General features: G+C 38.6%; 2 protein-coding genes across 2 annotated transcripts; both read right to left on the bottom strand.

Annotated features, from left to right (window-relative positions):
- Positions 1 to 748: 748 nt before the first annotated feature.
- On the bottom strand, positions 749 to 21,389 carry LOC121420020 (protein piccolo-like). The gene is given in 7 exon segments (XM_041614543.1): positions 749 to 2,219; positions 4,552 to 4,589; positions 4,592 to 4,640; positions 6,473 to 6,610; positions 7,289 to 7,458; positions 8,155 to 12,391; positions 21,251 to 21,389. Coding segments are annotated over 6 exon segments (4,833 nt in total). The 5' UTR covers positions 12,335 to 12,391; positions 21,251 to 21,389; the 3' UTR covers positions 749 to 1,961.
- Positions 21,390 to 25,260: 3,871 nt separating this feature from the next.
- LOC121420019 (zonadhesin-like) lies at positions 25,261 to 56,499 on the bottom strand. Its single transcript, XM_041614542.1, has 22 exons — positions 56,228 to 56,499; positions 52,140 to 52,171; positions 47,410 to 47,619; positions 45,879 to 46,007; positions 43,562 to 43,720; positions 42,633 to 42,848; positions 41,464 to 41,850; positions 40,655 to 40,983; positions 39,714 to 39,869; positions 37,211 to 37,367; positions 36,062 to 36,250; positions 35,286 to 35,488; positions 34,069 to 34,249; positions 33,549 to 33,871; positions 33,136 to 33,291; positions 32,341 to 32,488; positions 30,975 to 31,157; positions 30,145 to 30,344; positions 29,590 to 29,767; positions 28,931 to 28,948; positions 26,729 to 26,916; positions 25,261 to 26,185 (listed from the first exon to the last, which is right to left on the bottom strand). The coding sequence occupies exons 1-22, from the start codon at positions 56,278 to 56,280 to the stop codon at positions 26,066 to 26,068; spliced, it is 3,915 nt and encodes a 1,304-aa protein (XP_041470476.1). The 5' UTR covers positions 56,281 to 56,499; the 3' UTR covers positions 25,261 to 26,065.
- Positions 56,500 to 61,025: the final 4,526 nt, after the last annotated feature.

Here is a 61,025-nt window from a genome sequence, read left to right as displayed (position 1 = left end):
ATATAGCCTTATCTAAAATGCCCTCAAATATTTTAAATATTGAGATTAGACGTCTGATCAGCCAAGCCACAAAATATGTTGATTCAAAGTGTGATCTTTATCATTTATCACTTTTCGTGAAAATTCAGTATGGTCTTATTGTTTCTGAGGCCACTTTGTATAATTCCTCTATTATGAATTATGATATTGATGTCAATAACTCTTTGTAAGACAGGAACCAGAAAGGCCAGAGGATTCATCTTTTAATATCTAAACTGCATATTAGGGCCCTGCCTTACAAAGAATTACAATTGATCTGAACAACCCCAAGTATATGGAAATCCATCAATGTCATCATTTCATCTCCAGGATATTTGCAAAATGTCCTTTGTAAACAAAGAGAAGCGAGTTGAATTGACAAGAAAGACATTGAATGTATGAATATAGATCATCATTTAGAATATATTTTGAAGAAAAATGTATTCTCGCTATTGACGTTGCTGGCTTTCCATAGTTGTGAATGATTAGATCAATCGTAAGTCCTTGTAAGATGGGACCCAGATTATATAATGGAACTCAGGACTGACAACCTTAAATCATAGGCCGGGGGGGCCTCAGAGGCCCCCCATCAACGAATCGCGCGATATTTTTCGCCATGCAAATTTTTTTGACCGCGCCGCTCGCTGAAAGAAATTACTGTACACTTGTGTAGATTATGTCCCCAGGCAACCCGTGTGCCAATTTTCGGCGCGATCGCGCGGTCGATGGCCGAGATCTCAAGGCCATATGAACTCCCAAAATACCCCGGCCTAGATAGGGTTAAATATTAATGGAACAAGGGCATTTGGAGATAAGTGTACAGAGGCAGTCAGATGCAGCCCGGAGTCTCTAAAATTCTTGTGACAATTGAGGATTCAGGAATTTGGAACCTCTCGAAATAAAATATATCTTTACCTGCAGTAGTTTCCAGGGGCCTTTATCACATTGCTGTTCGTAAATTCACGCACGACTACATACGTGACCGGTGACCATTTTTTTTTAATATGCTAAATGAAAATTCCAAATTATCCCTGTTTAAGCAAAATGCCCAATTAAAAATAAGGATTTTTTTCTACAAAGATCTGATGTCAACTGGAGCTGAAAGGAATCAAAATGATTTAGAATCTGATTTAGAACCACAAAAAAGGGTCAACAGTCATGATGCAATAAGTTGTGTGTAACCCAAGTACAGCTTTGTGAAAAACCCATCACACCAGATTTACATGTGGTTCTAGAGTTGGTCTAACTCGTTCTCAGGTAAAATCTAAAACTATTGCTCGAAAAAAATAGAAATAAAGCAGCAATCCAGGGCAAGTGGTGCACAGGTGGGTCTGTTAGGTATTACATGTACATATAACCTCACATTTTTGCACTCTGGTCTTGTCTCCCTAGCTGTCTGAGGGGGCCCAAGGCCTGGTCTAATTATAGGTTTTCAACATGAACAAAGGTGTTTGCACTAAGGTCATGGCAATCCTCTTGTGTGTAGGTCCAAGGCCTGAACTGAGACCATCTGTGAGTTTCACATGTTAGGACCTACCTACATGTAATGCTTTTGCACTCTTGATCCTGTCATCCTACATGCAGATGTCTCAAGCTCAAAGACGTGGTCTAAGCCTATCTGTTGATAGGCCCTTATTATCTACACATCCATGACCTGGAATATCTGTAGTTTAACACATTTCCTTAATCTTTTAGACGTACATGTAAGTTCCAGTCAACCCTGTTGTCTGCAGGGCATACCTAGATTAAGACCGTCTGTAGGCTTCACATGTTACCTATGGTTCTTACGCTGTCCATCTGGTAGAAAACCTGGTCTAAGACTTCCTATAGATTTTACATATTACCTCGATGTCAGGCTAGTATACAGTATGTAGGCCCAAGACCTTGACTGGGGACATCTGCGGGTTTCGCACATTTCCTGACTCTTCCCACTCAAACCCATGTCACGTTGAGAGGCCTTTCCTTAATCTATCAAGTTCATTCTTCTCTTGTTGGTGCCTCTCTGTGAGTTCCTGAAGTCGTGCCATCTCTAAGGCAGTGTTCTCCTCGTGGCTGCTGAAGGTCTCTTCCCTCACGCTAGAGGACCTGGACCCACTCCCGCTGTTCCTGGAGTTGGCCCCGCTGCCGTAGAGTCTGTCATGGAGCACCTCGGGCGGTGTTGGTGCAGGAGGCTTCGGGATATGTTTTGCGTATTCCAGGGCCTACAAAAACGATAGTGAAACAAGCAAAAGACGTGCAGCTAGTATTATTGGTGGGTTGGCCTTCGCTGAATGGTTTATCTCATTCTCAATAGGCTGATAAAACCTTGTCTCTCAAAATGTTAATATTTTCATAACTTGGAAGAAAAAACTATAGTTTTAAGACATTAGTTGCCCATTCCTTCCTTTAAAATGGAAAGGCTTCTTCCAGCAAGGAATCTGTAACACCTTATACATGAAGTTGATATATATTCTTTTTGTGCTTACTTGTTTGAAAAGATTGTTGGAAACTGTATACAAATCACATCTAAAAATAGATCTATGATTACAATTAGAAGGGGAAATCCAACGTTGGACAATATGGCCATAATAAATTCAAGAATAAATGTGAAAAAATATATGAATATATACGTATTAAGATAAAAATAATTTTCTAAAAGTGCATTTATTAGAAGGTCAGATTTCGCCATTAGAAAGGAAAATAGAAACTGCAAAACACAAAAGATAAATGCAAAAAAGACTCCCATTCGTGCAGTTAGTTTCCCCCAAACACTCATACTGTATATGAAAGTGAAAATATAAAATTCAACCGTCATCCAAACCTGAAACAATTTTAATGGTACCCCCCCCCCAAAAAAAAACACAATCCATCTCACCACTGTCCAACTTTCATTGCAACATCTGCTCAACATGACATCACATGCCAGCATTATGCAAGTAGTTCTCCCCCCCCCCAAAAAAAAAGTATAAGTCTGACCAAGTACACAATAATGTTACCTTTATAATTTTTTCTCTCTTTTTAAAAGTTTTAGGAGTAGTTAACCTTCCACTTTCAGGTGTTAATAAGGGTGCTTGATGTTGTAATGGTAGAATTTGGTAGAAATCTCTTCCATGGAAGGTATTGTTTCAATACATGTTATGTATATTGTACATGTAGCAACTGTACTGTATTAAATCCCTTAAATTTGTTTGGGTAGAAATCAGACTGTTCTTCAACACAAGAATTGAAATGTATTAGGTTACAATGTTGACCATCTAGTGGAAATGAAATTGAACACTTTGTTCAACCGCAATTTGGAGTACTGTATGGGCATCATCTTCCTCACAATATATTGACAGAGATTAACCTATTTGAGACTGTTGAATGATTTCAGAATTACATTACACACAATTTGAATATAACACTTCCTCTCCCTTCAGGACGGAGTTATATTTTTCGCAAGGGATTATTCTTTGCCCGAAGCACGCAGCGCTGAGGGGAAAATAAAGCTTCCGAAGGGAGTTGAAATATTATTTGTTAAAAAAGATAGACCGGGCAATATAGTCTATGTGGATTCGCCATCAGAGATTGCGTTCATCATCATTCTGGCTCTCTGGGGAGCGTTTCATGAAAGGACTACATGTCCCATTTTATCCGACAGTTACCATAGTAACAGTACCTCTCAGCCAATCAACATTAGAGAAAGATGTCAGATCTGACAACTTGTCAGATGAAAATATTGATGAAACACTCCCCTGATTCACCCAAAATTCTTGCTGCAGCTCTGATTCATCTATGCCATAATAGAAAAACTTTGGAAAATGCATCAAGCGCGTTCTTCATGCAAGCGACGCGTTAACACTAGCACGTACATGAACATCAAATAAACTACCTGATTACGCAACTTGCAAGCACTTTAGCAGCAAGTGATGCCACCTTAATGGTGAATAAAACACCAACGCTGCAATTGACAATACAACGCACTTATATTCACTGAGGTGACATCAAAACCTAGAATGATCCTCGCAGCTATGGTCACGTGATGGCGTATTGACCGATCACTGATTCAAATACACATAGCCTACATGTACATGTATGTTCCCTGTATTAAATATGTAGCTAGTCCTAAAATATACCTCTTTGAGATAATTATAATACAGAAAATTATTATTTGTGTAGACTGTTTAAAGCTAAAACATTATTGAGAGGAAGAGTCCCAGAAGCTGTTTTGCCCCTTTAATTGGTAACATAATTACTGTGGTAGTAGAGTGGTAGGAATGTATTGGGTCATGAATTAGTCAAGTGGGCCTGCAGTGTATATAACAATACTACACTGCTCAAAATGTTGCATTATGGGTAATTAACCTGGCCAGATATGAGTAATTGAGGAATGGAGGTGGTGCTATTAAAGCCTGTTGGTTTTTATAATCTTTAAAGTGAAACAGTAGAGGTTCATATCTAGGAATACAATTTGTCATTTTAAGAAGAGGATTAATTTTGATAACAGCAAACACACTCTGTGCATGTTAAAAGCCAGTGCATGTGCCATCCTATTAAAAAAAAAATTCAACTGACCACAGATCTGGTGTCCCTGGGCGACTGATCCGCGGGCTATTATTATTCCTTATTCTGGGAAGGGGGACCGAATCGGCATAGGCTAGCATCTGGAATGGTAGGAACAGGACCACCAATTTCAGTGAGGATTTGAAGATGATTTTGAAAGAGAATAAGGGGGGGGGGAGGGTAAGAAATGAGGGAAGATAATGCGAATAAAATGTTACAAGATGTTTTTATGTTGCTTGCGGCCTACAGAGAAAAATGGTCCTCCAAAAATTGCCTGGTCAAATTTTCTTCATTAAAAAAAACCATTTTGGGTGTGTCCTCTGAGGTGGCTGAATTAAAAAGAATAAATAAATAAAAATTGGTAGAGACCTATATACTCTTTCCAATGTATAGTATTATTTAAAGAATATCCTATTCTAAAATGAATCTTTTTGGGGGATCATAATTATCGCAACACAAATTTCTTGGCAAAGCGTTGGTGAGGGTTAGATGTGCAAACATGACCATGTGAGTCCAACACTTTGATATATTCTCTGAAAGAATTAATCTCAAAACAAGAAGAAGAAAATGGAAAATGTTGCATGTTCTGCACTCTCACCAGTACACGTCTAAAAACTTGTCAAAATCTTGCGGCTTTGTCACCTAAATGACCCATATGGAAATGAGTTGTTCTGTACGATTACAGTGGGGTGGGGGTAATACGGTAGGAACAAAGTCAATAGTGGTTAATGCATGCAAAATAGAAACGAAATCTATATCATAAACACCGGGGGGGGGGGGGGGAGCCACTTTCATTGACTATTGGATACCATGTTTGACCAATACTGACCATGGGGTCTCGAAAAGCACCCTAAACAAGTATTTTCCATGTTCTGAAAATGCACCCCTTAACAAGTTTTGGCCGGTGAAACCTACCCTTAACAAGTATTGGAGAGAAAACGTTACCCTTGACAAGTATTCCCTGAATTGACCCCCTAAACAAGTAAAACGATAATTGTTATCCCCTACAGTTTATGTCACGGACATCGGCTTTACCTTTACTTTCATTGGGTTTAGTATCACCCCACACACCTCGCTCAAATCGGACCCTAGACACGTACACAGTGTTGGGGCAAAAAGTACATCTAATGTATAAAGTAGTTTTAGTCTATTTATATCCTCATAAATAGTACCCTAAACACGTGGGTTTTCCTAGCGAAATATATTCCCTTTTTTCATTATTTTAGTGTTTTGGACACCCTTATTACATTACCTACGTAACATGCACTATCTTGAAGAAAAAGATCCTTTTTACATGTTTTTTTGGGGGGTCACGCATGGTATCCACTCGTCAATCGAAGTGCCCTCCACCCCAGGCATCAATACTGAGCAAATCAAGGTCAAACAATTCCAGAATAAAGAAAATTAACCAATCATGACCCTAAAGCCTAAACTTGGAAGAGTAAAATAACAAGATATGGATTACAAATCAAATTAGCCAACCTCTAATAAAGCCAGGTGAGACAGAATATGTGACTGTCAGAAATGTGCAGAACAGAATTGCATTAACCCAATCTACAGGAACTTTCTCATGTATACATGTTTTTGCATTGGAGATATTACAGGCTCAAAAAGGACAAGGAAGTTGTATTCAATAAAAGTGAGGAAATTATTCGTAAAATTTACAAATTGGCTTTTATTTCATATTTTAGATTCAAAGTAGCAAAAATATTTCCTATTAAATGTTCTAACAATTTATGGTCCGATGAATGAGCCTTGCAGATTTGAGCTACGTTTCATGGAGACTTGTTATAATGACAAACGCAAGATTTCTATAACAAATTTACTATCAGCCAATGAAATTGAATGCTTTCAGTGGCTTATAACTGTTATTGTAAATTTGTTATTATGACAAGTTTTATGAAACATACGCTTGGTTCGATAGGGATCTTACCAGTTCTCTCTTTGAGGTTTCTGTCTGTGGGCTGCCCTTCCCTGGGGTATGACTGGCCTGGGGGGAGGCCCTTATCATCTTCTTGTTCTGTTCCATCACCTGACGAGCGTAATCCCGCTGCCGGGCCACTTTCTCATTCTGCAGGGATGAAAGACATAGAGACATAGAGACATGAAATAATTCCACCAACGCTTTGACTTAAAAATCACTCACAAAGACCATTGTCCATTCCCAGACATCAAATCACCTCCATAGATTGTCTACTCCTTGACATAAAAATACCCTCTCCTCACGTCAGACATCAAATGGCCAACAGATACATGTATTTTTTTTTCTTTGACTACTGTGGCATCTCTTAGCAAATCATTCAGTTGCGCCTTCGACTCTCTTACGCCAAAGGGCAACAATGGCTCGTTACTGATGCTTTGGCGTTTTACCGATGTCGTAAATTTCATAGCAAGGTCATATTGAGGTATTGTGTAATTAATGCCAGAGTAAATGAACAACCCTTTGTGGAAATTTGAATTAAACGTGTTGCAACTCTGTGGACAAGTCTTGAGTTTAAAATTATAAGATCTGGGGTTCAAATGCCACTGCACTACTCGCATCCTTTGACAAGGCATTTATCTAACTTTACCGCTCTCCATGCAGGCGTAGTAAATTGGTTTAGGAAAGGAATTCCTTGAATATTCAAAAGCCCGATAAGGGTGACCATGGTGAAGCTGTGGAAATAATAGGCAGTGCTTACAAACAGAAACATTGTATTAAAAGCTATATTAATGTTGCATATCATCATCACCATCATCATTATCTTACCCTGATATTCATAGTTTCCTTGTCCGGCCCCAGACCACCAAACTTGAAATCCTTCTTTAGATTCTGGAAGTCCTTGAGGGTGTACGGTTTATACTGAGGCCCTTGCTTCTGCTTCTGGAGCTTCAGTAGGTAGCCATCAGGGTCACTGGTCCTCAATTCCTTGTCTTCTCCTGCAGGTATGAAGAGTATAAAACGATTTATATTTTGCGCACTTTGATTATTCCCAGTTATAATATTGGTCTTGTTAACGGATAGGGTGCATTTTTTGTAAATCTAGGAGTAATTAATTTTTCAGTACTTACTTGATATCTTATGTTTTCCATGAATATAGAAGTATAATTTGAACCCAGCTTTCGATAGAAGAGTGGTATGAAACTTTCGTTTACACTAGGGTTAAACCCAAGTTCAATCAGAATACCAGCCGATACGAGTCTTTTCTCAGTTCAGTTCTACTTTATTTCATTACTTCAACCTCAATTTGAATCCAAACACTGACCCTCTTGAACCACTAATTTACATGTAGGTTGAGTTGTCAGTGTATTATTCCCCATCCCACTTGAATGAAAAGTGTGACTTGCAAAGGCATGTACGCCCATGACGTACATCTGTAAACTGTACAAGTTGCCAGTATAAAATATAATGCCACTTTGTACCAGAGATCAAAGGGCAACGTCATCCCAACAAATGTTGATTCAAATACAAAATTTAATATGACTAATTCCTTATTTTAGATGTGATTTTCATTTTAAGTTTTAAGTGTTATGCTAGTTTGATTTTTCACTTCCTATTCGATTAACTTTTTTTTTTTTTTTTTTGTTGGAATGGACTTGCCTTTCATGATGACTGAAAATCAACCGTGAACTCACCACTTGTTCTCCCAGAGTTCTGTATGTCAGGAAGCACTTGGAAAGGACTTGTCCTGGATGGCATAGGATGGGTGTAAGCCATCCTTTGTCTTGGACTTGTCTGGGTGGCCTCATAGCTTCCTCGAGGATCCACAGAAAACGGACCTCCCACTCCAGGTTGATTTGCATTCTGCATGGCATTCATTCTTGCATAGGCGTTTGCACGATCTGCAGACCAGCTGAAGGGTTGACCATTAACCTGGTTAAGATTGGTGTCAGGAGTGGGATAGCCACCTTGGTATGTGTTTCCACCTCCATAGTTACCAGGTAGGGACCCATTCCGCATAGGTGGTGCAGGCCCTTGTCCTTGGGGATAGATGTTGGGATCTGACATACCTCGAGCTAACATGATCATCTGCTGTTCGCGAATAACTGCCTGTGCCCATTGGTCATTTGATCGGCTGGTTGCACTTCCATGTGGTGTCCACCCAGTTGAGGACTCCTGGCCATCATCCAGAGAGCTTTCCCTGGAGATCTGTGGCAGAGGTTGCCTAGGGTTCATTGGTGACCTTAAACCCTTCTTCTGCTGGAAACCCTCTGTGTACTTTTTATTTGGAGGATCCCGTCTCAATTTGGCTGATGTTTTATTGATGTCAATGAAGTTGTGTTTAGGTTTGGGCTGTTGCCTTCTGGGACCTGGATGTTTCCTTTCTGATTGCCCAGATGTGTCTCGCTCATGTGGGTAAGGGTCTTCCATGTCTTGTACCGGAATTGGCCTACCCGGACTAGCAAATGGACCTTGTGGATTCGGTTGATATTGGTATTGCAGTCCAGAATGCGGGTGCTGAGGCATTTGTTGTTGAAACGGTCCTTGTTGCATGGGATCCTGCATTTGTGGGTGATGTTGTGGGTATTGCTGTTGGCCAGGGTAATTTGGCATCATCTGTTGAGGCATTTGCTGGTTCATTCCAGGACTCATCAATGGATCCACAAACTGTGGCTGAAGAGGGGCCGCAAACTGTTGGCCTTGGTTTGGGTAGCCAGGTTGTCCCATGACAGGTTGCCAATGTGCCTGTGGATTACCCTGGTAGTTTCCTGGGATTGGCTGAGCATATGCACCTGCAGGAAATGGCATTTGACCCTGCTGATTATATCCAGGAGGTTGATGCCCTGGACCCTGCTGTTGAAAAGGAGCAACCCTCACTTGTCCAAATGGTCTTGTTTCTCCTGTATGCCTTGGGGACTGAAGCGGACTTTGGTACGGCAGTGTGTTGTAATTATTCCCTGTGATATGTTCATCTGACGTCTGAATGGCACTTTCACGGTCCATTGTCTGAATAGAAACTTCTTGAACAGGACTCTTTAACTCAGATTCTTCAACATCTTCAGGTGTTGGTAGATCTTCTAAACCTGTTTGGAGGCAAGCAGATTTCACAGGCCTTTCTCTTGAAGACTCAACTTGTGCCACAGGTGGGAGAGCGGAATCTAAGTTTCCCTCCTGCTGGGTTTCAACTGGAGAAATTTCAATCTCATCCTCAATGGGAGAAACTTGTCTATCTACCAACTTTCTTACAGGGATCCTGGATCCTTCTCTACCAGATTTCTGTCCTGATCCATTCCTGGTGCTGTAACCACTACCATACCTTGAAGAGTCAGCTGCAGACACTTCCCTTGTCTGCTGCTTTCCACTTGAAGATTTCTTGTTTGATTTCTGTCGAGGTGGAGAAGGCTTAATTCTATACATTATCCTTAAATCTGGCGTTTCGGGAGTTTGTGGGGCAAAGAGTGGTCTACCAAGTTGATCAATAGGACTTCCTTTCTCATCTACGAAGTGAAGATCTTCATCATCGCTGTCATCTGATATGTATTCCACCCTAACTTTTTCTCCGCTCTTTAATTTCACTTTCTCTACTTGCTCATTCCTTGGTTTGGAGGTAGGGTTAACAGTTGAAGTGTTTGAAATGGATGGATTCACAGGCTGGTTGAAGACACCAGCTTGGTGCATGTCAGACCAGAACTGCTTATTTTCCTCCATCTCTGATCGCTGCCCTGGGGTCATGAAATCTCTTGGGCTAGGTTTTTTCCCAGTAGAATCAACTTGCCCAGCAGCCTTTGTGGCATTTGGCGAAGATACATTTTGTCGCAGAGGTCCTGGAGGGGGTTTCAAGGAAAGCGTAACATTGCTACCTGCACTGACAGACTCCACTGTTTGAGCTTTTTCTGAGCCAGACGGTACTCTTCTGAACTTACTTGATCCATTTCTTGCTCCATGCCCTCTGCTTGGACTGTTCCTGAGGTCTTCCTTCGAACTTTCATCATTTATATCTGAATTATTCATAGCTTTGCGTGAATATCTAGGAATGTTAATATCATTAGATCCTCTGCGACCATTCTCCCTTCTACTCTCATTGTTTCTCGAGGACTGGTCCCTGGGACCTCCTGAACCATCTCTAGACCTCAATGATCCATTCACGTTAGCTGACTGAGCTTGTGGTGAAGCAGGAGACACTCTATCATTAGGTGCCTGTCTTGATCTTCCACTGGAAGTCTGCCGAGATCTGTCATTTGATGACTGTCTTGTCCTGCTACGTTGTGACTCTTTTGACACTGATTCCCTTTCTCTAGAACTATCTCTCGATCTAACAGGAGTACGATTCCTGGAGGTTGTCCGGTGCCCTGGACTTGAAAGAACACCTGTAGGATCATGCTGCCTACTGCTGCTCCGCCTGCTATTCAAATTACCATGACCAGAATGTACTGACCCTCCAGAAGGGGGCCTCTCATGAGGCCCATTAGCATTGTTATTTGAATTGGAAAGTGAAGGCTTTGGAAGGACAGGCGATTGTTCTCTAGACTCCAGATTCCTTATATGACTATGTACAGGTGGCTTTTCTGAATTCTGTTCATCATCATCAGGATAACTCTCTCCAAATTGATCCCCTCTTAAAGCCGCTGGACTTCCTTGTCCTTCATCATCATCATCATAATCATGTTCTAGTGGAGTTGTATCACGGTCACTGACAAATGGCCTTACTCCATTCTGTGATCCACTATTCGGGTTTTCACCAATGCCATCATCAGATTCACCATCATTACCATCCAATGTCCTATTTCTATTTAGAGTTTTATACTGTTGCTCTGAAGGTGGCCTTTCTGAAACAGGTCCTGCATCATCCCTAAATGTTTCCTCTTTATTTTGATTATTTAATTTATCACTTCCTTCATGGAATGGATCTGCACTTCTGTCATCAACTTCATCTTCTGGCTGCAATGGTTGTGACAAAGATGGGAACTGTTCAGCAGGTTCTCCAGGATCATTCTCATCAGGAATATTTTGGTTGACAGGTGTCGGGAAGCTATCAGATGCATCTCCATCAAACTGATCTTGATCTACCTCTCCAAGGCTGATAGGGTTGGAGTCATTGAGGTTGTCCAGCTCTGCTTCATCCCGATCTGTTTCCAAGGAATCTCTTACAAAATCATTTTCTTCTTCATCATCCTCAAAGTGAGGGTCATTACTCACTCCCACATCTGGAGCACTGTCATTATTTCCATGCTCAATGTCATCACCTTGATGAACAGGATAGTCTTCATTTTCTGCTCTGTGGTCAGATTGACCTTGATGATTAGGTGCCTCCGCTTCAAGAGAGTCTGCAAGGAAGTTTTCGTCTTCATCATCATCATTTACAGGAACCTCTGCTTCCAAATGATTTTCTTCCTCATTTCCATGATCATCATGACCATCATTAAGTTCTTCGCTAGAATCAATGTCATCCTCATTCACATCATTATCAACACTTTTCTTTTTCCTCCTGGAGTCATATTCGCCTTCCCGAATCTCCCCATATGGAAGGTCCTCCTTGATTTCAATAGAATCCCTTGGAGTGTCATCCAAGCTATCCTTCAACAACACACCCTCAGGTTCAATTCCTAGATCTGCAAAGGACTTCTTCACCCTCTCCCTGAGTTCCTCCTGGTATTTGGCTTCCTCCCTAAGATTTGCCGGTGATGCTCTTTCATCTATCGGGGAGTCATCCAACTGCCGGCTCTCAACGGAAGACGGACTGTCAGCAGTCCTGAGGTTCAAATCGTCGTCAGGCATCATTTCGCCTCTTCCGTCCCCCGAGGCATTAGCAGGATCATCCTCAAGAAGATGAAGATTGTGGGCTGTGATTTTCCCAGACGATGACGCCATCGGCATCCATTCTCATTGCGGTCCTCAGAATGTGTGTGGCACTGTTGGTAGCATACAGTATATCTGCAGGAAGAAAATAGAAGAAAAAACATATAGCAAAATAATATAAAGCAAAAAAATGACACAAATTTGAGCTTCTTTATTTCCAAATTGACCAGTAACAAAACGCCACATTGCTACATGAATGTTAAACTATCCTAAAAACTAAAGTTTTACTGTTATCCAATAGCTAGATCTTTTAGTAGTCTTTAGTCAGGATTTAATAGCCCATGGTAAAGCAACAAGAACAATCAATGGTCCAGTAACTACTTTAGTAATTAAACAAAACTAAGTAATAAATATTGCATAATGTTTGACTACATGTTGTCTGAATTTCGAGATGAAAAGCCTCAATTTTTTTCTAATAAAAAAAAAAATTCAACCTGTCAACAAAATAGTAATAACAAGAATAATTTTAATAACAGTTGTCATATCGTTTAGGCCACTTCCTGGAATTGAAAGAAAATACATGTATCTACATTACATGTAAAGAATTCAAAATTCTTTTCCCTACCGGCTCAGAAGATATTGTACAATAGCCAAGCTTTCTGTCCTCAAGTGTATATACATTGCTGTTATTTTTTGTATTTTGTCTCACATTTGAAATGTTCCTAATAAATAAATGATCATAGTAATAATGATGATAATAATGATGATTATGATAATGATAATAATAATAATGGTGATAATAATGATAATGAAATCAACAACAATAATTCAACAATAATAATAATGATAAGTTAAAAAAATAACACAAAAAAAAGTAAAATAAAAAATTTCGCCTGCAATGCAGCATTATTAATGATTATAAATTCATCAAATGAATTCAATAAAATCTTGAAGGAACAAGGGTACGCATCCACATTCCTGTACACCCCCTCCACGCCCTACAATAAAGCTGAAGTCAAAAAACATCAATAGATTTTCGGACAAGCCCTAAGAGGTCCAGTTTACACAATCGGCTTATAACTAGCGCGCAATCAATAAATCCTTTCATAGAAACCGATCAATATCTCCAAGGATTTCAAGACAAAACCTCTAACAGCAATTTACAAGTGCATGTAGTGCATCCAACGCAGATGTACAATCCTACATACATGTCATGTCACAGCTTTTCTGGAAGCTGCATTATCAAAATGCTGACTGGGCTAAGTACATGTATGTGGTATGTAGCTTCGTCTACATCCAGATTGTACATGTAAACCATTTTGTCTCATCGCCATTTGTCTATTTTTTTAAGGCTCTGCCCATTTCTCTAATAATCAATTGGTCTGACATCCCTTTATAATGATTTACAATGTACATGTATACAGTGTAAATTAGACTCTGGGACTATACGGCAAAAAAGATTCAATTCATTCATATGGGGGAGAACCATAAAATGCCTGAGAGTAAAAACATATTATGCAGATTTAGATACATGTGGTGACACGACATTTGTTCCTTCGACAATTACTCCGGTCTTAATATCTCAGAGGGCATTGGGTTAGTTAACCCTATCTAGGCCGGGGTATTTTGGGAGTTCCTAAGATCTCGGCCATCGACCGCGCGATCGCGCCGAAAATTGGCACGCGGGTTGCCTGGGACATAATCTACAAGACTGTATATATAGTAATTTATTTCATGCGAATCACTATTAGGTGATTATGCTAATTTATGCATAATTAGTATGCAAAATCATACTTTTTCCTCTAACTCCCTAAATAAAGCTCCAAATGTACTAATTTTGGTATACAAAGTCTTTGTGGTGTCCTTAGCAAGTGTACATGTACAGTGTACATGAAAAAATTGTGATATCAAATCATTTTCTTATGTATTGTATTGTTTTTTGCAATTTCTTATGTATTTCCCTGTTTTTTGGACCTTTTGTTTTTCATTGTTTTTTCAATGAAATTTGTTGGGGACTCTTCTGTGATTATAAAAAGCATAAAATGAATACATTTAGACTAGCAAAACTAAAAATAATCATACATTTATGAATTTTGGTTGAAAACACAATTTGCATTGACTTTGTATACGAAATCACATTTTTGAGCAATTTTCGGTCTGACATACACTTACACAATGTTGCATAATATCGGAACCACGTACCCGGGTGACGCAAAATTGGTCTCAAAAGTTGCGCAAGACTTGAAAGTAGTCAGTGAGCGGCGCGGTCAAAAAATTTCACACGGCGAAAATATCGCACGATTTGTTGAGGGGGGCTTCCCAGGCCCCCCGCCCCCCCCCCCCCCCGGCCTAGATAGGAAAGAGTTTCTATTTATTTTTTATTTACTTATTCATTTATTTATTTATTTTTATTCTATTTTTTTGCGGGGGGTATTTGTTTTTATACTTCATTTGGTTTATAAGGAATTTCGCTATGTATGCATACAATTGGAATTCGCTTGTTGTTTAGGGCTTACAATAAAACTCAAATTTATGCGATTCAATATAGCAGCAGTGCTGACTTTGAAAATGATAGAAAATAATTATCCATAAAAAACGCCATTCATGAATTATATAACAATATACTACTATGTTCATTGACCTTATTTGACCTTGTTCATATGACCTGAAACTCACACAGGATGCTCAGTGATAAATATACTTGATTACTCATTATAAATGTCCAAGTTTTATGGACTAGATTAATAAACTTTCAAAGTTACGATGGTAATTCAACAATACCCCCAACATGACCAAAGTCCATTGACCCTAAATGACCTTTGACCTTGGTGATGTGACCTGAAACTTGCACAGGATGTTTAGTGATACTTGATTATAATATTTCTAAGTTTTATGAACTATATAGCTTCATAAAAATTCAGTTATGTAGGCCTAATGTACGATGGAAATTCAACAAATACCCCCAACATTCCCAAAAGTTCATTGACCCTAAATGACCTTTTACCTTAGTCATGTGACCTGAAACTGAGGCAGGATGTTCAGTAATACTTAATCATCCTTTATGTGTAAGTTTCATTAACTACAGGCAGGTCCATAAATTTACACATGTTACATGATGACATTTCAAAAACTTAACCTTAGGTTAAGATTTTGATATTGATTCCCTCAACATGGTCTAAGTTCCTTGACCCTAAATGACCTTTGACCTTGGTCATCTGACCTGAAACCGTGGAAGAAGTTCAATAATACTTGATTACCCTTATGTCCGAGTTTCATGAACTACATGTAGGTCCATATGCTTTCTAAGTTATTAAGTCACTTCAAAAACTTACATTTCCGCCGCCGTTGTCAGAAAAGCAGCGCCTACATGTAGTCTCGCTCTGCGATGGAGACGAGACAAAAATCTTTGGTTTTTACAAGTATGTATATGGGCTAATACTCAGTCCCAGCACAGCATGGTTTCAACTGTATGGCTAGAAATAAGCACAATAGAATTGCGCCAGCATTTTTCTTGACAAACTTTAAAGCCCAGATAGGAGCATAAGCCATGATAGCCATCTGTAAAAAAAAAGTCTAAATGTAGATCTAGTTCGGAAGTTCCTTTAAAAAAAAAAATAGGCCTAAATAAATCAACTTGGCAGCGTGAAAAAGTAAGATTTTGATAATCATTTTTACAAAAATGCAAAATGATTTTAATATTAATAATATTAATTCAACATGCTATTCCCATAACAATATGTTATTTTTTTTTACCATTTCTGCCAGCAGGAAATGATTTTGGGCAAGCCCAAGAACTCGCCTGCTTTCAGCTTTACTTCATACACCCTGTACAGTAATCTTTGGTGGGATTAGAAATGCCCAAATGTTTAATTTTTCAAATTACAATTTAAGAAAACTTTGTCTGCTAAGTTTATAGGAGGTCCTTTTCTTAGACTTGCCCTTTGCCAAACCTTCGTCATATGTGAAGTAGTTTTCCTGACAGAAATAGACCTATTTATCGGTCTAAATCTAAACTAGACCCTATATCTTGTTTGTGATTTGATTGGTTAATCAATTTTGTGATACTTTTTTTTTACATTGTGAAAGTGGAAGAGTGGTCTTGATGGGACTTGAAGAGCTGCAAAATGTGGGGGTAGGCCTGGACAGACCAATTCCTCATTTGACTAATCAAACCTAGACTGATTTTTTTCAAACATTTTCTAAATTTATTTTGTCCTCCTCTTACACAGACGGATGACAGCCATTGGGATCGCAATGGTGGAGCAAGCAAAATTTAGGAGTTATCGAGGACGGGTAGAGCCTCCTTCTTAACGAATCGCTTTCAGAGGGTGGTCATCAATGGTATCCCTTCTGAATGGACATCTGTCCTGAGCGGAGCCCCGCAAGGGACCGTTCTCGGCCCCCATCTTTTCTTGATGTTTATCAACGACATCCATGAAAACGTCTCCAGTACAACGCGTCTATTTGCAGATGACTGCCTTGTGTATAACACCATCAAGTCGCCTGGTGATTTTGCAAATGGACTTGAATAAGATGGTTGACTGGTCCCAAGCTTGGGGGATGAGGTTTATTCCATCAAAATGTAATACCATGAGGATCACTCGGAAGAGGAAGCCTGACCCTACAATGATGGGAAATAGACTGGAAGAAAAAGAGAACGTCCAGTACTTGGGAATCCAGCTCCAGCGCGACCTTCGCTGGAACAAACAAACACAACATGCTACGACAAAAGCAACAAGGGTACTGAACTTCATTAATAGAAATTTCTACCATTGTGCCCCCTCCATCAAAGAAAAGTTATACACTTCCCTCGTTAGACCCCACCTTGAGTACGCTGTTGCATCATGGGACCCCTACACAAAGAAGAATATACATGTAGATAGTATAGAGAGAGTCCAAAACAGAGCGGCTAGATTTGTCTCTAACACATACGGACGTGACACTAGCATCAGTGCCATTCTTAAGGACTTAGAGTGGGCCCCACTCCGTGAAAGAAGGAAGTGTCATCGCCTTACTTGCCTGTACAAAATCCTGAATGGCCAACTGGACATAGATTATGAAAACTAAATCAAGCCCCAGCCATCAAGGGGCAGAAGAGGACACACTCAACAATTCTGACAGCAGTACACAAACTCAGACTCATTTGCCAATTCCTTCTTCATCCGAGCTATCAAACAATGGAATGGCCTTCTACCAGAAACTGTAGAACAGCCATCAATAGCAACCTTCAAAAATGCTCTTACTAAAGACCCAATAATTCACAAAATCTAGACCACACTCTCCGGCACACCTCCAGTTAAAACTCTTCTTGGAGTATTTCGGAGGAACGTCATACCAAGTACCAAGTAAAAGCACATGCATAAACAAGTCCCGAATGCGGGTGCTTCTGGCTGAAAATCAAGTTGCATATTAAAGATTTTTCTTGTTTTTTAATTGCGTTTGAATTGCAACTCTTTCTTTAGACCAAAGCTTCGGTCTCTGTTTTGTTGGTTGTTCAGCTGAACTCTGTTGGCTTCACTCACCAAATACAGAGACCGAAGTTCTAGTACGATCTGTACAGGGGACTCAATGGCCATATGTTTATGCACTAAGTTTGGATAAAACAGGGACTGAGGGAGGTGAAGTTGCACAACAGCCGAGGTAAGTCACTGTTTTTGTTCCATTTAACTTGATTTTTCCCTGTTTTTTGGCAATTAATGCCAAGAGGGAATATTAATTTGCATTTCGGTCGCGTTAATCTTCAAAAGTTTGATTCATTAAAGACAAAAATTGAAGAGCCCCGACGGGGGATTTGCATTGTAAGTCCCCTAATGGTGGCTGCAAGATAGCGAGCTGTCTGTGTACGAGGAGAAATTTTTTTAAAATTCAAAAATTCAAATAACTCCTCGAAACAGATGGCTGCCAGCTGTCTACTCAGTTTTCTGCATCGCACTCACACGTATTATATATCGAGAGGATAGTAGTATTACTAATACTAACCTTGCACCATGAACCGCATTTCGCAGTGGATTTCTAACTAGTGGGTCGCACGTGCTGTGACCCCACTTCTGGTGCCCACAACACACAACTTCTTTTAAAGGTCAAGTCCACCTCAGATAAATGTAGATTTGAATCAATAGAGAAAAATTAGACGAGCACAATGCTGAAAATTTCATCAAAATCAGATGTACCCCCCAAAAAAAAAATTAGAAACTTATGACATTTCAAAATTTCGCTTATTTTCAACAATTTTCAACAGCAATATGAGCGAGCCAGTTACATCCAAATGAGAGAGTTGATGATGTCAGTCACTCACTCACTATTTCTTTTGCTTTTTATTTTTTGAATTACACTGTATACAACATTTCAATTTTTACAAATTTGACGATTAGGACCTCCTTGCCTGAAGCACAAAATGTTAAAATAATGGAATTCCACATGTTCAGGGAGGAATGAAACTTCATTTCACATGACAATGACGAGAAAATAAAAATACTTCATATTTCATATATAAATACACAAGAAATAGTGAGAAAGTGATGTCACCAGTTCCTCATTTACATACCAACCGAGATGTGCATATAGCCATAGGCCTAGGTGTTTTGTGAAATGAAGCGAAACTTTAAAATACGATAACTTTCTTGTACATCCAATTTTGATGAACTTTTCAGTGTTATGCTTGCTGAATTTTTCTCTTTTTATTCAAATCAAGTTTTCCTTGGGTGGACTTGTCCTTTAAGTTCTATGGCTTAATTTTTTTTTGCGCAACAGTATGTAATGTACGGTGCCTGTGGTAATGAACCCTGGCCTTGAGTCGAGAGCACTCAGTCAATGAACAAGGTTATGATATAACCTTGTTCTCACTTATATCTCCATGTGTGGCAAAATAAGGGTGGCAATGTTTGGCTTATTTTCTCTTTTTCTTTGGGGCAAATGCTTGATTTTTTTACACTGAAAGTTTCCATTACACCTAATATTCATACAACTTGACTCTTATTAAAATTTCATTCTTTAAATTATTTTTTTCTTAATTAAAAATAGAGATCAAAAAATGAAAATTTTCTTGCCATATTACTTTGCACCAATAGAGGGCGTACAAAAAATATGCCCAAAATTCAAGTTTTTGAGCGCTCTGTTGAATACAAAAATTATTCCCAAGTTACTAGCAGTAAACAAGTGCTTGATAGCACCCATGGGTTCAAAGCATCTCGCGTGCGAAGGAATATCAGTCGTACATGTATGCCCTCGACACACACGACACAGTTAAACTTTTCTGGGCTATTGCCCACATAAAATATTAGTTCTGCTATGGCATTTGCCGAATCATTTAGATCCTTCCGTGACTTCTCCTTGAAGTTTCTTTTAAAAAACATGTATATTTTCTTGATCTTTAGTGAAGATTTTACGCAGATGAAAACTGATCAGCGCGGATATAAATTTTCGCCCAAAGAGGGCGCGCGATTTATAATCATATCAAAGACACGACAAGGGAAAGACTAGGCACCTACACTACTTCTACATGCAAATCGACGCAAGGCATAACGCGAAGTCTGTGAAGTGTCCAATCTTTTCATTGTATAGACCTTTGGATACCGTATACGTATTATTGACGTTCGTTAAAGCTTGTACCGCTGGTTTCTTTCCAGGCACGTATATTATTTTCATTTTTTTTATTAGTCATCTTCTTAAATTCATTGCAAATAAGTGTTATCATCACAAACAATAATCTTTAATTATGTTTTTGAAGGTATTTCATTCATTGATGCCCATAATTAGTAAATTAATCATAAGGATTGCACATTCAAAGAATTTAGATACAGTTATAAAATGACCAAGGAGCTGAATCAAGGTTGTGAAATTATTATATTAGCACCACCAACGGGCTTCCTTGTATTTCTGTGGAAGAGACAAGCGAAGTCACTTTCGAGGCCGAGGTAAGCGAAATTTGCTTTTTTTTAATGATTATTATTTTCATAGGCCTATTTCTTTAATCTATTGCTACATTTGTACTTACCGGCAAGAGCCCTGGTGCGTAGCGAGAAGGAGTTTCGGCAAATATTACTTCAGCAATGAAGCGATGTTTGCCGACTACTTCGAAATCCAGGGTCAAGCACGGTCTATCGAGGTTAGTACATATACTAACCTAGACAGCTGGCAGCCGTCTGTTTCGAGGAGTTTTTTAACATTTTTTTTTATTTCTCCTCGTACACAGACGGCTCGCTATCGTGCACCCACCATTAGGGGACTTGCAATGCAAAATCCCCCCGTCGGGGCTCTTCAATTTTTGTCTTTAATGAATAAAAATTTTGAAAATTAACGCGACCAAAATGCAAATTAATATTCCCTCTTGGCATTAGTAGCCAAAAACCGGAGAAAAATCAAGTTAAAAGGGACAAAAACAGTGACTTACCTCAGCTGTCGCGCAAATTCACTTCCCCGTTTTATCCGATCTTAAGTACATAAACATATGGCCATGAGTCCCCTGTACAGATCGCGCTAGAACTTCGGTCTCTGTATTTGGTGAGTGAAGCCAACGGAGTTCAGCTGAACAACCAACATAACAGAGACCGAAGCTTTTGGTCTAATAGTAACCTCGTACAATGTGTGAGTGCTTGAGAGTTGAGTCTGCATCGCCATCAGCCTAGGCTAATTAAGTATCGGGGCCGTTCCCCACCAAATTACAAAAAGCATGGAATGGCCAGTATCTCTCTCCCACATGTGCATGTGACTGATTTGGTCTTTCACTTTTTCGTTCTTACAAAATCTTACTGACCTCTGCTCGTGCTCCTCCCTCGCCTTCGCTGCTTCGCCTTCATTCAGTGGTGGAGCTCCTCGAGTCGAGACACCGCGGCGCGACAGAGGGAGCCCCCGTCCTCGGCGGCGGCTTTGCACTTGCAGCTGCCGCGGCGAAGCCACCGCACAGGCAGATAGCGCAGTCAACATAACTGACTACCCTCCGATTATACGCTAATTTGTCATGAAAAACAAAGACATGAATTTATATTGAAACCTTACCATCACTGCAATCCAGTACATATCTCCAAAATGCTACATCCTAATCGAAACATGACTCCTTTATGTATTATCATCCATTTTCACATCGACTTTTTCAGAGTGAAACCATTCCCATCATGCCTTACGATGTTGTTGTCACTTCATTAACATATTGTTGTTAGGCAACTTTGACCCCGCCCATTGAAACATGACAGGAAGTTTTAGGACGTAGTCGCCCTGCGATTACTCTACCCAAAAATGTATCGCCCTTGCAAATGACGGTCAAAACACTGGCGTATAGATCTATCAATAGGGTGGATTGGGGAACGCCTCTCCAAAAATAAGTTTCACAACAAACAAAGCAAAGGTAATGGATATTATTTTCCGAATATTGTGTCAAAAACTATTGAAAAAAATAATATTTGAGGTAGTTTGCTCACTCACCTCGTTCTCTCGCATCTTTTAGAACTTTTGTTCCAACTTTTGTTCCATCCGCCATATCTAACCCCTCAAAATTTTCAGCTTATAATTCCCTTAATTTTAACAATATTGTAAAAGTCTCAAAATCATTCATGAAAATCATACAAAATGAGTCGCGCCAAGCATTTCTCTAAATATCTAATTGTCATCATTTCCACATCTTTCACCCTTCTGTCCTTGTTTTGATTCAGTTATAATCATTCCATTCCATGTTATAGGGATTGTCTATGACGAAAAACGATAAAAATGCCAAAATTATCTGACAACCGATTTGTTTTCCCTTGTTCCTTATAAATATGGCCATTACAATCGAAAGATTTATGGATAGGTCTATAAAAGTATCTACATTTAGAGTTTTGCATTAAGCTTATGTTGTCAATTATTTATTTATACGAGGAAAATGCTCTCTGGCACTCAGGTTCCCTTTGCATTTCCTTATGTTTGAATATGATTGTTTAAAATTTGTCTTGAAAGAAACTCAGTAGCTCTCAATCAATCAATTATCGATAAATCAGTTAATGAATCACATTTTGAGGACGGGTTATACTAAAAAGGGAGTAAAACCTAAATTCCTCTGCTCACATACCTTTATTTGGTTGGTGATCGATCGACATGCAGTGGAGTAATTATGAGCCAAAATAAAGTTGCGAGCGAGCAAGCAAAAATTTCGACATATTAAGTACAAAAATCAAAATTCTGTGATAGATATTGACAACCATAATACTGTTTGGAAAATTATATAATATTCTACCATTCTATCTATCCTTAGGGTAAGGGTTTTTTTTCTTGGTCGTGAAAAATTTCTCCATCTGTAGGCCTACGCTCCCGGTTGATGATGTAAAGGTGTAACTTAAGTGTTATTCACATTTGGAGTAAAAGTGATTAAGGGCCTTTTTACAAGTAAATCTTGAATCATCGCTGATGATTGCTATTGAATCGTGACTGCGGTTAGCGTTCGTGATTCTAATCATGTTCTAGTTTGGGTTCACACGTGCTTAAAGGGGAAGTTCACCCTGAAAAAAAGTTTATTGTAAAAATAGCAGAAAAAAATCATAAAAAATATTGCCGAAGGTTTGAGAAAAATTCATCAAATAATTAAAAAGTTATTTGAATTTCAATTATTTGATTTGTGACGTCATATGCATTCCTACATAGCGAATGGTAAGAATCAATGAAATGTCATTTTCTCAGAAAACTGAAAATGGTTTTCATTGTACCTTTTGTATATCAATAGACAACTCATTTCACACCCCATCATGAATAGAAAACAAAATAAAGTCATCAGAAACCATACGAAATTTGACATTCACGCATTTTATATTACATAACACATGGGGCAGTTGCTCGTTTATGACGTCACAAATCCAGAACTTTGAACTCCAATAACTTTCTTACTCTTCAACAGATTTTCTTCAAACCTTCACCAATATTTTTTTACTATTTTTTCTGGTATTTTTACAACAAAGTTTTCTCTAGGGTGAACTTCCCCTTTAATATTCGTCATTAGCCTTATTTTTCACTGGAATTATCATTCAAATTGATTTTTCTTACGGGGTGAAAGGGCGGTAAGTTGATTTTGATCGCGAGGCCACATTTTATCGGTCTTGGCCATGCATATGTCCAAAATCCGAGTCACTTACTGGCAAGTTCTTCTCCGACGGCCTCTTAGCTCCCGGTTTCAACTTCATTCATGTCAACTGGATAAACAGGACCAATTAAATAAACAGGGAACACACATACATATCCACGCACCCCCGCACATCCATAGCTCTAACACTGAAAAACACATAATCAACATCCTTTTATCACCACAAACCAACATTAAAAGCTCACAATCATCGCGAAAACGACCACCATCACCCTCACCATCGTCATCATGATTATCACAACAATCATCATCAACCTCCCTATTATCATGATTAACACCATGGTCATCATCGCCACCACCACCACCATCATCTTCACCACCCCCACCACCATCATCAACATCATTATCATGATGGTAATCATCGCCATCATTATCACCATGAACCACCACCATCATCATCACCACCACCACCATCATTATCACCATCATCTTCAAAGCCATCACATCATCGTCATCTACATGTAATTCTGTCAATCATCATTTTGCATGCTACATCTATATTGGAACACATCAAGAGATACAGATTTACTACTTCGGAAACACTGGAAAAGATAGATTTATTTAATAATGTTATCAAAGGAAATACTTCATACCATGACCACCATGATCAGGGTTTAAGCAATGAACAAATAGAAAATACAATAGAATATGATAATGTGATAATCACCCTTTACACGATTTCTTTTATACTTAGCTTCTTAAACCTTAATTCATCAATTTAAGGGGACGTTATCAATTGAAGCAACACACCGTCTCGAATCTATTACCAAGAAAAGCACTGTAATTGTGGTAAACTTACTTTCTCCGGTAAAAAAAAAACCTGACAGGCCTTTCATTAAAGTGATTGGTTAACATTGGTTTGACTTTAAAAAGATCTGAGCTACAATGTCACACTTGTCACCTGTGTCTGTGATATGTTACAAAAATGAAGCCCAGAAAAAATTGCATTCGGAAAGAATTATTTAGTGCTTCAAAAATTGAAATATAAAGTGACCGGAAACACTATCTTAATTTCATCCCACACACTTATGTGTACTATTTAGGAGTCTATAAGACACCTATTTACAAAATCGGGGTTTGCCTTGTAGTTTTAGCTTTTCATTATCAATAATGGTTGTTTTCAGGGTTTATTAGTTCTAATACATGCACTTGTACACATGTTTTATCTTGGTTTGAGAATTTTTTAAATCGGCTGCTCACAAAGTTAAATACCTTTAGCACTCCCCAGTTACACAATGTATATAACGTAATGGCATACGGGATATATACTTTATAAAGGCCCAGGTTGCGAAATTTAGCATTGTAAAAATTTGGATATAGTTGTACTTTGTAAAAACACCAAAGAAAATGAAAGGTATCTCATTTCCAAATACCACACTGTGTTTCGTACGGCGTGCCCACAGTGATTCATTAACTTAAAGATAAAACATACATTAAAGATAACATTCTTAAATGTATCTGATATCAAAATGGTATATATATCAGTGAGTCTGTTTATAATTTTCAGGTTGAGGATGACGTTTGAGTACCTTGAAACATGTTATCTTCACGAATCTCCGTTTGTGAAAATGTTATGTTCTCTTCGTTATTTTTGTATTTAAAGGTATTGTTTAACTTTGTGAGCAGCAGATTTAAAGAATTCTCAAACCAAGATGAAACATGTGTACAAGTACATGTATTAGAACTAATAAATTCTGAAAACAACCATTATTGAGAATGAAAAGCTACAACTCCAAGGCAAACCCCGATTTTGTAAATATACGTCTTCTAGACGCCTAAATAGTACACATAAGTGTGTGGGATGAAATTAAGAGGGTGTTTCCGGTCACTTTTTATTTCAATTTTTGAAGCACTAAATAATTATTTTCGAACGCAATTTTTTTCTGGGCTTTATTTTTGTAAAATATCACAGACACAGATGACAAGTGTGACCTTCTAGCTCAGATTTGTTAAAAGTCAAACCAATGTTAACCTATCACTTTAAGACAAAGAGATTTGAGTGTAAAATTGGTGAATGATACAAAATCTTTATTGTAAGCCTATTGATTGTACTTGAGCTCCATCTGAGATAGTATTTCCATTCATAAATCCAATCACTCTGTTAAATATTGAAATATAATATTTAAAGGATAGATACTAGATTCTAGAAAATAGAATTACTTTTTCAGCTCCTTAGAGCTAAAACTGGAATTGAAAATTAAACCATGTTTTCGTGAAGAGTATTACATTTACAATAATATGTTTATGTTCATTTCGATATCTAAATATTTCAAAAATTTAGATGAGGGGGGAATTTTCAAGCGTAATTAAGATTTTAATGTTAATCATTATTCATATTCATTACGTTAATAATAAAGTTACTTATATCAATCATTATGCCTTTTTTGCTTATTTCTATGAGTTCTTGAAAATGATTACACTTCTAAATACTTTTGTAATTGGAATGTGGAAATAAAATAAATATAACCAAATCAAGAGCACTCATAATAATATCCAATGTGATACATCAAGAAATGGTCAAGATTTCTTTCTCTACTAGATGTATGCTGAATAAGAAAATGCAAAAGAATCGTTATACATATAAAGTCCAAAAAGACAAAGTTGATTATAGTAGCTCAATCAACCCATAGGTTTCAACCATTTTAAACCGATCTGAAAGAAAGCAAGTACTATGGAAAAGGATTTTCGGCGGGAAGAAGCAGCAATTGTTAGTGTGGTCGGAATTCACAGAAGATTACTGTACGCGCATCCGGGTTCGCTGCTCCCACAGTGATTACATCCAGAGGCGCAGTGGCGACATCGGCGAAAATGACGTCATTCCCCTCTCCCTGCAGAATAGAGAACAGCCAATCATTATCAATTTAAAATAACAACCAGGAGCCCGTTTCATAAAGGACTTACAACTGTTGTAACTTTGCCATAATGGCAACTACCATGGCAACAGGTCTCTGCGGCCAATCAAAAACAAGGTTGGTATAGTTGCCATAAAGGCAAAGTTTCAACAGTTGCAAGTTCTTTATGAAACGGGGCCCAGATCTTTAAAGATGATAGTAACAACAACGACAACAATAATGATAACAATATCAATCATTATGATAATAATAACAATAATAATAAAGAAGAAGAACGTTGATAATCTCCTCATTGATCAGTTACATTATGAAATTAATGCCACAAAGTTTTAACAGTGTCCAAATGTTAATAATCTAAGCTCCTTTTTATAAACTTGATATTTACATTTTGTTTTGGCTTATCTTATAAAGGGGAACAAGTGAAACAGTATTTCATTATTGGCGGGGCTACCTGCTTGAAAATATAAATAAATAAATGAATTAATAAATACAAAAATAAAATAAATAATCTTTTTTTACCTCCGTCGCAGCAATATGTGCGTCACAGGACTCAAAGAACTTCTCGAATGTAAACGAGGTTGGCCCATATGTGAACACACCGCATACTGCTCCTCCCACAGGAAAGTCATTGGGTTGAATGTTTTCTCTAAGATCATCTCCGTTAACAACGGCGGACATAACCGCATTGTCGCACACGACCCGGATCTCTGGGAATTGCCAAATTGGCAACAAATCAAATATGATAATGTGCTGTGGTTTCATGTGAAATAACTTGAAATAAGGGGAAAATAGGCATACGTTCTTTGAGTAAAACAAGAAGAATAAATGATGAAGAAGAAAAAGAAGAACATGAAGAAGATAAAAAAGAAACGAAGGACATGAACACGAAGAGGAAAAAGAAAATAAATATAAATATATTCCCTTTTATAAAATACAAAAGGGAAAGGGAAGAGAAAGGGCAACCATTGAGCAACAATTAATTCCACAACACCAACAACAAATAGAATACAACAAATCATCATCGGTGAGTGACAAACAAAAAATTAGAAAGAATTAGATGACCAAATCAATACGATTTGCAACTTTATAGGATTAAAGTATTTCATTCCATATCACCTGGTTCCCCAATTTAGCAAGCCCAATCAAGACTTGGACAGAATAGGAGAAAATTGTCTTGAGATTGCTGGTTACTTACTTGAATCATTGAATAAAATTCAATTCATTTGTAATGTGCTAACTAAACAACTGATTATAATCAAATGCCAAGGTGCATATACTTCGCCCACTTATGCCATATGCAATAGAAGAGCTTTTCAGTGCGGGGTCCCGTTGCATAAAGTTACTTTTATGGTAACTCTGCTTTCCAAAGGTAACTACCATGATAACAATGCTCATCAGCCAATCAAAATCAAGGATTCCATAAAGATGCCAATGGATAACACAATTAACACGATAGTAACTTTTATGCAACGGGGTCCAGGGCACCGTAGCACAAATGTCAGTGATTACTCCCTGATTGGAAAGAGCAATTCTGATTGGTTCCTCGTCAGTCTACTGAGCAAACTATGCATGCAACGATGATCTTGATAGGCCATGTCATTTCGCGATTTATCGCTGAACATTTGTGTTCCAGGGATTAGGGGAGTGTTTTGTGAACGGCTTTTTTTATCCGACTGTTCCCATAGTATTTGTGCTTCTCATCACCAGCGTACCTAAGGCGGGGGGGGGGGGGGTGGGGGAACGAGTCACAACCCAAGCAAGGGACGTATCCCTGCCCCCCCCCCTTGACGAGTCACAACTGATCCCTGACGATCCACTTGAAGACCTTTTTTTTTGCTTGTCAATTTTTTTTTCTTGTACGAAATCCTTTATTTGTGGTTGAAGACCTTTTTTTTGCTTGTCAATTTTTTTTTTTTTGGCGGATGAATTGCCCCCCTCCCCGTTGGGAAATCCTAGGTACGCCACTGCTTCTCAGCCAATCAAATTCAAGGAATTTTGTCATATCTGACAACTTGTCAGATGAAAATGTTGATGAAACGCCCCCTGGCCTATAGAAATGACTATGAAAAAAAGGAATACACAGGACAATCCCCTCCCAAATGGAGGAACCATGACGGAAGTGATGCACAGGGTAGACCAAGGTAGAACTGAGTGGAAAAGAATCACCCGTTGGAGAGCGAAGGGATACACCGTCCTGTACACCTAAGTCATGGATAATCTGTACTGATTTTCATTTATTGCTGTGAAATGATATTTGCAACGCTTGTTGATTAACTTGTTAAATGCCCTGCACTAGATCGCTTCTCGAAGATGAGTTTACCATTCTTTACCAAAATCGTTATTCATAAATGATACCATTCTTTACCAACATGACCAAAGTCGTATTCATACATACAAGTTGTATGTATAAATAACGACTTTGGTAAAGAATTAAATCATTTTTCACAAACGATCTAGAAGTTACAATCATATGACAAGTACAAAGCATATCCGTTCATATTGCAACATTTAAGATGAGCTGGCTATGCAAGAGGACCTTGAAACCAATGTAAATAATTTGTTTCGAAACATTTTACGTTTGCCCATCATCGGCGGAATGAAAGCTCTAAGGTCATTTCTAACAAACAATCAAATACATCAAGAAGTAGATAGGTGAATAGACAGATAGATTATGAAATAATCATTAATACACAAATAAAATATTTAGTTGTTTAAGCTTACCTGCTGCTGGTGGAATCTCTGTCAAAGTGAAGTAAAGGAGAGATTAAAATATTATCACACAAGTGCTTTCATATCATTTCATTTATCTATGTAATGATTTCTATCTACTTTCAGTAATTGATTTATAACAAATAAAGTTATTATTCAAAGATAGAAACTACGCCAAGAAACACAAAACTACTTTCATAATAAACTGCCACATGGCTATAATTTTAGTAAACTTTGTATGAAGAAGAGGTGTTCAATGTTGATTCACATGGTGGACCATGTGAAATCGTGATCCATATCAGGGTAATTTTTCTCATTTTTGTACACGGTTCCTCGTTTATTCAAGCGACCCCCCCCCCCGACATCGAATCACTTGCGTACATATCAGGGAATGGGACTAAGGGGCCATATCGCCCATGGCCCCTAATGTTTCTCGACCAGGACAACAAAAAAGAACGAGAAAAAATGAATGCAAAGAGGGCGTAAAGGGTGATCGAAGTGTGATATCTTTTACTGGATATTATGTCAAAATCGAAAAAAAAATGTATTATAAAAGGTCTACATTTTTGTCCCATAAGCCATATATCCGGCCCTCACAGAATAATTTGCTATTTATGCTGCTGTAGGCCTATGGGATGCAAAAGTGTCTGTTTGAATTAAACACTATTTACCTCCTACGCAAGCACCATCAACGCGGCTAAGTCCCCGACGGCAGTAACACCCAGGTACCCCTTGGGCATCCACAACACACTCCTCGCCGGGATGACAATAGTTATCATTGCACACGACTTCCCTAGATACACAGGAGCACGACGACGAACAGTCTACACTGGTCCAGGTCGCACCATTCTGTTTTGGATATATGAAGAGCAAAATCTTTATGTCAGCATGACGGGGTTCTCTATTTTACATTTTTATGGACTGAAATATCGTATCCGTTGATATAAATCTCATTAGATATCACAAACTTTGGATAATAAAATAAGTGTGTGATATCATAGATATCCAAGATTTTCGTCCAGCCATCGTGTAGTCCCATTGATAAATACACCATGCATGCGGAAGCGCACATTCAGTTCCTGACCATGAGGTAAGGCTTTTATTGATATCACAAGCAGCTTTATTTTGTCAGACTTAAATCTTCGTGAAACACCCCCCCCCCTACAGTATAAAGTAATCGATGCATTTATTGCATTTTCCTAACTCTTTCGAAGTGTTCATTTTACCGGATAGTACGATCCCTCGTAGGTACAGCCACATCGATCTGGTTCGACGCAACTATCTCCATCGAGCAACAACCCATCTGGACAACTGCATGTTTCGATGCATGTTTCCTGACAGTTTTCAGGTGCCGTCGGATTGGCGCAGGTCGCCGGGCACGGTGAGCCACATGGGTTGTACAGCTGGGGTTCCAGGCACAGGAAGGCTGCATGAGAAATTACAATGAGAAAGGGAAAAAGAGAGACAGAAAAAAGATGACAGCCTGTACTGAGAGCTCAATGAACCTGCTAGTAACGTCAAATAAAAATAAAATCCCTCAGCCAAGTCGCACTTTAGAAGCTATATACATGTAGGCCTATATTCTCCTTACCATCATGATCGTGATATATCACTCGTGTTATAAACACATTGAACAAGGGAATTTGAGACTACATTTCGCTCTAGCCAATACTTAAGGACAAGCACCTTTGATATCTATTTGAGGAGGCTTTAGCCTTGCAGTGGGCTGTACATGGCCGATGATGATGATGATGATTTAGTATTTCCACGTTGCTAAAGGATGCATGAAGATAGGATAAAGCCCACGCCGAGAGCTACTGTAAGCCTTTGGACTGTTTAGTCTATTACCTATTTTTATTTTGAACAGGCCGCATATAATTATGTGACTTTATATATCTGTGGCTTTTCGTTTGCTTTAATTTTTATGTCTATTTTGTTTAGAATGATAGTATTATTATAATGCTTTTTACGACGCTTAATATATTTCGTTCCTATTGTTTCTAAAATCACTTCACGGGCTAAATATTAAAAGGTGCTACGCAGAACGGCACCATACCACACTGTGCAAGAGAACTCCTCCAGTCGCCGGGCTGTTGGCCAAGTGCTTGGCAAGTCCCTGTGTACTGATCGTAATGGTCGCACACGGCGTCATCATCGGCACCAAGCACGCATGCGTCAAAAAGGCATGACGTGTAAATGTCCGTCGGATCCGCGAAGTCCAAACAGTTCTGGAACGGCCCTGAGGTTTCGGAAAGTGAAACAAAGACGATCAGAATTAGTAAAAGTAAAAAGCCATTGGGATCAGGGGAGCGTTTCATCAATATTTTCATCCGACAGTTTGTCAGATCTGACATCTTTCCATGATTTTGATTGGCTGAGAGGCACTGTTCCTATGGTAATTGTCGGATAAAACGTCCGACAAGTCCTTTCATGAAACGCCCCCCCCCCAGGATGTTCTAGGTCATTCAAATCTTTAGATGGTTCTAGAGGCCTATAAAGTAAGGATATATAACTAATTTTTCAAAGTTCAATATAAAGGCTTATAAATTGCGAGACCTGAACAATTTCCCCTCATATTGTATTATTTCCAGACAGTTTGTAATGATTTTAAAGCTAAATCTTATTTTAGATTCAATATCTAGTTAATAAAAGTTTGCTTCACATTTAGCTACCCATACAGACTTTGGTCAGATCTTTTCTTATACTTCCCTGATAAAAGTGTCAATAATTTGTTTACACTGTGTACATGCCATACGGCAGTTGTTCCCATATTTCAATATTCAGCCAGCTAAACGCCTGGTCCCACTGGCCGACGGACACAAAACGTATTCATAACGGATACAGCGGACAAGCTAATTTCCACCCGTTTCCATGCGCTTCAGACAAAGGACCAAGTGGGCGAACTATGAAATCACAGAGGACGGATGCTCGATGGATATAGAGCGTATGAAACACATAATATGCAAAGAGTATACAACGGATAAATAACGTTTCCAACGGATGATAAAATTCTTTTCCGTTTTACATCCTCTCTGCATCCGTACGTGCAGTGGAACCGGGCATTTAGAGCCGATTGAGTGTGATAGAGAGTATCGAAGTGTGACGTCAGTTGTCATGGAGTCACGGCGGGCTGGTTCTAAACAAAGTCGCAGCTGACGATCATCTGTACACATTTTGTATGACTTTGGTTCATCTAAAAATGGGTTGCAAACGATCAAATTCCGATAGCAGCCATCTTCTCTTAGGAGAAACACGCGCTTTAATACCACCAGTCCGCCATGACACCATGGCAACTGACGTCATCGCTTCTGTATTCTATTACATTGATGGTCTAGTAAAAGTTTGCGTCACATTAAATTTGGTTACCCTTATAGATATAACATTTGGTTAGCTCAGTAAACGAGGTTATGATGCATCACTACCATTTATATCCTGGAGGTTGTTACAAGCTCGGGCAGCTGCTGTTCTCATGTCTTGGTCAACGTCACACGGATTCTGAGGGGTATCTATGCCCTGGCATTCCTCGGTACCCGTCTGCCAACTATTACCAAACTCATCAACATTCCTTGTCTACATCAAAGAGAGAGAAAGAGGGCACACTTAGAAACGTTTATGGATATAGTCATCAAAGTTTTACAGATAAATATGAAAATGTATATCTTATGTGATAACCTATCCCGGTAACCTAAACATGTTCTGCATGTTAAGAGAGGGAAATCTTCTGCAATCCAACTACATTGATTGCAATAATGGCATGATACGTTTCATAATACTACATAATTACAATAGGGAACGTATTCGGGAACACAGTAAATGTATTGAAAATGCAAGTCAACTCACAATGAACTGCTAAGAGACCTTCGTCGGAAATCGGTGAACCTGGATAGAAGTTTCGTCCGGCTAAGTTTCATGAAAGGACTTGTCGGACGTTATATCCGACAAGTCCCATTTTATCCGACTGTTACCATAGGAACAGTGCCTCTCAGCCAATCAAAATCATGGAAAGATGTCAGATCTGACAACTTGTCGGATGAAAATATTGATGAAACGCTCCCCAGGACGAACCTGCAGTTTTGATTCACCAATTTCCACAAAGACTTCTCGGTTGGTCTTTGCCATGAAGGGCATTTGAAAACATACTGACATTGCGAAAGCTCCCTAATGTCGCTCCTATCAACATACCTATAAATCTTTCACGTCAATGATATACTTCTTACCAAAGTTCCATCACTGGTTGTGAATTCGTTGGTACTGATACCATCAAAGTTACCACAAAGTCCGCAGGCATTGTTCCAAAAATCATAAGAAACAGATATGTGTGCCAAAGATCCTCCATTGAATTGAATTCTGACTCCAAATTTCGTCTCCAGGGTCTACAAATGGATTGGTGTTAGGTTGAGAAAAAAAATATGTTATATCTGTCAGAAAATAACACCATTCACAAACTCACAATAGGTTTCACTGTCTTCAGCAAAACAATTATCATTTATCACTATTATCATTATTATTATCATTATTATTATTATTATAATTATCATCATCATCATTAAAATAATAAAACCTGTTCTGGCAATGTCGTAGAGAAAACAATCGGCCTTTAGCGACCCGGACACCATTAGGAATAACCTACCAGATACCGAGGATCCGCCCAAGCGTGGACGGATCCGTCCTGATAATCGATGTTTGACTGGGCCACGCCGTCCACAAGGAAAGCCTTGCGTTGACCAAGCGTGTACGTGGTGCCGTTTAGAAGCAGAAAGACCTTGCGCAGATAGGAGACAGTGGCATCTGGGCGGTTCTTGACCGGGTCACCCCAGATGTGGAAGTCCGGGAAGAGCTCAGAGGCTTGACAGGGTTTTACCAGGGTATACATACAGTCGCCTTGGAAGTGGTGGTAGAACCGGTCAAAGGTCCGGTAGTGAGGGTCACCGGAGATCGTGCAGACAGCGGGAGCTGATAAGATAATTAATATTCAGAATTGACTCAACAATGATAAGATAGAGGCAATACAGAAAGTACATCATCTATCCCCCCCAAAAAAAGAAATACTTCTTCACGACTACCTCACCGCACGGTTTACGCCCGGGAAAGTACGGTAGCTTGGCGGAAGGAATTCAGTTAAAATCGTTAAGAACTAGTCAGAGTAATACCTCGTACGCATTCCCCACTCGGATTGAGAATGTAGTTATCTTGACAGTAGCACCCTCTGACTCCGTTCCTCACGGCACAGATCTCATTATCCCCACAGCCTAGAGGTTCGCACGTCAAGATCCCTCCTTGGCAGTTGCATCTTTCTTCGCACGTGTCCGGTGTGATCCAGACTTCTCCAGACTTGGAAAGACCAGAAATACAAGTCGGTAATGCTTAGGTCACATGGCCACTTCCGGTAGCTGTGGATGCTGATACCTAGTTGCTACTGTCCCGATTTACGCCATGATTTGCCTTTCGTAACTGACCGCGAACATTTTTGAACCATTTAAATTTTTCTACGATGAATACGATTGTCACGACTGATCTTTTTTTTTTTCTTTTTTAAAGGTCACACCTAGTTACAAGTAATGCACATTTCCATTTATGTGAAAGCAAGATAAAAGAGCATTGTGGATTAAATGCCTTGCTCACGGGTATATAGCTGCCGCAGCCGGGGATCGAACCCCAGACTTTTTCATGTATAGCCAGGCGCCTTAGACCACTCGGCCACGGCACCTCCACTGATAAGATCACTACGATTACTCTAAGATCAGGACCGTGGCGCAAATCGTGACAGAGTCAACTAGGTATTAGCATCCGCAGCTACCGGAAGTGGCCGTACGTGTGACCTAATCATAAAGGAGAGAAAATTGGTTTGTTAATAAATTAGTCAGTCGCAATATGATCGTGGAATTCGGTAGAACATTTACGAAATACATGTAGAGTAGTGAGCTATCGGTATGTAATGTTGACCTGAAAAGGGGACCTGGCTTTTAAAGCCTCGTTCTTTCTGTGGATGGTACCCATGTCGTTAATGTTAAAACCGATAGAAACAAGATAAGGATTCTGATTGAGCAATAGAAGAAAATGGATGTGGCCATGGGTGGATTTAAATGATTACAAGTACATGTATAATGCAACTGAAACTCTACTTACTATCAATTCTTCTTTTCTTCAATTTCGATGTAGAATATGTTTCTACAATGCCCATGTGATAATAACAACTTAGAACTTCGTTCAATATTGTTTTATAGGTAATGTCAATGTCAAGTAATGTCAGGCCTCAAGGAGATATCTTTCAACCCACTGACCTCCCCCTTATCCACTACATTCCATTTCATATCCAAACCCCGCCACATCCATTAAAACGAGAAAGGGTGGAAGAGAAAAGTCTTACAGAAATGTAGACATTGTTGGGCAAGGTACATCCACAATCAGCTATTTCGACGCATTTTTCTCCATCCAACACGAGGCCATCAGGACAAAGGCAGGTCTCGTGGCAGGGGCGAGGGCAGTTGTCGGCCGCGGTGGGGTCGGCGCATGTGTTTGGGCAGGCCGTTCCACACATCCGATATCCCGTCCCTTCGGGACAATCAAAAGCTGCAATGAAGATAAAAGATTTCTAAATGAATCCATTACTTGCTAGGAAGAACACAATGTCTCACAGTGGGTTCACAGTGTGAGGTCATCATCACACTGTTGAATTCGAGCATATTAACAGTGTGCATCACATTTGCACATAGTCCCAATATATGGACACATTGTGAACACTCCACTGTAGAGATGTCCACAGTGTGAAATTGTCTTCAATTTGAGCCTTTTTACAGTGTGGATATCATTGCACTATCAAACTCCCAGACTAATCGTTCATTGTGCAAAATGAATGAAAATAAAATGGATATTAGACCAACTGTTTATGAGACAAAATGGTCAAGAACTGGTGATTAGACGAGGTGATTAACCCAAATAGTTATTGGACAATTGGTTGTTACACAAAATTTTGATAGACGGAAAAGCAGTAGATTAAATGAAAGTAGACCAGGCGATGAGTGGACGAGTTGGCAGTAGAGGAATTGGCAATGTACCTTCTCACCTATTACTAATTTTTTCCCCGTTTTACCACTTCTTTAAATTAAATAGGGACGATTGCCCCTGGATGAAACTTGGACTTACTACACTGTGGAATCCAGTTTCTCCATTCGCCTATAAGGACACCAGGGTTCCTAGCCTGGCAGAGTACTATGTATTCCTGCACGCTGGCACAGACAATCTTGTTCAATTCGTGTGTGTAACAGAGGTCATATTGGCACGAGGTGTAGAAATTGAAATGATCAACGAAGTTTGAACAGTCTCCGAAGATACCTGTAGATATCAAATAAAAACGTCGATGGTGATGATGATAACACAGGGTAGCCACTTTAGCACTTATGAAATGTTCTTTCAGCAGGCTCTTCGTAAGAGGATATGGTATTATAACCCATCTCCATTCTTTTACACCGAGCACCTGATAAGAACGCAGAAGATCACATTTGTATGTATGTAGGTATAAGGTATTTACTTGGTCGAGGATCGAACCAACGACCTTCTGTTCATGGACGGATGTTCTTCCACTGGGCCACCAAGTCTTGTGGCTAAGGAAGCTATTTTATATCTTAAATTCCTGCCATTATATTTTTCATTGACTATTGAATACCTCTGAACATTCTACGGTCTAAACCTCCTAACATTGGTAATTATAACCTTTGTAGGTCCGGGCCAAAGGCAAGGCTGCCACATTTAGTATGATTTTAATTTTTAGCATATTTTGTTTACCCTCGAAGAGCCATTCTTTGCACTATTCTTTAAAATTGATGTAGCTTGATTTCTCGAGTATTTAGCACGAAGTTCGGCATTGGAACAGAAAATGGAAGAGCACACCTGTGGATTACTATCTCACTAGATTTAGCATTACCCCTGATAGAAAATCTGGTGGATAAAAACTGAAGATATCCCCCCTTCCATCCTTGCTCGAAAACATCAACATGAAAGTCCTGCACCTGCCAACATAATAAACATGATAAATGGAAGTTGAAAATGGATAGAGAATCCATTCGATGGTTCCTGATGTAATACAGACTTATGTCTTTGGTAACATTTAGGGGCGATGGAAGGTTATTTTGATAGTGGCGAGACCTATTTTTCTCGATTGAATGTAAAGTTTACTACATGGCCAATATTCATCTCTTCATGCTGTTCTTTTAACTTCACCGATTTGTATCTTTACAGGGTATTTTTTCACTACTTAAAAAAGAAGAATATAGGTTGCGTTCACAGCTGGCCTACCTCCATTACGTTTAGGATCGAAGATTGAACAAGACCGTTCTATCCGGTTGGCTAGGGCAGTGTCTCTCTTACACGGATCATCAGTTGGGTCAGAACTCAAGACACAGAAGTCCTCGTTTGTACTCCACTTGAATCCGAAGAGGTTGACGTCATCGGTCTATGTAAGGGTAACCAAATTAAGCCGAAATTCATTACTGAAAAATCGTATCACTATATCTAAACCCCTTAGTCACTTTGGGCAATGTCTGTTTCTCATGCATTGAGATATTACGGTAAAGTGGAGATCCCACTCATAGTCTGGACGATGACACGACATTTGGTCCTGCGACATTTCCTCCAGTCTTTATCTATGAAGGCATAGGGTTAAAGCTAGGATTGTAAATTGGGTGGGAATAAAGCAAAGATATAAATATTACGGTTATTTTAGTGTTGGAGGTTAGGTTTTATGTTTCGCTTAATTAGCAGATTTTCTATCGGAGCAATTGTCGCCGGAGCAAATGTCGTGGAAACACGCGACGAAGGCCTGGTTAGTGGTTGTGAGGCGAAATGTTGATGGACGGAATGGCATTAGACTAAATCAAAGTAGACCATGTGGTGAGTGGATTTGTTGGCAATAGATGAATTGGCATTTTACCGTCGACGATGATCTTTTTTTACATAATTATATTGGTTTTAGTTGTATAAAGTAGAGATACATATGATATCTATATATTTTTTTCAACCTTTTGGACAATTTATGTTACAACTGCTTCAGGTGTGGATTAGGGGATGGGTGGTCCCCAGAGAGCTTCTCCGCTGAAGCCAAGGTGGTAATGAATCTGCATTGCAGAGCACAGAGACTTCCATCAAAGAATTTTAAAAACAAGTATAATAACATTTTCTATAATTAATAGATGTTTTTCGGATTATGCAGTATAAATTTGACAGCTTTTTTCCAAAAGTTCAATGGTGTTGAGACGCAAAATATTTTTTTGCATCGTCAATGTAACCATGTAACCGGACATGGTGGCTCAGTGGTAGAGCGTCCGCCTCATGAACGGGAGGTCGTGGGTTCGATCCTCGGCGAGTCAAACCAAAGACTTATAAAAATGGGACCTTCTGCCTTCTTGCTAGGCGCTCAGCATTTAGATTGGAGAAGGGTAATAATAACATATGTTATGCAGGGCCCGCTGGTAGAGCAGTTTCCTAACTGAAGTGGCTACCCTGGCTAAATAAAACGTTATTATAATTCCGCACCAGAATCTACAGCAGATAAATATCAGGTTATGCATGTACTATAAAAAGAACAAAAACCACAAAAGAGAGGAAACGCCCTATGTTGTAGACAGTGGCGGATTCAAGAGGGGGTATATTGACCCCCCCCCCCGACAGCTAATCAAAAAGTTTTATGTAAAGCCAATTATGACACAAATCACTAACAGTATATGATCAATTTATCAGATCATTTGGCACTCAAAGAATTCAGTGTTGAAAATTGATAATAGTTTCCTTCACATTTAAAATCAAGAAAGAAGAGGACACGATATAAGTACAACTTTGCCACCTTTGGCTTCGCATGATTTTAGCACAGAGTCAGACCGTGGTCTAAGTTAAACTGGACTTCATATTAGTAGACAGGAATAACCGTCGTTTGTGGGGATTTATTCAACAATTTCTGACATTTTAGTTCAGCGTAACAACCAAAATACAGAGACTGAAGCTTTTGGTCTACATACATGACATATGGTCTACAGCCATGGCGTAATTTCCTTCAGCAAGAAATTCATCCACATTGTGCTGCACTCAACCCAGGTGAGGTGAATGGGTACCTGGCAGAAATTTATTCCTTGAAATGCCACCGCGCTGTAAAAGGCTGCGGGGCTAAAGCCAGGGTAATAATATCCAAGTCCTTTGTTGGAAGCACATATGAACGTCATGACATAATGTGATATGCGCTATACGAGAATTGCGTTATAATTATTATATTACGGGCCCCCGCGAACACACACGTTACCATGGTAATTACCATTGGATGACAAAGCTACCATAATAGAATACAAATAATGCACGAAAGCGCGTACATACAGGGCCAAATATTAAGAACGATGTGCGAGAAGAGCCAGGTGATATATACCGCACCGAGGTCCACAAGGCCGAGTGCGGTATATCCGTTTGGCGAGTCGACTACAGAGTTCGTTATTTAGGTCCTCTATTCACAAGAATGCGTGCATTGTTTGTTTGAACAACCCCTCCCCCCCCATGTTACTGAATGCTATATTTAATCTAAATTCTAGGCAATTATAGACAATTCCAGACCTCGCACTATCCTGCACTGCATAATAGTACTTATGGTATGACGTCAGAGTGCAGGAAAGTGCACTTTTTCATGAAATAGTGCAATTCGCTGAAAATCATGTGATCCGAATTGGACCAATCAGAATACAGAACATTATTGGGAGTTGTATAATAACCTTTATGCAACGGGCCCCTGGGCTAGAAGTGGATTAACATCTTCAAAACTTACCACTGTCCCATCTGGCAGTGTGAAGTCATTATCCGGGTTACCGTCAAAATTCCCGCACAAGCCACACGTCTTATCGTAGAAGGATGGACTGAGGTACACCTTTGCGAAGTGAGCACCGTTGTATGTTACTCTGAGTCCGAATTCGGTTTCAATGATCTGTTTATGAATTAAGATTTTAAAGATGTATCATATATGTTTGAAATAAGGGTGCAAAATTACAAGACGATTGGGAAAAATAGAATTCTGATTAATTGATGCTCTCGTTAAAGGAATGTGAAAGCAATTGAAATAGCTAGTTTGACGTGAGTGTTTGATGGTCATGCACACTATTATAAAGTTCGATTTGTAGAAGAATTGAACGTGGTCAAATTTGTAGTCGTCATAAATAGGCCTACAAAAATACATGTATGGCATATTGGTAGACACATAAATCTGATATGTTGGGGTTTTTTTTTAAATGAAAACCATATTGCTATAGTGATGGACAAGGTATAAAATACGAGTCAGAACTATCGCGTATTGATAAATGATGACACGTGTTTGAGATACAATGTCCGTGTTCAGGGGCGGAAATCTCTCCCAAAAGGTAGGGGGGACAAGGGTTCTAGAAAATTTGACAAGCCCAAAAAAAAAAGCTAATACCTAAAATTTAAGGTCATTTCGACGAAAATATATTTGACAAGGAAAAAAAAAGGTCATCTCGTCCCAAAACGCAAGTTTTATTCCAATTTTGAGTGATATATTTCTTAGCCTCACCAAAGACCAAAAATAGTAGGGGGGACATTTGATATTGTGTCCCCCCCTACTATTTTGAGTAGGGGGGACACGTCCCCCCTGGGATTTCCGCCCATGTCCGTGTTGGTCTTTAAGCACAACATTTCATGACACTTTACTCTTTATGAAAACACTCAGAATTTTTCATTCTATTTTTGATCACTTACTATAAGTGGGAATGCGTAGGTAATGGACACGCCATTCTGATTTACCGGGGCCGTCACCTTTAGGTCATCAACACGAAGAGTCCTCCCCGAAGGTTGCCCGATGGAGAAGGTCGTGCCATTGTATGTCAGGAATACTTGCCGCAGGATGGAGACCCTTGATGAAGGGCCTAACCTCACGTTGTTCCCATAGAGATGGAAGTCGGGTAACTGGTCGGTTTCAGGAGAGCACGGTTTCAGCAGGGTGTATTCGCAGTCGCCCTGAAAGTCGAATCGCTTCCCGTCAAAGGAAGTGTAGTGGGGGTCACCCATGATCTCGCAGTACCCCGGTCCTCGAGGAAAAAGTAGATTTAAATGTTATGATGGTTAAACCATGTTCAACAGTTGTGGTTTAACTCACTTGGTTGCCAAATGTGATGCGAATCTCCATCATCATTAGGCTCTATGCATTTCAAACATCTAGGCCTATAGCAATTTTCGTCAAAATCTGGAAATACCATCTTTCAGCCATACCTTGGTTATATCACGGTCCGGCGTAATAACAATGCAACAGAATACAGGACCATGAACGCATGTTATGCTTTGTGCTGCCCAAGAACTGTACAGTCACTAAAACATGAAATTGTATGTTATGGATTCAAATGAGTATTTCAATCTATTAAATGTTTACACTGCTTAGCATGGTTGTGTTCTTACGCAAAGCGGGAAGGGGGGTACACGAAAGCATATATGTTCAGTCATGTGTGTCGATAGGTTTTGAGTGAAAACAAGGCAAGCGATAAAAAAGAAAAACACTGGATTGTGTCGTCTACCTGCAATTGAGACATCTAGAGAAAACCCGCGTCCATTCGGCCCTTCAGCAGAGAGATCTTCAAGAGCAATGGTGACGCCTCCAGCCTGGGAGAACAGTGTTTCTCCTGCAATACCAGCACCCGAGAAAGTACGCTCGAACGAAGGATTGTTCGAAGGCGTCGCCCCATCGGTGATCCTCACTCTCTCGTTTGTGGTCGTCGTGACGTCATTGATGTCGACCTGGACCTGAGAGCCATACGGAGCAGTAATAAACCACCAACACATTATGCTAGAGTCTGAAGTCTCCGGACGATTTGGGTCGTAAGGTGAGCGGATGTTCGCTGTTGGTAAAGTTCCTTCGGCAAGAACGAGAGAGCCACCGCAACCAGGATTGGCGTTGTTACCGTCTGAGGAACAGAATATCGTTTGGATAAATGCACTTAAGTTGCACCTGGGGAGCGTTTCATGAAAGGACTTGTCGGACGTTTTATCCGACAAGTCCCATTTTATCCGACAGTTACTATAGTAACAGTGCCTCTCAGCCAATCAGAATCAAGAAAAGATGTCAGATCTGACAACTTGTCAGACAATGTTGATGAAACGCTCCCCTGGTCTAATGTTACTTTAAATATCTATCGATCATTCCAATCTGACACCTGTTTATCATTTCCATGAGTTTAGTGGCTTTGCTACGATTGTCAGAAAAGCGACTGACAACAAATATTGTTGCCCCACCCCCACCTGACAAGGTTTTCATGATCAGTGATTGATGAATATGTCCTTATTTTCTTATAATATAAGACACATGGAGATATAGAAACCTTAAAGAACATCCTTTTGATTCCAATATCTGCCTTTCTGTCGCCTGGGGTCAAAAGATATGAAAAGGTCATAATAGTGGGCATGGTGGGTCCTAATTGTAGTAGGTCCATGGTTTAAGCCAGAGTTTCTTGAGGCAGAGTTCCAGTATTTTTTTTCAATTGTGAAAGATACCGGATCCTCATAACTGTTCTAATGGAACTTTCACACCGGCGAAACCGGTTTCAGACCAACCAAATCTAATACGTCATACCATCGGTCAGTAAGTCACACCAAACGAAACTAATATCGTTTGGTGTGACTACAAAAGGGATATGTTGCTAATTCATTTTGGGTGAGTTAGAAATTTGTCAAGTCGAAACTCAGTTACCTGTTGGTTCTAGTTGAAGACTAAATCCATTTCCGATGACGAATTGGAAGGCGTCTTGCAAAAGATACACGACGATGACATTTCCGGTCGATGTGAAGGCAGGCATTTGCCAGTCGATCAGGCCTTGGAGTCGAGTTACCTCGTGGTCCCAAGAGGGCGTTTCATGGTCGAAGATGCCGACTCTTTCATCCAATGTATCTACTCTTGTCCACGTCGCTTCGTGTTTAAAAAGTGGAAATTTTGATCGGTATAAACAAAATTGCATCTTTATCCTTTCGCCGTTTCACATTTATAATAATACATCTATCATGTCTATTCATTATATAACACGTTACTCTCAAAATACAAAAAAGATAATCTGGTCTCCAATCACGCTCGCCTCGGTGTGAGACGATTTCACTCCTTGTGAAGTGAAATTTGCATCTTTTGAAACTGGATTTAACCCTATTGGGGAGTTAATATGTCAAAATGAACATGCAGTTCACACCAATAAGAGTCACAATGCACTCTTTAAGGGTGTACAGGTTAATCCAAAGGAATTGATCCCTAGTATCACTCCAAGGAGTGTGATTATTGAGGGACTAGATTCGCTTTTGCTTTTAGTGAGTATGTTGAGGGTCCTCTTACATTATCCCAAACGTTTTTCTTGAATAATTCCGTTCATTATCAAAATACTAGCCCATTTCTATTATTTAAACGATAAACACAGTCTTATTCTTTTAAATTCATTAAGGCATAACGCATTCGGAACACTTTTTCTAAAAATAACGTCATGTTTAAGAAAAGGCTTATTAAGCATGAATGAAATAAAATATGCAATGTATCTTTTTTTCTTCTTGCCCTATCCTACATGCATCCACCGACTTAAGCAATCATCATAGACTCTTAACACACAAAGAAAAACTTGAACATTTTCTCCTAGATGATACCTCGGACCCTGCGGTTAGCTTGAGCCACTACAGTCCACACGCAAGACATGTATCCTCCTCCTATGAAAGGCCTTATATGGTTGTTGTAAGGGGCCTCGAGTACGGTGTTTCCATCAATTTCGATACGCCCTCCGCAACCAAGTTCGTTTCCCGAGATATCTATATGCAATGAAAGTAAATAAAGGCTTATTCATATAACCAAGGCATGAACCTAAGAAACGGGTCGGGGCTTCAGTCCCCACCTTTAAACGTTTCTATAAAAAAAAAGAATTAAAAAAAAGAAAAATTATTTAACAAATGACCATCTGACTGATTGTGATTTTTTGCTCAGTCATTTCCTCCCCCACAGCGTTTTCAGGTCACCTCCCATAGCCCTGAAAAGTGGGGGGGGCTGGGTTAGGGTTACATCAGGTAACATCAGCAACCCCATTACGAAATCGTTCCCAGAGCACTGCACCCCCCCCCCCCATTCTCCTCCCCCCAAAAAACCCTGTTCCGCGACCCCGTGCCCTTGCAGGGTCCCCTTGTAACATAGAGGTCCAATCAATATGGACATCACTAAAATGCACAGGTCCGTTCAAAGTGTTTTCAATGTAAGTTACCATTTCCGAAGTGGAAAGTGATTAATATTCCGCATTTATATAGCGCTTAATACGTCGAAACGACGTCTCTAAGCGCCTTACAGACAAATTATTACCCCGGTCATCGGATACTTGCATGCCCACATACAATGTATGCACCTTCTCCACTCCCTGGGGAGCATTCCAACAAGAGTTCCAAGAATCAATTGCTAAATTGTCCTTATGATTTCTATTTATTTTTTTACATTGTTAGCATTAAGTTTATATATGATATACCATATTATTAAAGATTTAAGAAATGCGATTTTCTTTGTTTTCTTTGGATCAATCCCTTTTCTTATTGTCACATGTGTCTCTTGTCGAGACCCTGCATGGCGACTGCTCCTTGTCTGTTGATTATGATCCCGGGGGCCACTTCCATTCACGAGTGGATACCATGCACGACCATGGGGTCTCGAAAAGCACCCTAAGCACGTAATATCCATATTCTGAAAATACACCCCTTAACAAGTATTGGCGTGTGAAACCCTACCTTTAACTGGTATTGGAAACAAAACGATACTCTAGGCAAATATTCCCTAAAATGAACCACTAAAACCACTAAACAAGTACAGGAATGTTTTATTGTTACGGGTCCTTCGGTCGTCTGCTTTACCTTATTGGTTTAGTACGACCCCACCTTCTACACCTCGCGCAAATCGGACTCTAAACACGAAGTGTTGGGGCAAAAAGGACATCCTTTATAAAACATTTTAATTTTGTTTTATCATCCCCGCAATTTCGACCCTAAACACGTAATTTTCCTAGCGAAAGATACCTTTTTTCATTATTTTTGTGTTTTTGACACCCTTATCACGTTACGTACGTAACGTCCCCTCGTGAAAGGACATCCTTTTTACGTGTTATTTCTTTGTTGGTCGCGCATGGTATCAACTCGTCAATGTAAGTGCCCCCCCCCCCCGGGATTATGATCCAGAGTGAATCGAGGGATACCCAGAAGAAAATTAGCGTTATTATGTACGGGACTATAGACCTATCGTATTTTAGAAGGGAAAGATAGATGAAGATACTCTTCACAAAGTTGTTTGTAGTTAACGTCATGAAGCCTTTTAATCAAAGTTCGAGTAGGTATGAATGAAGCAGTAATTTACAGCAGGCGATATAAATAAAATATTCAGAAGCATGATAGATGTTTTCTAAACGTAGATTTGAATAAAAACTCAAGCTAAAAAGGTGAGATGTTTATATCAGATTGAGGACAAAATACTACAGAATCAGTCGTGATCACATCGAACTCACATTTTTTATGATAATTATCTTCTTGCAAGATGATAACATCGTGATGCCTTGTTGACAAGTTCAGATTTGTTTCGGTACGGGCGCTAACGGTGACAAATTTGCGGATCTATTGTCAATATTTTCATGAATACTGAGCTCATCATAAAGGAACCTACGTCAAAGTCTAATTTTAGGTCACTTGCCACGTTGATGATGTAAGATTTTAAGGATATTGACAAGTTTTTGAGATAATGACCGTCCGCGAAGTATGGACACACGCGAAGTTTGGACTCACTGACATAAGATCAGCCGCGAATCCTCGACATGAAGCTGCCGCCTCAACAACGAAACCGCGACTCCAGACCAATCAAATCGCGCTTATCAGTGGCATGCCATCGGGCGCTTTTGAGTCGTTTCGCTGGTGTCACTGGGAAATGATATACTGGTTTATAGCCTACCTGATACGAACGAGAAATGGGCGAAGAAGCGAATTCCTGGATTTAGACTTTCTTGGTCGGCAGTGTATCGCACCGTCAACCCTGCTCCCGACGATATAATGTTCCCTGACGAGGTCCTTAATAGGATCCCTTTGTATGAAAGAAAATTGCAGATAATTATCTACTTCGTCTGTCAATTCATTGCCATTTTTCATTTCCCGCCCATTTGATGGTATACAATGGTGACGTAAGCATACTTTATTAAGACCATACATCCCACAACCAACAATTAGTCACCCAAAATAAATTGTGAGATTTTCAATGAGATTGAAATAGCACATGCTAAGCTTTCAAATGAAATATAACTTGTCAAATGTGATGAACAGAAAATAACCCTCGCAAGTTCTTTTTTGAAAATGCAGAAAAAATGGTAATCGACGGCTTCAAAAAATAAGAACACAAGGTTTGAAGTTTAGAGTCTACTCAGGCACTGAATTTCCACAAATCTCAGTGAAACTTCTAAAGCAGTCCGCAAAAAGAAAAATGTGGCAAAGAAACTCTTTTCTTTCATTTAACTTCACAACTTCATATTTGGACAGTATGAAGAATCATTACCTGATTACTATTGTAGATATGACAAAATATTTTCCATTTTTTGACTTTTTGAAGACCAAAATTGTTACTTTGGCTAATTAGAGTATAGAAAACCTTCCCAGGGCTCCGTAACACAAAGGTTTGCGATGAATCGCAAATATGAAAGAACCGCGCTGATTGGTCCCTGGTCAGTATTTCAAACCTAATGTGCGTGTAACATTAATATTGATTGGTCAGTTCATTTAGCGATTGATCGCTAATCTTTGTGATGTATTTTTGGTTAGGGGATGGCAGGTCACCTATGTAGAAAAATCATTGTTTTAAAGCAGATACGAACCTTTTAAAGTCCTCAACAACTCAAAACCTGCCAGGATCCTCACCCATAATGCAACATTCTTAGCAATTAAGAGCTTTTTCACACGTGAATTTTGAATCATCATGGTAATGATATTTGCAATTCGCCTTTAGAATCATCGGACCTTCACACAGAAAATTCGTTCCGCAATTTCAGTTAAACTTAACTGGAATTCCCCTCCAAGACTAGAATTTGAATTCGTGATTGTGACTAGTGTTCGCGATTCTAGTCTGGTTTCACACATGCTAAAAAATCATGATTAGTCTTATTTTTCACTGGAAATCATCACTCAAATTACGATTTTTTTTTACCGTGTGAAAGGGCGGGTAGTCTTGTAATATATGCCCACTTGAATGACAACATGCTAATTCAGTAGGTCCTATACTCAATACATTCATACGGTAGTAATTATTAATCAAGAAGCATAACAAGTGGGTTCCTTTATAAAATAATTTACTTTCTGTATCCAAAATTTAATCATGGGCTAATTTCATTTTCTGTATGAGTAGTAATTAGCTAAAAGGGCATGCTTTTAAGAATACAACTTTTAATCGCAACAGACGGCCAACGATAAACCACACACAGTCCGAACCCAAAACTCACCTTGAATAATAGACACAAGGTACTGGTCATCGGTCGACGTCCCGTGGTCGTAGACGGCGATCTCTTCGTGTTCATCTGTCTGCATGAAGACGACATTCAGGTTGACGTGTTGCCCTGGAGGGGCGGTCACCTGCCACACACACTCCATTAGGTTTGTTGTTTGCAGTGGGACGATCAACTGGTTACCGAAACCGTTGCATTGAGGCAAAGCTGTTCGGATATCATGCACAGAGATGCGGTTAGTATGGGCCACATCATGGGTCGTGTGGTCGAGTGGTTAGAGGCTCTACCTTAGAGCGTTGGACTTAAAATCGCAAGGTTGTGAGTTCGAACCCCCACTCTGCCATTGTCTTCACTTCGATAAAAAAAAAGGGCGCCGAGAGTAAGGAGGTGCGATAGCTCAGTCGGTGGAGCGGGGGTTTTGGATTCCGTTGACCTGGGTTTGATTCCCAAGTGGTGCGCTAGTGCCTTTTGGTAAGGCATTTATCCTCATTACCAGGTCCCTCGGAGAGGACCTTAAGCCGTTGGTCCCCTGGTTGCTTGCTCACAGGCATTCGTGCTCTCTTAGCAGTCAGGTAAAAAAAACTCTCGGTATGTATGTAATATATGTTGTCTACAGTAGAGTACCGAAGTGTGACCTACGAACTGTTGCCATGGTGTCATGGTGGGCTGGTTCCAAACAGAGTCGCAGCTGACGATCGTCTGTACACATTTGTATTTGCGAATGACTTTGGATCGTCTGAAAAAATAGGTTGCAAGCGATCAAGTTCCAATAGCAGCCATTTTCTCCTATTAGAAACACGCTTTCATTCGGTGGGTTCATTTTGTTTAGAACTAGGCCGCCATGACACCATGGCAACTGACGTCATCACTTCGGTACTCTATGACGATGTTGATCGATGGTAATGAAAATGCAGATGGCAAATTAAGGGGATGATAGTAACTGATGATGATAATTTGATCATGTTGTAATGGTAGTGAAAGTATAGTTATTGAATGTTTATTCCATCGCGAAATACGAAATTTTGTTCATTTAGACCAGAAAATCAGGCAAACTTATCAAAATCATCAATGTTGGCTTTTGCGTTTAACCAGCAAAATGCTGTCCTGGACATCTAGTTCCTAGGGGAGTTACCATAAACAGAGTACAGAAACATAGAAATAGTGAGCTTTCGCATCGCCACCCAGAACGAATTCTAAGACTATAAATGAATTGAAAGTGCCCGTCAAAAGACAGTGAACAGCTGGGAGTCGGTCTTTGCCCCATATTGGCGAACCGGAACAACCGTTTCGTCTTAAAGGACAAGTCCACCCCAACAAAAACTTGATTTGAATAAAAAGAGAAAATTTCAACAAGCATAACTCTGAACATTTCATCAAAATCGGATGTAATATAGGAAAGTTATGACATTTTAAAATTTAGCTTCATTTCACAAAACAGTTATTTGCACATCTCGGTCGGTATGCAAATGAGGGAACTGATGACATCACTCACTCATTATTTCCTTTGTATTTTATTATATGAAATATGAACTATTTTGATTATCTCGTCATTGTTTCATTCCTCCCTGAACACGTGGAATTCCATTAATTTTAACATTGTGTGCTTCACGCAAGGAGGTCCTAATCATCAAATTCGTAAAAATTGAAAAATTGTATAATTCAAACAATAAAAAACGAAAGAAATAGTGAGTGAGTGACATCATCGACTCTCTCATTTGGATGTAACTGGCTCGTTAAAATCACTATTTTGTTTTAAAAAAATAAGCGAAACTTTGAAATGTCGTAACTTTCTTATTTTACATCCGATTTTGATGAAATTTTCAGTGTTATGCTAGTTTGATTTTTTCTCTATTCATTTCAATAAACATTTTTCTGAGGTGGACTTGACCTTTAAGTGTCGGACCTGACGAAAGAAAAAAAATGGAAATGTGTCGTTTGTCCAAAGTCCCGGACGAAACTGCTATTTTGATTTACCAGTTTACGACAAAGACCTCTCGGCTGCGCTTTGTCATGATGGTATTTATAATATATTCTCTATGTTCTTGAATTCGTTGTGCGCCGTGGTGCGAACACTACTTAATTATGAGGATTTTAATGACAATAGAGTACCAAAGTGTGACGTCACGATGTCATGACAACTACCCGGCTGGTTCTAACCTGAGTCGCAGCTGCACGATCGTCTATACACATTTGTATTTGCAAACAATGGTGATGTGTTTTGTCACTGGTTGTTACCATCATTCTGAGAGTCGTAACAGGGCGCCGTTACATAAAGCTCTTCGTAAGTTAAAATCGACTTCAAGAACGACTGGTGATCCTTTCTTGTGGTAAATGGCAAAATAAATTGCGATAGTTCAGCGGGTAAGAAAGGATTCCCAGTCGATCCTAACTTACGAACAGCTTTATGCAACGGCCCCCGGGTTCATTTTGGTTAGAACCAAGCCGCCATGACACCATGGCAACTGACGCCATCGCTTCGTTACTCTATATGATGACGATGGTAGAGAAAGTGACGAGGGCAAATTAAAGGGAGGACATTGAGGATTTAGGGATGGTAATGATGATGATGGTAGTGAGAGTATAGTAGTTTAATGGTTTTTTTTCATCACGAAATACGAATTTTCGCTCATTTAGACCATCAGGAAATCGGGCAATCTTATCGAAATCATCGATGTTGGCTGGTTCCAATCACGTTAGCCAATCGTTTCAGTTTGAGTTTCGACTAGTAATGGTACGATAAACCCAGGGTGACCAGATTTCACAAAATGAAATACGGGACAATATACAAAATTGAAGCCCACACACAGTGTTAGACTTGTGAAAAATATAAAGAATTGGAAGGGAGGGTGAATAAAAGAATGAAGGAGAGAAAGAAAAGAGATGAATTGAGAAAGACAGAAAATGAAGATTTTTTTTTTAAATAACAGAAAGTTAAAATAAAAGAAAGATGAAAGAAAGAATAGAGATAAAAAAAAGTTTCCGTCATTCTTTGAAATGAATATAGAAAGAAAAAAAAGAAAGGAATGGAAGATGAATAAATATGTGAAAGAAAAAATAAAGAGAATCAAAGGGAAAATTTGAAAGTAAGAAAAATGAGGAGGAAAGAATGAAGGAAAGAAATATGTATCCTTCATTCTTTGAGAGAAAGAAAAACAGGGAGAGAGGGAGGGAGGGAGGAAGGAAGTAAGGAAAGAAAGAAAGAAGGAAAGAAAGAAAGAGGGAAAATAATTAAAAGGAAAAAATGAAATAAAGTAAGAAAGAGGGAGGGGAGAATGAAGGGAGGAGAGAACGAAAACTTAAAATAATGGAAGGAGAGAAAGAACGAAAAGAAACAGGAGAGGAAGAGAGAAGGAAGCCAATGAAATTTCAAGGAAAGAAAGAATGAAGGAAATAAAAAAGGAATTTTGATAAAGAAGGAAAGTCAGAGAAAGAAAGAAAGAGAGAAAAAAATGTTCAGGAAAGAAAGATAGGAAATAAAGACAGATGGAACAAAAAAGGACAAGCAGGAAGGATAGGGTAGAAAAGAAAGAAAGAGGACAAAAGTTCAAACTTCAAGCAAACAAAAAAAAATCCAATCATCTAACAAAATCACTATGTTATTTGGTGTTATTTTTTAATGTATTTAAAAAAAATTAAAAAGTAAATTGTTTTAGAAAATCACTGCAGAACCTGCAAAACTTTACAGTTATCTATTTAATTGTTGTTTCTGCTCCGTCATCTGTTGGTTATTTAATGAAAATTCTTCACTTTTAAATGTATTAACTACATTTGTTCAATATTCTGAAATACGGGACAAATAGGCGTCCCGGGAAGGGTTTGTCGGGACGAAGGAGCAAAATACGGGACAATCCCGGGAAATACGGGACGTCTGGTCACCGTGGATAAACCACAACGTAAAGTTAATTTGAATAAAAGTCAATGAAGTATATTACTGAAACCGTCATTTAAATTGGATGTAACATGTTTAACTTGCGCTCTAAATGCAACAGAGCTAATCTGGGGCCCGTTGCAGAAAGAGTTGCAACCAATCGCAACCCTAAAAATCAGGCGCAACTTGATTTTCAACCAATCATCAGCGCGCATTTGTTACTTCCGATTGATTTTTGGTTTGCTTTTAAACAGGTAACACGCAACTCTTTCTGCAACGGACCCCTGGTCCTAATTAATCACACTCCCCTCAGAGTAGGACGAGGGACCAGTCATTTTTTAGTAGGATTCTCATCTTTCGAGGGTGCATTATAGCTTCTTCTGGAGAGAAGAGTATATGTTTTTAGACACTTTTACTCCAAAAAGAGGCAAATCCACTCTCTGAGAGGAGTGTAATTGGGAACCAGGGCCCCGTGACCCCAAAAGAGTTACGATTGATTCGATTAATCGTAACTCTATGGAAATCCATCAGTGACATCATTTTTTTCAATAGGAAATTCACACAATGTCCTTTTTAAACAAAAAGAAGCACAGTGAATTTTCCAGAAAACAATGAATGCTGAATATACATCATACTAGTAGGGAGAAAATATTTTGAACAAATATGAATAATACCTGTTGATGCTGGCCGTCTATACTTGCGATTAATCGGATTAATCGTAACTCTTTGTAAGACGGGGCCCCGGGACGGGGACCTGATTAGCTTTTTTGCATTTAGAGTGTAGTATCTCAAGTTTGTGTGGTCATACATACATTAAAATGATAAAATTTCAATATATTTTAACGAGTTAATTACTTACCATTAGCTGTTCCTTGTGCTACAACTAGAAAACTGTAATGAATGTAGTAAAGTAGAAAATTACGCAGATAAGATAAAATAAAATTGTTCCTGACTCTTTGCTAAAAGTATTCTTGACTTTTCACACAAGTTTATGGAACACAATTTTATGGGGACCGTTTTCACAAGGGATAGACAATGATGTCGAATGTTTTATCCGATACTCTAAATAAATATTGGGTAAAAGTGCTCCATGAGGGTAATTAGGTGTCCAGCCAAAATTGGGCATTTCTTTTTGCCTTTTTAATTCATCCAGTGTAATGAAAATTTTGCACATTCTAAAGTAATTGCTGCTTATTTTCTAACCTTATTGGATAATAATGCTTCCCGCATGGGGTAAAATACTGTCCAAAATTATTTGGACACATAATTACCCTCGAAGTAGTAAAAACTTAACCCAAGTTTTTCTTTTTTTTTACAGTGGACAGTTACCACTCTAATCGTGCTTCTCATTAACCAATTACATCCAAGGAAATTTATAAGAGCCGAAAACATGTCAGACAAGAAAATGTTCATGAAACGCCCTCTTTGGCGAGTGTTTCATTATATTTTTTTCGAAAACTTTCCAGGTTTGACAATTTCTTTGATTTGATATGCTGAGAAGTACTGATACTGTATATTTGCATGACAATTACTTGAATAACGTCAGACGCGTCCTTCATCAAATGCTTTCGCGGTGTCTCACAGTTCTCCGTTTCTTATTCATTTTGATACTCATACATGTTATACGTATATTAGTTTATAGCATCGTTTGATTAAAGGTATTGTTTAACTTTGTGAGCAGCCGATTTAAAAAATTCTCAAACCAAGATGAAACATGTGTACCAGTGCATGTATTAGAACTAATAAACCCTGAAAACAACCATTATTGAGAATGAAAAGCTAAAACTACAAGGATAACCCCGATTTTGTAAATAGGCGTCTTATAGACGCCTAAATAGTACACATAAGTGTATGGGATGAAATTAAGATGGTGTTTCCGGTCACTTTATATTTCAATTTTTGAAGCACTAAATAATTATTTTCGAACGCAATTTTTTCTGGGCTTCATTTTTGTAACATATCCTAGACACAGGTGACAAGTGTGACCTTCTAGCTCAGATTTTTTAAAAGTCAAACCAATGTTAAACAATCACTTTAAAGTAATGTATAAGTAGCTTTGCCAAAAGCACACTGATTTGTCTTCCTTTAATTGGCATGAGACATTAATTTCATTTCTAGCTTGTAAGAAATTTTGAACGAAAACAATCGCATGTACCCAAATCTGGATCTAACCGTTTTTCACGCCTAGGACAAAAGAAGTTACTTTTTTTACCCTTTGCGCGCTGTTGTTGCAATTTTGCACATTCGTACAGTTTAAATTCAACAATCATAATAATTAGTTTCCTCCCCTACCTTCAATTAAGATAAGCTAATAAAAGGCAATGATATATTGCGTATCAAAAAAGTTTACACTTTGAAAAAGCCCTGGGAATTAAAAAGTATGCAACATATGGGTAATTTTTTACATATAATTTTGGGTTTGGGTCTCATCTACCCAATGAAAGTCAAAGTTTTGACAGAATGTTGCACTTGAGTGAGCACTGTCCATTTTTGTAAAGCTCGCAGAAATCTGATTGCGCAGAAATGCTCGTTTTCACGCTTTGTCAAGGGGAAAGGGCGAAATCAAACTTACCTTGCGAAACATTTCTCATACATTTCCCTTGCACTTTTAGTCAATTGAAATAAAACGGATACATTCAAGCTTTTGTAACAATTATGCCGCCCATTTTGAAATTTCAACACAAAGTAAGCACATCATTTACCCTTCTTGTGTCAGCTGGATCTGAGGACATAGCTGAATCTGAAAAAAACGTTTATATCAGACATCTCCAGCATTTTTTCACTAGGTTTTTGACATTCAAAGTGGGTTTACATTTCATTTTCATTTAATACTTGTTCTCCACACTTTTCCCAAGCTTCAAATGATTAACAAAATGAAAATCAAGCCTAACCCATTTCATGTAAATCACAGCTCAGTGTAAAGCGAATATCGTCATGAGGGCCTCGGTTTGTGGGAGAGTAGGGTGGGGCGCAATGCACTCTTCGAAGTGTTTTGGTCAAGGAAAGAAGTTAAAAAAGGTAAAAATATCTTTAAATCAATTTTACTAGCTAAATTTCATATGTTCTTCATGATTAAGGTCTACTTTTATTCGCATAACTATTTCAAATTTCTACGCAAATCATTTTTCACTAACTTTTCATAAGTGGTGCTCACTCAAGCGGAAATATTTGTCGACAGTTATGTCGTCATTTGCTTAAATGGATCTGTACCAACGTTAAAATGTGGAAGAATCTTCAGGATATCACCAATATATAATTTTACGGGATTTTTTTTTAAGTGTTAACTTTTTTGATACGCACTGTAGTTCTTGGATAACATCTATGCAATAATAATAATAAGTATCAATGGATGCAATATGAATGAAAGAAAATAACATGGAAAGAATTTTCATTATTATTCCCCAAAATTATTTCAGCGTGCAACGAGTTAAAGATGTCTATAAAAATATACAATTTAAACCAATGAACATTATAGGAAGAAAACAAGAACTGATCGAAACTAATTGTGATCTATATCCAGCAAAATGAAAGATTGAGGAGGGGGGCGAAAGGAACCATTACTGTGTCGGCATCAATATAATGCTCTAAAGATATAGGTACAACAATTTCAATACAATACAATAGTACAATAATTTACATTCTCAATTAAAAAACACCATCAAAAGTATACATAAAATACATAAGTAAATCATTGTCACATCATACAAAAAACATATTTATGAGAATGAGAGGCCAACAAAAAAGAGCAGGTAGCCTTATTGAACGTTGACCCAAAATCTAAGACAAAAAAAAGAATGAATATTTCAAAAAACAGATAACATAAATGAAAATATAGGGTAATTATTCTTGTAAGCAAATTTAGAATACAAACTTAAAAGATGTAATTTGCAATAACGCTTGAATGAATTGAGGATTTGGCATGTTTTTAGAGAATACGGTAAATTATTCCTAAGATTAGGTAGGGGAAGGCGGGGTAAGTTGTGACACTTTTTGCTTTTTGCATGTTAGAATTGATATGATTAATAATCTTGTCGAAATAAGTACCTTGCCTTGAAATTTCATTCTTCTGAAATATTTTCCACCTATATATAACTTTCTACCCCAACACTGAAAGTCATCGTGACCTTTGAAAAAACCGATGTCAAATGGCTCAACTTGCCCCATATATGGGGTAAGTTTGAGCCACCTTCTGGGGTAATTTGAGCCACAAAAACTATGTACAAAATGAAGGGGGAGAACCAGCATGTCAATTTTTTGTTTAAAGTCTTTTCACTTGCTAATTCTCTATAAATACTAACATTCTGTAAAAGGAAAAGAGCAGTCATGTCAATTTGCTCCTTTGAGCCTGCATTTAAATCGACTTTTATGGTTTGTTTGTTTTTTAAGATACATTACCATAGGAATTACCATGGCTCAACTTACCCCATGCTGTTTGGCTCAACTTACCCCAGTCCGAACTTAGTGCGATAATTTTGTATCCACACATTTATTATGTATCCATCATATAAAAGACTATGACAAGAATGAAGATCCATACCTGGACTAATAATGTTGTTATCATGTCTTTATTATATTTAAAGACGTGTGTGTTTATAAAGCACTTATCTATTTCACACTCTTTTTTACTTTTTTGGCTGAAATTCACATTTTCCCCTCTAAAAAACTACTTTTTGTTTCAAAGTTGGAAACAATGTGGTGGGGTTAGGGGTTACGCTATGGGTCATCAATACATGACACCACCACAATGTCTGACTCATTCATTATTGGCCTGGGGCTGGTGGCTCAACTTGCCCCTATGCTCAACTTACCCCGCCTTCCCCTACTTGAAAAAAATTAAAGCTGGCATCACCAAAATATTATAAAAAATATAATTCGAAGATAGCGAAAGTAGTAAGCTAAAACATTTTCAATTTCAATGTTACCAAGATTGTGGATAGAAAATCTCACCCTTTATTTCCGAAGATTAGAGATAAGAAAAATAGATGGAGTTTGCCCGCCATGGCTTCAAACTTTTCCCGTTTTCTCAAACTTCGAAATTGCTTTTCCCGTCGAAAATAAATCAACCCGTCTTCGTTTGAATTCCGTTGCCTGTTGCTAGCTAGTGATGAAACTTAACGATTGCTTGCCAGATGACACAAGTGACAAAAACCTCCAACGGCGTACAACATTCTAAATATTTACCTTCATGTAGAGCGTTCATTGTGTGCTATATTAGTCGCCTGGTCTATGCAATTCTGCATCCTGCTGTAGGATGGTTATTTTGTCATTTTGCTATTTTATTTCCTTTATTTTTCAGCTGTTGTACATTTCTGTTCTGTCTAGACTTATGTTCATTTGCATTTCTTTTCAGCACTGCCCTTGCAGTCTGAACTTAGGTTATTTGAGTTTAATGATATTCAGTTGTCATTCATTCATTCTTCTCTGAATGCCTTTCCCTGATTCTCTTTTGTCATCTTCATTCCTTCTCTATTCTCTCTTCAGGTGTTCCACTCATTCCATCCCTCACCTGACTCCTTAGTTTCTACTTCCATTATTACATAATCACCAGACATCTTTGTCATCTCATCTCATTCCTTATTGGTTTATCTTATGAATTGGGTTCTTACATTTTAGTTCGATCCTTCCATTTTCTTTAGTTTGATTGGTTGTTATTTCTAATTTAAATATTTATGTAAATTATAGAATGATTTGATTTTAGCTGAGGCAAAGCAGCCCAGATATTAAACAGTGCACTGCCAGACTTCTTCGGTTACAGTTCTATTTATTTGCGTCTTATTTTTTACTATTTTCCCTTCAGTTTGAAAATTGAATTTGCTGACTGAGAACTTTATTTTCCACTCCAAACTTATAATTTCTCAACCTTACAACTGGTGGCAGCGGTCGGATTAGAACCCACGCCATCGAAATGACTGGTGGTTTGCCATTGAACATGACATTGGAAGGAGAAAGTTTATGTACGATGGTTATTTTGTCATTTTGCTATTTTGTTTATTTCCTTTATTCTTCAGCTGTTGTACATTTCTGTTCTGTCTAGACTTATGTTCATTTGCATTTCTTTTCAGCACTGCCCTTGCAGTCTGAACTTAGTTTATATGAGTTTAATGATATTCAGTTGTCATTCGTTCATTCATTCTACTCTGAATGCCTTTCCCTGATTCTCTTTTGTCATCTTCATTCCTTCTCTATTCTCTCTTCAGGTGTTCCACTCATTCCATCCCTCACCTGACTCCTTAGTTTCTACTTCCATTATTACATAATCACCAGACATCTTTGTCATCTCATCTCATTCCTTATTGGTTTATCTTATGAATTGGGTTCTTACATTTTAGTTCGATCCTTCCATTTTCTTTAGTTTGATTGGTTGTTATTTCTAATTTAAATATTTATGTAAATTATAGAATGATTTGATTTTAGCTGAGGCAAAGCAGCCCAGATATTAGACAGTGCACTACCAGACTTCTTCGGTTACAGTTCTATTTATTTGCGTCTTATTTTTACTATTTTCCCTTCAGTTTGATAATTGAATTTGCTGACTGAGAACTTTATTTTCCACTCCAAACTTATAATGTCTCAACGTTACAACTGGTGACAGAGGTGGGATTCGAACCCACGCCATCGAAATGACTGGTGGTTTGCCATTGAACATGACATTGGAAGGAGAAAGTTTATGTACGATGGTTATTTTGTCATTTTGCTATTTTGTTTATTTCCTTTATTCTTCAGCTGTTGTACATTTCTGTTCTGTCTAGACTTATGTTCATTTGCATTTCTTTTCAGCACTGCCCTTGCAGTCTGAACTTAGGTTATGTGAGTTTAATGATATTCAGTTGTCATTCATTCATTCATTCTACTCTGAATGCCTTTCCTTGATTCTCTTTTGTCATCTTCATTCCTTCTCTATTCTCTCTTCAGGTGTTCCACTCATTCCATCCCTCACCCGACTCCTTAGTTTCTACTTCCATTATTACATAATCACCAGACATCTTTGTCATCTCATTCCTTATTAGTTTATCTCATGAATTGGGTTCTTACATTTTAGTTCGATCCTTCCATTTTCTTTAGTTTGATTGGTTGTTATTTTTAATTTAAATATTTATGTAAATTATAGAATGATTTGATTTTAGCTGAGGCAAAGCAGCCCAGATATTAGACAGTGCACTACCAGACTTCTTCGGTTACAGTTCTATTTATTTGCGTCTTAGTTTCACTATTTCCCCTTCAGTTTGATAATTGAGTTTGCTGACTTAGAACTTTATTTTCCACTCCAAACCTATCAATTCTCAACCTTACACTGCTATGTAAGGCATGCTTACGTAATATTTTGCTTTGAAATATGCCTATCATAATCATGACAGATCATTTTACCAAAGTTGCCCATGAGGTAACTCCGGACTGGTCTATTCCTTGTCAAGATGGTGCAGCTCCCTGAGCGCAAGGGTTCAGGGCGGGCAGGCCATGCCTTCTCCCCCTTCAGTTTCATCCTCCTAACGACACATGCCGTGTCTTTTTTAAGTCGGCTTTTGAATTCTTAAATATCTGAGAAATTCGTAATTTTTAGGTTTTTTCAACTAGGTTTACAGTGTTTTTTTTTTATCAAAAACACCAATTTTCAAGAAAAAGGGTAATTTGGAAAGAGCGGTCAATGGTCAGTCGCGGGGTCAAACGTATTTAGGGTATGTTTTTTCCCCTAATTTTTCTTTTTTTTAGACTAGCCAAACGTGTTTAGAGTATGTTTTTCCCCAAGCTTTTTCAACGAGGTCATATTTTGGCGGCAACTTGTTTAGGGGCCAAAATTTGTTTAAAAAAAAAAAAAAAAAGCCCACGAAAAACTTGTTTAGGGGGTTATTTTGTACACAGAAAAAAACTCATTCAGGGGAAGTTTGGAAATTTTTTGGTCACGGGTGTGTACAGCAATAAATTTGACTGACCAGGGGGGGGATGGGGTATGAAAATATTGTGGAGAGGGTATAAAAGCGAATTATTCATATAATCAATAATTCAGGTCTATTTTTGCAGGGCACACATCTAAATAACTATAAAAACATTTTAAATTAGAGAATAATTATTGTAGGCTTATATACGATCGGCTGTTCAGCTAGGAAACAATCTTTGATCTAACTTACAATTGCCTTTGTCTCTCATCGATAGGTTTTAATAAAATAATTTGACTCTCACTCGCCAGCCAAACTCTTTACCCCTGAAAAGAAACATCATCTGCTATAAAGATGTTTTTATTGGTCCAAAACTATAGATTATTTCACACTGATATAAAACAACATGGCCTGTACGCAGAAATTTTTTTTTAAGACGCATGATAAAAAAAATCGAAGAAACGTGAAAGCGAGGGAAGAAGTGACTCAGCTTGTCATCCGGGGCGCTATTGCGTTTTCTAAAGTGATATTGAAGGATTACGTACACATTTTTGGTGAGTTTTATGAAAACTTTCAGTACTGAATTTGAAAGGGACAACTGCTCCTTGCCCCCTCCCCCCCCCCCCTCTTACGTAGGCCAACGGCCATGAATGCACATTTTCAAAATAATAAAGACTTAAAAACAATTATAATCCTGAATGGTTACCTAAGGCTGTTTACCAGATTTTTCATTCATCAATGAATAAGGAAACTGCTGTCGGCCTACTCATCATGCTCATTGGGAAATTTTGATATTTTTGTATACAGTGGGCCTAGAATGAGTCCGGAGCCGCGGGAGGTGTGGTATGGGGCTCCAGTCCCCACTTTTTTTAATAGGTGTGTAAAAAAAAACGTAAAGTTCCCATTAAGGGAGTGCTTCATAAAAGGACTTGTTGGACGTTTAATAAAAGTCCCATTTTATCCGATAGTTACCATAGCTTCTCAGCTGAATCGAAATAACGAAACTGGTTGTCAGATCTGACAACGTCTTGTCGGACAATGATGTTACGTTCATGAAACAGCTCCCCTGATTTCTGACCCTCTCTCTTTAGTTTTGATTGATTGATAACGAATTTATTCATTCCAAAATTTTAACAAAGTTACAAAGTAAAGCAAAATATAATATAACATTTTGAAATAAAATAGGAACCTTCTGGAAAGCAAAGCTTGTGATCGAAGGTTTCCTTCAATAAATAAGTCATATTAATGCAAAAAAATATATATCTATATATAATATACAAATCATATCGTTCTTGTTGAAGTTCAAAATATATATAATATACAAGTCATCATATCTTTCTTGTAAAAACTATATGTAAATCCTTGTTAAATGTGTATATTTTTTACATATTCTTTCAAGTAGAGGATAAACAAGGCTGGGTTATAATACAAGTTCATCTTGTTGTACTGCCTATGTTGATCTTTATTCATGTTCTTAAAATTTGTATGCTAACTGTACCATCATTTTAATTGTGAAATTGAAAGTGGAAAACGATGATCTCCAGTTTGCATTCGACGAGTCCGATTGCTTTGGGGTTCGAATTTAGACTGGGTGGTGTGTATAGACCTCTAAGTTTAAAATGACGGACAGTGACAGTGCGTGTGTAAGCATGCGCGTGTCGCTACAATCTTTCGCCAAAATATCTCTACACTTTTTGTTTGGGTGAGTCAAAGGATATTGAAGAGGATAATACAAATCTAAATCAGATCATTTTCGGGAGTTCTTAATCTGAAAGGCCATGAAGTAGATATCTAATTGTCGTCGTTTCCACAACTTTCACTCCGCTGTTCGTGTTTTGATTCAGTGCCCTTATAATTATCATTCCACTCCATGT

The sequence above is a fragment of the Lytechinus variegatus genome, chromosome 8, assembly GCF_018143015.1.
Source record: "Lytechinus variegatus isolate NC3 chromosome 8, Lvar_3.0, whole genome shotgun sequence".
Taxonomy (NCBI): domain Eukaryota; kingdom Metazoa; phylum Echinodermata; class Echinoidea; order Temnopleuroida; family Toxopneustidae; genus Lytechinus; species Lytechinus variegatus.
The sequence above is the reverse complement of the archived record's forward strand: the minus strand, read 5'-3'. Positions and strand labels throughout refer to the sequence as shown.

Coding starts and splice junctions, on each gene's coding strand:
- LOC121420019 (XM_041614542.1), bottom strand. CDS start 56,280: ATGGCGGGCAAACTCCATCTATTTTTCTTATCTCTAATCTTCGGAAAT. Junction 36,251..37,210: donor CGATCCTAAACGTAATGGAG/GTAGGCCAGCTG, acceptor TGATATCTACAG/GTATCTTCGGAGACTGTTCA. Junction 33,872..34,068: donor GAGTGGGGAATGCGTACGAG/GTATTACTCTGA, acceptor TTATCTTATCAG/CTCCCGCTGTCTGCACGATC.